This window comes from Cornus florida, unplaced genomic scaffold (genome assembly GCF_030987335.1).
Source record: "Cornus florida cultivar Cherokee Brave unplaced genomic scaffold, ASM3098733v1 CherokeeBrave_3.0.0_Hap2_Chr04, whole genome shotgun sequence".
Classification (NCBI taxonomy): domain Eukaryota; kingdom Viridiplantae; phylum Streptophyta; class Magnoliopsida; order Cornales; family Cornaceae; genus Cornus; species Cornus florida.
The window spans coordinates 18,267,423-18,339,511 of NW_026775574.1; the positions used below are offsets into that span (position 1 = coordinate 18,267,423).

The window sequence follows — 72,089 nt, forward strand, 5'->3', positions numbered from 1 at the left end:
TCACTCATTTAGTTAATAAATAAATCAAACTTAAACATTAGAAGTGAAGGATTTTAAAAAGAATGGATTTAATTTAATTATTTTGAAAATAGAGCTAAAAAGTTTATGATTTTACTTGGATTAAAGTTTTAAAATAATATGGTCTAAGCGACAAAGAATTATAATCAAACTTGTCATGAGACTTCAAGCATTAGCTCACTTTTGAGTTCAAATTCAATGATCAATATATTTTATTTAAGTTGAAATTCAATAATCCAAAAAATCCATTTTATGTGGTTTTTCTTCCACCAAACAATTGGCCAAGAAGCTGCCACGTGCTCTCTCCTCTCCCCTCCATCCACCGGAATTTCGAACCAAAACCCCAAATCTCTTCAACTACCTCCACCACTTTCTCTCCCCAACGGATAGATAATAAAACCATGGCCGCCACGTCCTCCACCTCCGCCCCAATCCCAATCCTCTCACCCCCCACCTCTCTCACCCACCATCACCAAACCCTCCAATTTCCCTCCACTTCCTTCCCCAAGCACCCCCTAAAATCCCTCCGACCCACCACCAAACTCCACGTCTCCTCTCCCACCGGAAAACCCATCACCGCCGCCACCGCCGCCAAACCCACCGAAGAAGTCGTGTTCTTCGACGGCGGAGCCCACTATGGCGACCTCATCGCCAACCTCCTCCTGGGTTTCACTCTTGTCTGGTTACCGCTCACTCTAGCAGCAGTTTTGAGGGGTTTCTTTCTTAGATACAGGTTTACAAATTTGAGGGTCACTGTGATTTCTGGACTTACTGGTCAGGACCGGAGTGATTTTTCTTACAAAGTGATAAAAAATGTTCAGGTGGTGCCTAGGTTTATTGGTGAATGGGGGGATATAGTTATCACTTTGAAGGATGGGACTAAGGTGGACTTGAGAAGTGTTCCGAAATTTAGGGAAATTGCTAAGTATTGCCTCTCCATGGCTGAGAAGCCTGTGGTTTTGAATGAAAGTGGGCCAAAAGGGTTTTGAGGGTCTCATTTGGTTCAATTCATTGCTCTCTTTTCCAAAGAGGTATGTAAATTTTTTTCTTTTTATTTTGTTAATGTAGCGGAATATGAATTCGGTTGTGTTCTTATAGCTTTTGTTTTGAGGATAATTTATGGGGAAAATTGTTCATAATGTTTCATAATTTTAGTTCTTTTATATGCATTTGGGTTTATCTATAATATGGGATTTTTTTTGTTGTTGTATTAATCAATTTCATAATCCTCAAGATTGAGAATATATCATGTCTTGGTGAAAAAGAGGAATGGGTATAGCTACAAATCAGTATAATTAAAGTTGATGCATGTTTTTTTAGTGGTTAGAAGAATGGTAATCCGAACTTTTGGCTTGAATGAATGTTTACTATAGTTAATGAGCATGGCTTCGGATATTAATGATGTAATGGTTACACTTTAAAATCAAAGAATTATCCAAATAGAAGACTTTCAGTATTTAGGGTCAGTAATGAAAAAGGAAGGTGATATAACTAGTAGGATAGGCGCGGGTTGGACAAAATGGAGGCAAGCTAGAGGCGCAAAGTGTTGGACTTTAAAAAAGAAGTAGGAACAACAAATTCATGTAGCGGAAAGGAGGATGTTAAGATGGATGATACGAATGACTAGAAAAGATAAAGTTACAAACAAAAGTGTAAGGGAGAAACTAGGTGTAGCACCTATTATTGACAAGATTAGAGACTTAGGTAGTATGGACATATACATAGAAGACATATAGATGCACGGGTAACAAGAGGAAGGACAATTTTCATAGAGGTTAGGAGGCAAAGAGGGTGTCCAAAATTAACATGGAATGAAATTATTAGAAATGACTATAAAATTAGAGAAGAGATGGCTTGTAATAGAAAAGAATGGAAAAAGAGAATGAATGTGGTTGAACCCATTCATTTGGGATTAAGGCAAGAATAATGATGATGATGAATGAGCCTGGAATAAAGGAAAAGACATTACATGATATATATGAAGCTATGTTACATGGATTGTGGTTGGGGTATCTGGTGCGCTAGGAAGCACGGACAAACCTAAAAGGGCAAAGAATCCGTGTCGGACACGGACACGTGCCTGACATGCCAAAAAAACGTGTCTTAATTTTTTTTTTATTTTATTTTGAATATTTGGATATGGTGCGGACACGCTATATATATTCGGACACGGCGTGAATTTTTTATTTATTTTATTTATTTATTATTATTTTTTATAAGTATAGCACTTGGGGATTGTAAGAAAGTTTTAGAAAGAAATCTAGGTTGAAGTGTAATTATGAGGAGTTGTTTAATAGTTTTTAATAATAGGATGGTCATTTTATAATTTATTTATTTATTTATTATTATTTTTTTTTAATTGGTACTCACACATACATGCCTCCACCGAGGCTCGAACCCTTGACCTCCCTTTTAGGAAGTAGGAGCCTGCTATCGCTAGGCTACTGCCCCTATTGGTGATGGTCATTATATAATTACTTAAAGGTTGTTGTTTTATAAAACAATTTTATATTAAACAATAAGATATTTATGCTTATGTTTAGCTCAAAGGTTCGAACTCTTGCATATTTATGTTTCTTTGTTTTCTCCTCTTTCTTAACCACCCTCTTTCTATCATTATCCCTTTTCACCGGCAAAACACAATTTTTTTATTTTTATTTTTCCATTATTAGGTTGATTAAAAATAGTATTACTCTTAATTTCTCAAAGTACAACATATATATATAAATATATATATTATTATTAGCCGTGTCCCCACCGTGTCTGTGTCTTAATTTTTAGGATTTGTCGTGTTCGTGTCATGTCATTTCCATGTCCGTGCTTCTTAGCCCAGCTGTGTGTCTAAGTGTCAATCTCTCTCAATCTTAGATTTTAGGGCATAGTGACCTGGCTTGAAATATGGTCAAAACTTGGATTGGGTACATAAACATGTCTTGCATAATTAACTGCATAATATGCTATATAATAAATAATGTTGTTATTCTTTGAATATATACTTAATTATAATTTAAATTAAATTAAATTTGGTGAAAGAAATAGGGATTCCATCTATCACAAAAGCAAGAAACCTTGACCCTGTTTGGCAACTGTTTTCGTTTTGTATTTTTCAATTTCTTACAAAACAAAAGCAATGTTTTTGTTGTGTTATGATTTATTCTGAAACAGAAACATATATGGCAACTAAATTTGTTGCACAATGTTTCAAAGCCAAAAAAACAAAAAAGAGAAAAAAAAAAAAAAAAAAAAAAAAAGAAAAAAGAAAAAGATATTTTGATGATTTTAAAAAAGTATGGCATTTACATTAAATTGGTTTTTTTTAAAAAAAAATATTTCTGCAATTATTTAACTACAATAGCAAAAGCAAGTGAAAACATCTTTTTCTTACTTCCAGATTTGGACCTTTTTATGAAGCAGATGGCAAAAAGGTACATAACAAATGTTACCAAACATGCTTTCACCATTTGTTGTCGTGTTTTCTTTTTTACCGATTTGGCAACAAAAACACAGCAAAAACGGTTGCCACCCCTTTACTATCAATTTTGAAGATTCTTTTCCATCATCACATGTAGAGGATCTAGATTTCTGGTTCGGAATACGTATGTAAGACACATATGTTATACTCATCCCCAAATCTTGCTGTGTCAACAAGGATACTTTGTGGGGAATAAGAGAGTCCATGTAACACATATATGATGCACTTGCTAAATTGAAAGGTAGAGTTTCTTTCATGATCTACCTTGTGCTCCACCATCCATTAATTTGAGAAATTTTCAATATCAACATTGGAAACATCTTTATAAAATATTTTGAGTGATGTGCAAGCTCCAGGTTAAAGCAGAAACTGACCCCAAACCTTATCATAAAATATTTTGTTGATAAGCTCTTGATGGATCACCATAAAATTTGGTCCTAACTCGGGTCAGTGTTGGAAATGCCATTTGTTGTACTCTTGTTTTTTGCTATTTGAATTTTGGGTCAGTGTTGGTCCAGCCTCTACAAGGTCCTACCTCACTGGTCCTGCTGTGCAGGGTGCTAGCATTTATAGAGCAGATCACTAGATTTGGTGATCCGCTTTTGAACTTCTTCCCACTCCCAGAGCTTGGATCGAAATGTTATTGATATTACCGATTTGATTCTTGTTCTCCTGTTGAATTGCCCATTCAATGAGCATTCTCAAATAGGATTCAAACCTGCTCAATAATTTTACCGATCCTGTTATGAAAATAACTATAAGTGCGCTTGTTCATAGTTTTATTGTCCAATAACCAATTTGGTCTCAATGTAAGGAATAACCTGTTACATCAAAATATGTAGTCATCAATATAGCCAGAAATACGCCTTTACCCTCGCCAATTCACGAGATACACATGAAATACATGCAGAATCATCATTAGAACCATCAGACTTGCTGATCATTGTTGATTGATCAGATTAACCAATCAAAATCAGCTTCAGGGAAAGACTTGAGACAGACCTAATCTTTTGCATTGCTTTTATACAAAAGATTACTCTCAATCTGAGGCTATATGATCTTAATTGCAAGCTTTCCAGGTCTTCTATATGAATGGTAATGGAGCCTCAACCCTTTACACGAAATCATTAAAACGCTAGGACAAATATTTTGGGCTCTTAAAACCAGCTCCCAGTGATGGAACGGTTGTTATCTGATAAGGGAACAGAACAAGATATGATTAAGTTTTGATCTTGACATTCCAATGCTGTGTGATTGCATAAAGATGTTAAATAGGTGGATTTTGATACCAGTCTAAATCATTTTGTGAAGCCCATACTACTCCCAGATTTACGTGTAGGAATATAAAGGCAGGCGGCCTGTGGCCTGCCAAGCCATAGGCTGGTAGATGGAGCCCAAACTGATGAATGATAACTGGGCTTGAGTGTCACTGAAGACCACCATGTCCATACTCACCCCATATTCTAGGAACATTATGACAACACATGGCACCTTGGGGTCCAACAATTCAATTCCTGGTTCTATTTTAGTGTAAAATTGCAACTTACCTGGTGTATAGACTTTAGTACATCAGCATGGACTCTCAACTAGTCCCTTTCATTGAGTACATATGGGGTCCTTGTGGCCTGGAAGGGAATCTAATATCATTTGGCTGACATGAACTTCATATTGCAACAATTTAAAAAGTTAAATCAAAATCAACCAAGTCACTGACTCACTTGAATGGTACTCCTATATACAGCATGGAGTTATGGGTTTTACTTCATAGAACCTGACCAAAGTGATAATTTCCACTGTAAAAAAAAATGTAGGTAATCATTTTTTGGATAGGGCATCTCTTGTTAGTGAGTCCTCTGGTCCTCGTCAGTTGGGCATGCTTGTAGCAGCTGTTTAACCTTTACCTGAACTCTCTCCTTTCATTGCAGTCATTTTTTTCATTGCCATCCACAACATATCTTCATTTGAGAGGCACTCATATTCTCACCACAAAATATTCGTAAAAAATCAGAGATTTTGGATGTCTTTACAAATTTACAATGCTAGGCTAGCCTAATGCACGAGGCTTCTGCCATTGCAGAGTTTGGGGAGGGTCAGATGTATGTGGCACTCAAATGTCTGTACTCTACATGTCAGGTTAATTTGTTTGAGGTCACATGTAATTTAAAAGTCCAATGCATTAAGATTTAGTTACATGTAAGAAAGATGCATTGTTATTGTCCTTGTAAGTACTTGACCTATCTTACCCTTACTTATACTTGTAGGTTAGTTCTACAATATTTGGGAATAAAATTTGCAGCTTCTTGTAAACCTGGAATTCTCCTTCTTGTCGCCTAACTCATTTTCATGAGTCCACAAGAGGGAACATGACTGCACCTAAACCATTGTTATGGTTATGATTCAAAATTTTGTGGTGTTCGATCTGGATCTTCCCTTATATATATATATATATATAATTTTTAAAATTCCAAACAGATCATAAAATCGCAAGCTTTGAATGGTAGACAGTAGGCACTGGCACATTCTTTGAGTGTCATACCGTACCTAAGGATTGTTGTTATGCCTACATACTGTGGCAGAGAAAAGTAGAAAAATGAACCAACCCTAAAGTGTTAAAAGGAGTTCAGAGCTGGGGTTACTGATTCATTGAGACTTTTGACCAATGTTCACTAATTTTTTTGGATTTGGAGTAATTGAGAAAGAGGAAGAGTTCGCACGGTCATGGTTGGTTCAGGGCAGGTTGGTCTAGTTAGGTGAGTTTTTCTATAAACACTACCATCTTTATTGAAAGATGTTAAAGACAGTTATAGAGACCCAATGTTAGAATGGCAGTGTTTCACTCTCAGTTCCTTTAGCCCTTTGCAGGCACTATTCCTTTGTAATTTTCCTTTTCAGGACATTTCTTGGAATGCAACAATGTGATTTCATCGCATGTTCATGAGTGGCTCTTGGCTTCGTTAACCTAATGCTGCAACTTGGTTAATTAGTGATTTAACCTAATAAGGTTTATGTGATCGCTTATTAATAAGTAGACTGAAATGCTCTGTGATTTGGTTCATGCCACGCGCAAATACGAATGTCCTTGATGCAACTCATGTATGTTGGGAGCCATGTAGCCTTAACTAATAAATTCTGTTTTGTGGAAGATGTTTGTGAAGTTAGATTCACAGAAAACCTGGAAATTGCGATAGGAAATGAACTTTTTGTGCTAACGAGTATCAATTCTATGCTAGGTTAGACGATTTCCCTAGTTTGTTTACATGTTTAAATTATTCTTCTCCAGGAATACCGTGGTTTCACTTCCCTAATATGTCTTGATTGTGCACTAACATCATGCCTAGTCGATGAAACAAATATATATTAATATATTGGCGGGAAATACTGGTAGTGGATCAATAACCCCACATTAGGGCATGGTTAGAACTGAAAACTATTCTTTTTTCTGATAGATGGGACTCTCCTCCCTGTTGATGATAAGATCAAATAAAACTAGATCAGCTCATTGTAGCAAAGAGATCGTGCAAATTAGCAAGGACCTATATTGTCTTTTTTTTTTTTTTTTTTGTTTTTTTAAATGTTGGTAGAAAACAAATAAGGTGACCCTGTAACAATCCATGAAGTGCTTCTCACTAGTGTTTTCCTTTTGGAGGCGACAATGTGCATCTTAGTTGTTGGATGGTGTTGGTTTCACAGTGGGGTTCACACAATTTAAAGGTTGAGATGCAACAGTTGCCTTAGTATCTCTAAATTGTATTGATCATCTCCTCCTCATCATCATCACCATCATCCTTGCTTTATCCTATGGCCTAGTCGCATGAACTCTCTTTTTCTGTTATTTCCTATTATACGCCATGTCCTCTCTTTGATTTAGTTAAGGTTTGACGCCATTTGCTAGGCAAATAACTCTTTCTTTTTTAACTTGTGTATTATCAGATGTTCGTTGAATATGGCCTATACCACACAAGTCTCCCTTCCCTCTATACTTAATGTTTCCCTCACATATTTATTATTTATCTTTACCTCGTTTAGTTACTCTTATCATCTCTGGTACATAAATTTGTTTTATTTGTATCTTTTTCAAAGCCCAACACTTGCTTCATACGACATTGATTTGTCCAATCTAATAACTATTCAATAAAAAAATAAAATTCTTTTAATTTATTTGGTATTCGCCTGTTACAAAGGATACCACCAGCTTCACTCCATTTGTCCAATCTACTTACTATTTCACCATCTATCTCCCTATCTTTTTGTAATAGGGATCCTAGGTAACGGAAATAAAGTTTTATAATTGAATTTTTTTTTTTTTGATAAGTAAAGTTTTATAATTGAAATTTATAAGGGAAAAATTATATAATGCTCATTGATCTTAATTAAGAAGTTATTTTTATCTCATACAATGATAATATGAAATCGCCCCCGCAAGCGTAGTGCAGTTGAATGTTAGAACGGACTTTCGATATAACGGACTTTTGATGTAACTGTATTCAGTATATCAGTGTCAGTTCCAATCCCCTTTCGCGGCTTAAATCTCACTCGTGTTATGGGGTTATAAAGGGATCCTAGGGTGCTGCAAAGGGGGGATAGCCATACATACATGTAGCAATACCTATATATGTATATATCTAACTATGTCATGGAAGAAGACTTCTCCATTATACTTTCCTACAGGGAAGTTTCCATAACACAAGAAGCAAATAAATACAAAGAGTGAGTGATGATAACTATGAATGTAGTCGCATTTGAAAAGGGAATTGAACAATGAGAGACAGTTGATGGGAATGTGAATGGGAGGGGCATAGGATTCCAAAAGCTTTTCTCTTTAATGAGAGCGTCCTTTGCAGAAAAAGTTGTGGGAGGAAAGTGAGTGAAGATCCCACACCCCTTAAAAAGGTTTAGTCCAATGTCACAAAGGTGGTGCCCTCACGGATGTTGGAATCCCAAGCAAAGAGATACCTACATTCACATAAATCTAAAAATGGATTCGAAAAAAAAAAAAAAAAAAGCCCCCATTTTTATTCCAAATGTGGGGCCTTATTTCCATGAATATTTGTTTTTAAGAGCAAAATACATGTTTTCTCATTTTAGTTTAGCTAAAATTATAATAATAATTAAGTTATATTTCATAACTTCGAGATACGATAGGTGTGTGTGAGTTTCTTGTCGAGTATATTCAATTTATTAGACCCTTTTCTAGGTTGATGATTATGTTGATTGTAGTAGGCATTACTTGTTATGATGGTAAAATTTTAAGATGACTAACTGTTCAAAACTTTTTTGATTGTTTTCGGTTACATGGAATTGGAGTTTTGAAATTGGAATTGGAGAAAAACAACTCAAAAATTGAACCAAACTTTTCTCCAATTCCATGCAGTCGAATACAACCTTTGGCTTTGTTTGGCCGCATGGAATTGGAATTTTTATTTAATTTTTTGAGTTGCTTTTCTCCAATTCTACAAATTTCAATTCCAATTCTAAAGCTCCAATTTTATGCCTGCCAAATATAGTCTTTGGTTGTGTTCGGCTGCATAGAATTGGAGCCTTGGAATTGGAATTGTTATTGATGGAATTTGAGAAAATTTTGATTCAATTTTGTGAGTTATTTTTTTTCCAATTTTACAAATTCTAATTCCAAAACTCCAATTCTATACAACCGAACACGGGTTTTGTGTTTTTTTTGAAGTACTTGGTTTCTAATTAGAATCGAAGAAAATTTAATTAAAGTTTGAACTAAATTTTCTTTGATTCCAAATCAAATACGCCAATTCGATACTCACATAATATTGGGTAACTAGTGTAGTCAAACAACGTGCAAAAAAAGTGTAGTTGGATTAATCGATCTTATAGAATGTATTATCAAGTATTCTTTGGTAAAAAGCCAATTACTTAAACTTTTATAAAGGCAGTGGTTTTCAGGGATTCACAGGGTCAAATTCTGAAGGCAGTGGTTTTTTTCTCCTTTCATTTTGTCTAATGCTTGTCAAGCTAAAGCTATGGCCCTTCGCAACGCTATTCTTTGGGCCATGTCTCTATGTTATGACCGGGTTTGGTTTGAATGTGACTCGCTGGCGGTGGTTCAGACAGTTCATGGTATGGATGCCGGTCCAGTGGAGATTCATTCGGTTTCTTTTGATGTGCAAGTGTTTTTGGAGCAGTTCTCCTGTTCTTGTCTTAGTCATGTCCGTCGGCATGGCAACGAACTTGCCCATGCGCTTGCTAAGCTTTCTCGGCCTCATATTTCAAGTGATATTGATCTGATTCATAACCCAGTTGATATTTTGAAGCTAGCAGCGAAATATTGTTAGTTGTGTTGTCTTGCTTTTTGTTTGCTAGGGCAAAAAAAAAAAATTGTTAGTTGTGTTGTCTTGCTTTTTGTTTGCTAGGGCAAAAAAAAAAAAAAAAAAAAAAAAAAAAAAAAAAAAAAACAAAAAAAACTTTTATAAAATGAACCAACACACTTTCACACCCTTTTAATCTTGGGAAGAAAATCATTACCAAGTGAAGAAATGATGGTTGTGTTGAATAGGGTAAAATACTCTTTGATTAGATAATAATTTTTATTTTTTATTTTAACAAAAAAAAAAAAAAAAAAGTAAAAGAGAATAAATGGAACATAAAGTGGTTTGTACTCTTTTGTTTTGTCTCGTTGATTTCTTGTTCTACATCAAGCTTTATTTGTAGGGTTAAAAAAAACTCTTTTTTTTTCTTCCACTTTATAATCATATTGCCCTCTTTTTCTACATGCCCACCTTGATTTAGGAGAAGAAATGGTTAAGGTATTAGCATTTGTAAACACCTTACTAATTGGAATATTATAAGATAGCTAGGGCACAAACAACAAGAAGAGAAAATTAAAATGTACTTAGGAACACAATTTAACATCATTTGCATTGTATCCTTTGAAAAGTCAGTTCTCCTAATAAAGTTGTCCAGGACAATTTTTTGGTTTTCTTTCTGTAAAATACTAGTAATTAGACTATGGAAAAGGGGAACATAGAGTTTGAATATATTCTCAGCAATATATATATATATATATATATATATATATACAATATATATAGCTAACTTAAATATTGATGATAGTGAAACTCTACCGATACATCATTATTATTACTATTTTTGAAAGTTCAAATAAACGCGCACACATATAAAATACTGTTCTCTATTGGGGAAGAGGATTATACCATCTGAACTAATGCATGTTGTGAAAGCTAAGCTAATCAGGATAGTATTTTTTTTTTTTCTTGCTATTTTTTCAATTATTTAGGTTTTCCTTTTCTTTTATTTTGTTTTTGGTCCTTTTATCTCTTTGAAAACTAAAGACTAGAAAGATTAGACATGGACCTTATATGGGAATTAACAAGGTAGAAATGTGTTCCTAAAAGGAAGATTTGTCTCTTTAAAGACAGTAAAAATGAACTAGGAGCTACATCTAACACACACACACACACACACATTTATAAATTAATCAGAAAGAAAGAATGCAAATAACCAAAATGTGTTGCACTTTCTGGTTTTAACTGTTAAGTATATATATATAATTTTACATATTAATCTACAATATGAAAAGAGATTACAAATTGAGTTGGTGTTGAATGACCTAGAGCCCCAACAAAGTTGTACCAGAGCAAATGCAGGTTATGATAAGCTCATTGAATATTTAGTATAAAATCATTACCATTTTCCTTTTTCTTTAAAGTAATTGTCCAAAATACCCCCACACGTTCTTTTGAAGGCTGAGAGGAAGCTTGGACACTTGGCACGCTCTCATCGGTCGATCGGCCTTGCAGGTTGGAATGATGATGGGCTATCAAAATAAGACGCGGTTTCAGCTAGCCCCACCCATCTCTTCAATCTCTTTGGGAACTTGGGCTAGCTTACCTACCAATCTCCACCCACTGCGCTTTCCACTTCATTATCATACCTTATATTTGGCTTCAGATTTAACATAAAAATGTTGGAAAGAGTCACATTGCATGGTTAGGGTTTTATCACATTTATGGATAACAAATGAGACGGCATGCATATACTCATTTGCATATATTATTGTTCGTTGTTCAAGATCACTAGCTAGAGACTCCATTAAAGGATTAGCCCATTAAAGGATTAGCTCAGTGTACGCGGCTATTACTATTGGGAGGTCTGAAAATGATTTGACCGATGCAGTCTTACTTCTATATGTAGAGAGACTATTTCCTGTTTCGAGCTCATTACTTTCAGGTTATAATACAACAATATTTTTGTAGTAATTATTTGAGTCTTATGAATTGACACTAACCTTAGTTAGTACACACACACACATATATATAGAGTACACATTACACTTTAAATCAATAAAAGATAATAATAATTAGATCGGTTTATCTTTGTTTTGGTGACTTTCGGTTTTAACTTTGGAATTACTGGTCAAACTTTCGATCAAGAGCGAAGACAACACAGTCGAGAGCTTGAACAAAAGGTATGACCAAGGACTAGTACTAATATTTGGTATTCAATCAAGATGTGAAAAATGACAAAATGAAGGCATAATGAAAGGAGAAAAGTGGAGTGGAGGGATTGTTTCTTTTTTCTTTTTGAAAACAGGAGATTGCAGGGTGGGCTTTGTAGGATTTTTTTCTACTTTGAAAAGTTGGGGTGTTTTGGGAAGATTTGTATATATAGCATGGTTTTGCATAGGGTTCCATGAGGGGGATGGTCTTTTTATGGGTCATTTTAGCAGTTTTGATGCCTGCTTGTGGGACAAACATCACCGACCCTTCACTCCCATGTAGTCTCCACCACTCCTACATTTGAGACTTTTACATGCTTACTTAGATTCCCTCTTCAAAAAGCATATGTTTGTGCATCCAATTCTCTCTCTCTATTTTTTATAATTATATTTATTTATGCATACATATATTATTATTACATATGAGATGACTAGCATATATGAGGAATTTTGTTACTTGAAACCATGACTCTGTTTTGGCGGGAGATTTAGCTATCCAGAAAGAGACGAATGAGACGGCCGCTCACATTGGCATGGCTCCACCTCCACCATTTAATGGTTGGACATTCAAAAACAGGGACTAACCAGATACTCCTATATTATATGCTCCGGATTGTATGGTCTCACACACAACTTAATATAAATAAACGTGTTAATTTTATTCAATTTTTTTATTTACTTGTAGGATTGTAATTGGTTAAGGTCATGTAGATCTGGACAACCAATTAAGTTTTGGTGACTCAAACTTTTCATTCATTCTTTTACTTTTTAAAGCTACTTGTAGGGATGGCAACAGGACGGATTTGGCTAAACCTTACTCTACCCCGTTACAATATTCGTTATATTAATTATGTCCTTACTTTAAGATGATTTTGTAATTGGTATATTATCTCCTTCTCTTATTCGATAGACAAAGTACCGACTCCGTCCCACGTATTCCAATTAATTGTGGGGTGGGGTGGGACGGGGCGAGGCGGGGCGGGTCTGGTTATTCCACTTCTATTATATAGTTTAAAAAAACTAATTTAATATGCTCAAATTGAACTGATAAATATGCTAACCAAAATTTTAAATTATTAAATAGTGAATATTAATATATTAATGAACACTTCCATCAAAGTAACAAAAAGTCTTAAAAATATTAAATATATATTTTATATATAAATAAATTTAAATGTTCATATATATAATCGGGGCGAGGTAGAGCGGGTTCATCACTAAATTTGTTCCCATCCTAAATTCGTTTTTAATTTTTAATTATTTTATCATATCCATTCCAAATTCAATTAAAATGCTATCAAATCTGTCCCGGGCAGGACGGCAACGGGCAGCTTATTGCTTGTCCACGTGGCATGGATACAAGTAAAACCGTTGTGGAATAATACATTACACTTCTATATACGTACTCTTCATGAGTATAGATTTTTATATTAGATACATACTTAATAATAGTTCATGAGTGGGACAGGCGTTGAATGCCAATAAAATTTTGAATCATTTAGGTTTTTATAGGTTAATCATCTCCTCCTATGAAAATGACATAAGAAAGTGACATTTTCCTATATATATATTTGTATCACAATTCAATCTTAGCTCGTGCTAGTTTAATTTTAGATTAATCAAATGATCATCTACAAAGTGAAAAAAATCAATTAAATGATGGGTCCCTTTTGATGAGCCAACTTTTTTGAATCAAAGACGGGGACTTCGTTTGGTGACAGTAGGAGTAGATCAGAAGTATGGATTAGCTTCTATTATTCGACCATTTGGACGGTTTTTCCACAACAAGCCACTAAATATTACTTGTAAGACTTTTTACTAAATCATTCATCTAGAAGAGTGATATATACATAATTTGGTTTTCATTTTTTTTTAGGATAAATTAATATGATCTTTCATGAAGTTTGGATAAATTATATAGATTATTTAAGTATTTATTTGTTTGATCTTTTCTGAGATTTGGTGTGAATGCTCGACCTACTCCTAACATTCTCTTTCGGACAGGTCTATTGACCAAACTATACAAAAATGATAAATTTTTCATTCTCTCGTATAAAATGCAATATAATAAAGGCCAAAGTGAGAAAAACATCCATAATGTTTAAATTTTGGGCAAATATAATTCCTAAGGTTTTTTTTTTTTTTTTTTTGGTATATAATTGCGTTAAGTTTGAAAAAATGATCAAATGATGGCGTGAGATTATCGTTTGATTACAAATTTAATCATGTGCATTGCACAAGACATCTTTAAGAAATAAAATATTTTTTTCTCTTCCAATAATGCCCTTAATATAGTAAGAAGAAGAAGAAGAAAATGAAGGACACTTTAGTCATTTCACATTAATTATTTTTTATCTTTTTTTTAATTCAATATAGAGAGATACTTTAGTTTTTTTAACATTCAGGTCCTCGTTCGTTCAAAATTTAAATGTTAGAGATTTTTCAGAACACATAAGAGATTATACACTCTACATGCATGCCATATGAATATTTTTCGTTCGCAATTCTATAATATATTACTATAGTATAAGGGGGTTATTGTTTGTTACATTCTAAATCACTTTTTCAATAAATTTTTGGAGACCAATTTTTAGAAAAGTTAAAATTATAAATATTAAACAGTCTAGTCCTCTGTAATCTGCCCAAATATGAAGAAAAGTCAGCATAATTTACAATTTTTTTCCTTTTTATGACAGAGTTGTCTTCACCTTTAATGGCAAAAAAATTATATCAAGTAAATACATATTTTGTCCTTCAATCACTCTTATGCTCCTCGAAATTCAAATTTCAATTTTTAAACTAGTATACACAATTTACACACACTAGTGTATATATATACATATTTGGTAAGTCACAATTATTTACATAGCGACATACAAACAAGCATACAGTAGAAGTGGACGAGAGGATAAATATTCCAAACCCGGAGCGTGAAAAATTTCAAATACAGACAGCACAGCAAATCCCTCCCCACAAAATCGTGTGGCGGTCCACTCAATCAGACGGTGGGAAACTGCTCCTCTCACTGGGACCCACACGTCTGATCAAGCGTGACAAATCTCAGCGCGTAGGCGTTCATTCATCACACATGATAACCGGCCAGCGCAAGCATTCAAGTAATATTATTATTGTTGAATGAATATCTGATTGTTGAGTCACGAAATCCATCATGCACCGTTTAAAAACAGTATTTCAAACAAACATCCACACACACACACACACACACACATATACTACTATTATATATATATATATATATGTGTATGATGAATAATTATAAGTATGCGCATTCTCTGCATATATATGGTGGTGTTAGTCTACTCCACCACTATCCATTAATTATACTCTCGTGGATTTCAGAGTTCTTTTTCAAACTTCTCTTCATAACCGCGCTCGAATGCACTTATCCGTTGAATATTCTAATAGAGCTTGGAGAGAGAAACTATACTTTTTAGAGAGAGAACGTTTTGGAGAGGTATTCATCATTGATTTGATATAGCCATTCAAACCGATCATCAATCGATCGTATTCTTGAAGATTATAAAAAGGCTCTTTCAAATACTCAGTAAGCTCAAACTCTCAGATCTACATATACCTATATGTATACACATTCTGAGATTCTTTCTCGAATATCGAAAAGTTTCGAAACATCACTGTTGTAATCGGATCGTATATATATAGTTGTGATAGGTTTGGCGTATATCAAAAGTTGCTATTGAAATGAATGATTTGTTGGCTTTGTATTTGTTGTGTTGTGTGGTTGAATCCTAATTTGGATTCTATGGATGATTAGGTCAAAGCTGATTGAAAAGTTCGAATCCGAGGCAAATTGCAAGCTCGTGTAGGTGTTGTTTGTTCTTCTTCGTGGATTGGTGTTTGGATTGAAGGAATAGTGTTTGTGAAAAGGTTAAAGAGAGGGAAACGAGTACCTTTTGGCTTGCATTTTATATAACACACCAAAAGAGAGACTCACTCTAGCATGCGAGAATTCGATACCCATAAAGGAGAGAAGAACAATGCAGAATATGAAGCACAAGGTTGATGATAACAGTGAAGTTGCGAAGCCGAAAGAGAGGCACATTGTTACATGGTCTAAAGAGGTCTCTTCTTCTTCTTCTTCTTTAGTCCTCTGTTTTGTGTTCTTCATTGTTTGTGCGATTTTGAGGCCTGCTTGAACTAGTTTTGTCTGATATGGTTTTATCCTGAGTTGCAGGAGGATGGTATACTTCGTGAGCAAATTCGCATCAATGGAACTGAAAAGTAATTTTTTTATTTTTACTTATATTTTTTTGTATTTTATGTTCAATTTTGTGGTTTTGAGAAATCAAACTGACGAATTTAGTTGTTATATATGTGTGCAGTTGGGCGATCATTGCTTCGAAATTCAAGGATAAAACAACAAGACAGTGCAGAAGAAGGTTAACTAGACAACATATATGTTTGCATTTTTCCCCTGTTCCATCCATATAATCATTTCTTGCCTTTTTCTTCTTCTTTTTTTTCCCTTTCTTTTTTATGCTTTCTTAGTTTTGTCTGATGTGGATGTAAAAATGTTGCAGATGGTACACTTACTTGAATTCTGATTTCAAGAAAGGGGGATGGTCTCCGGAGGAAGATATGCTTCTGTGCGAGGTAAATCTATGCATTCCACATGTTTATTGCAATTGTCTGAACTTCTGAAAGCTATGTCTCCCTAGTTGTGATATGTTCTTCACACACACACACACACACACACACACATATATATATATATATATATATATATATATATATATATATATATATATATTCGGAAATATGTAATACTATTTTCCATCTAGCATGAGTTGGTGGCCTATTTACATGTTTTGATGGTAAACAGTAAGTTGAGTTTGAAAAAGGGAAAAGTTGCCGGACCAGAAATTAAATTCTCTGTTTTGACTCTCAAATATCCAGCAGAAAGTGTAACCCAAATTCAATTTTGATATGGCATTTCATCAATAATGGATGTAGTTGTCTGATAGCTCAAAATGGTCTGCAGGCTCAAAAAATATTTGGTAACAGATGGACTGAAATAGCAAAGGTGGTTTCAGGCAGGTAAATTGTGTGATTATTCTATTCTTTTGGCCGTAAAAATATTTTCTGTAGTTGTAAATTGATATATTATGTCTTATGTCCACACTCCATACAGAACAGACAATGCTGTTAAAAATCGGTTTTCCACCCTGTGTAAGAAGAGAGCAAAACATGAAGCCTTAGCAAAAGAGAACACTTCATGCATTAATCCTAACAACAAAAGGGTCTTATGTCAAAATGGGTTCAATACAGATGGAATATCAGAAACCGAAGCTCCTCTTAAGAAGATGAGGTACAACTGATATAGCATGTCTCTGATCTTAGAATAAAATGTTACATAATAACACATAGTTGTTGTGTCTAGCAGGATCCATGTCTCTAATCTCACCGAAAAGAGCAACCATGGAGAAATAATACTCAAGGACTGCGCAACAACAAATCAGCAGCTAAGACCTCCATTTGCAGTACTGGTACAGAACTTTCACAATCTGGATGACTTGCCAACTCAGCATCATGTCAGCATTGCCAAAGAGTGCTCAGATGATGGTAATTGAACTAATAAACTTTTGGCAGAAAAACTTAATAAAAATTGCTCATTCGCAACTTGAATATCATATTAGAAGAAAATGTATGAGAACAGTACATCATTATAGTCATTAGCCAGTACTATGTTTGTCATTTTCTCATTTTGAAGCGGCGTGTCTTGACGATTATTTGTCAACCTCAATATTAATTTTTATTACTAGTTTTCCACCTCAATCAAACTAACGTAAATTTAATGTTTTTATTCTATTCTTAATCAAAAGCAGCTAGTAATAACAAGACTAGAACATTTCTCAAAAAGGATGATCCAAGGATATTTGCATTGATGCAACAAGCAGAACTGCTAAGCTCTCTTGCCGCCAAAGTTAATACAGAGAACACACACCAGAGTCTTGAAATTGCATGGAAGGTGAGGAATGTGGTGGTCTACTTGCTTGGTTTCAGCTATCAATATCTAGTTGCACTTGTCTCGGAATGGTCTATTGACAGCAACCATTTATGAAAAATTCTGAAGAACCAAACCTATGCATTTCTTCAATTGTCTACTTCATACTGTCTATAAAGATAGAGGTAATGATCTAGTAAGATGATTTTTGGATTAAAGATCTCAAATCTAGTAGGCCAGCCAAATCACGTCATACATTCAGGAAACATTGATTAAATTATTTCTGTCAATCCCTCAGATGTGCCATGTGTAGTGGTTTGCCAGGCTCAGTCTTCAGGCTCTCATAGTTAGAGATTCCCTTTTTATGTGCAACAATAAGAAAAATAATATAATGCTTTCAGTGCATATTATCTGATATAAATTGAATATGATATTCAGATTCTCCAAGATTTTCTAAATCAAACCAAAGGAAGTGACCTGCTCAGATTCGGACTCTCTGATATGGATTCTCAATTCGAAAATTTTAAATACTTGGTAGAGGACTTAAGGAGCAGCAACGAGGGCAGTCAATCGTCCTGCAGGTAGTAAATTTTTCAACAACAAATATTAGGTTCAAGTAGTTCTTACTTGCAATAAAATACTTGATTGATGTTTATCATAGGCAACCCGCTTTACACGAGTCCCCATGCAGTTCTGAGTACAGTACAGGATCAACTCTCCTGTCCAATACGACAGGTGATAGAACAGAACAAAGTCAACATGAGTTGTGTGCCCTGCATCAGGATATTGGAGTACAATCCATTCACATAGGAGACCAAATTAATTTTGGTGAATGTCCACTGCATCAGGATATAGGAGTCGAGTTACAATCCATTCCCACAGGAGAGAGAGTTGGTGTCAATGAATGTGAAAGCAGAATTCTCTCTGGTGAAACCACAAATCAAGGTAATTATCTCTTATTATATAATAAGGTTTTATTTTTTCATCATGTGTTTGCTAGGATCCTGCAGAAATTTTTTATTTGTTGATCTAATATCTAATCTTCTTGCCTCAGAAATGTTACCTTCTTATGAAAAACCAAAACCATTGACCGAGTTTTTTCTGCCTTCTCACATACAGAATTTAGTTCCCCTCTTCAAGTAACCCCACTGTTCAGATCTTTAGCTGCAGGGATTCCAAGCCCAAAATTTTCAGAAAGCGTAAGTTATCTATCTTATAGTTGATTCTGCCACTGTTATTTTTATGAAGAGTAGTACTAGTAGTAGAACTTTGTCACTGCTGATTACTGAACCAGCAGTAGTAGAAATGATATTTGCAGTGTCACTTTAGTTTTGGTAGTGGTACTTTGTAAGATTATGAGTCTTGTTGCTGATTATCATGCTGCTACTGTAGTACTAGGACTTGTATGTGCTGATTTAAAACCACTACTAGGACTTTTGGGTGCACTGATAGTGAAACCGACTACACTAGCAGCATAGGAAAAATATGGTAGCATTAGTAAAATGAAAAACTTTTAGCCAAATCGTATTACTTTACATTATGCAAACATCAACGTGAAAGAGAAATGTGAGGGTTTCTGAAGGTTTATAGAGATGTGAGGGAGAGACGGGATAAAAATGGGGAGTAGAGAAGTAAAGGATTGTTAAGGCTCAGGGCCTTTGGGAGTGAACAGGGAAGTGGGATTGCTCTAGAGTTTCTATGCTACAATGCTATTAAGCAGGGAACTAAGCTTTGCTTCAGGGCTCAACAATTGGTGCAGGTTTTAGTGGTATTGAATTGTCTTTCAGTTGTTAGCTCTCTGCTATATATACTGGATTATCTCTTATCATCCATGGATGCATATAGTATTTTGTCAAACCACGTTAAATAATGTTTCTTTTCTATTAATTTATTTATTATTATTCTTTGTTGATGTGATCTCCTTAGGAATACACTTCCTGGCATAAGTATAACAAGTGATAACAGAGCTCAGTATATAACAAGTAGTATCAGAGTCTAAGGTTAGCCTTGGGGACTTTAGTCATTTCTATCTGGAAAAACCATTATGAGATTTAGAATACCCGAGTCTCAACAACTACTACCAGAGTTTAGTTATAGATGGAGTTAATGTTTGGTCTTGCTGATTAGAAAATTGTTATGAACTACAAAGCAGAAATAATACGAAACGCAACTGTAGGAAAATCAATAATTGGATTTATGGAATTTATTTGTAGTCCCATAAACTTTAACTCACACAATCTAACCCATAGCCAGAATTTAATCCCTTGCTAGTGGGAAAGGATTAGAATTACATTTTCTTTTCGTAATTACAATTAGAATTGCTCAACTAGGATAAATTATTGTATGAGTAAAGTGGTTGAACTTGACTAAGAAGTTTATATATTGTTGGAGTGTACCTTGATGAAGAGTTATGAAAATCTTTAAAATAAAATTGTTTACTAGTTTATGTTAATTTGGGACCAAGTGCAGGTAGTCAAAAAAAGGTGTTTGTTTCTGATCAGTAATTTGAATTGCTCTTGTTGCAGTGTAAACTTCTAGATCTTGTTATTTCCAGGAAATGTTTCCTTGATGCTCTGTTGGCTCAAAAGATTGTAATAAAAAAAAATAATAAAAAATAAAAAAAAAAACTTCTGTTCAATAATTTTTTAGATCTTGTAATGCACTTATATGTACAACTGACCTAATAACAGATAACTAACTAGTAACAGTCTCAAAATATAAATATTCTTATAAGGAACCAATTAGGCCCTATGGTTATATATATATATATATATTTATTTATTAACCATGAGCATGCCCTCTCAGCCATTAGATTGCAATAAGCATCTCAATCCAATGGTTAAGAGGCTGCACTCAGGGAGAGCACCCCCACGATAAATTTTTCATCGTGTATAGACATCCTTGTATGTTGAAGTTATAAGAAAAATAATGTGTTATAAAAATAAGTATTCACACCTATATATTTCGCTGCCGAATAACTTTTTTCACGTCAAGAGGAATTATTTATCCTTTGACATTATGGACCAATGAGATCCATGGGATGAGTGTGCAGTTATACTGAAGTTTAAGGCAACAACAGGTCCTGTAAATAAATAGTATGCTAAATTGTTTTCTTTTAAGATATAGAAGTCCTTTTTTTAGTCCCCAAAATTAATTTCTTTCTCCTCCTATTTTGCTTTTCTTGTTTTGCACATCTCTCACACCCTCCCATTCTTCATATGATGTCATTTTCAACTTTTAGGAGTAGCTCTTGCCTTCTATGTTTAGTGCAACTGGAATAAAAAATAATAAAAAAGAAGCTTTTAAATTTGAGTATATTAGGGGTACTTTATACAGATAAATTTCTTTTTGCTGTGGTTTTGCTTCTGTTCGTATCCCTAGTCAATATGTTTGGTCTATCTAATTTTAGCATGATTACATATCTAACTTTGTCATTAGTATTTGAAGAAGAGAGTACTTTCATTGTGTTTTCCAATTAGGAAGTACTCGTGTTAGAGCTGAGGACATGGGTCAAATGAGGTGCAGGGTTCAAGTATCGGATGGGACATGGGCTTGTATACTTCTTATAGAAAAGAAAAACTAAAAGGCTGAGATATCACTTTTTAATTCACAACTAAAAGGTGGTGATTTGTTTTAAGCAGTAGCCTGGTTGTGGTCTAGCTCTATGCTTTTATTAAGTTGCAGCTTAATAATGTAAAATCAAATTAAGTTGCATTTTTAAGTTTTAACACCAACCAAAAAATAAAATAAAAAAACATGTTACTTAATGTGTTTGCTGTTTAAATAGTTTTTCAGTTCGTGAATTGTATCTTTAATTCATATTTACTTTCTTAATTTTTGATATTTTTTGGATGTTAAATCTTGATACAAGACTGACTAATTTTTTGATGCATCCTTCAGGAAAGGCACTTTCTACTGAAAACACTTGGAATGGAGTCCCCGTCTTCAAATCCAACCACTAATCGTTCCGATCCTCCACCCTGCAAAAGGGCCCTACTCCATAGTCTATGACCAACCTCACTGATCCATCTCACATACATTCTTGTGGGGTTTACAAGCATTATAATCACTCATCTCTAAGTTTTCAACATATGTAGAGTTGTTACGTTCTCTTCCCGTGTTCATTTTTTTTTGAATCGCAGTCATCCGACCTAGAGTTTTTACAAAAAAAGGCCTACTTAGATCTGCATTTCAATCTAGAATGTTATGGTGCATTCTAGTATTCCCGACAGATCTAACAATATGTTCTGCATTCCTTTTTAGTGTTAGCAGAACATACACTCACTTTAATTGTCAGTGTGTTTTGTTAAAGTGTGCCATTCTTTTTTATGTCTTCGTATGGGATCGGGATCCAGGTTATTCCTTCCCCATTACAGTTTTTGGTCTTGATTTCTATATGTACAGAACTTGGAGTAGTACAATTCCATACCCTTTCAGAGTGCAATTTTACATCGGCATCTCGCCTATATTACCAGTGCAGAGAAAGAAAGAAAAAAAAAAAAAAAAAGAAAAAAAAAAGGGAGGAGGATCAACCAGTTAAATTGGACTCCTTTTGTTTGTTTTTTAGGTGTGCAGAAGGTATAGGATTAATTATTACTGGTGTTGGTTTAGTTCTTTATGTAATATATATCTTACAATGTTTTGAGTGGAGAATATGATATATGGTGTTTCGTGTGCATACATTTGTTCTTCTATGTCTGCTTTCTTAATTGTCTGAGAATTGAGATGCATGTATAACTAATATAGAGAGAATTTAAGCAGAAATAACGTAAGCACAGAGAAAAGCATAAAATGGAGTAAGAGAAGTTTTACTTACATCAGATGAAATTTGACATGCTTCTGTCTCACTGTCTCTCAGAAATCTCATGGGAGGTGTGTGTGTGTGCGTGTGTGTGTGTGTGTGTGTGTGTGAATTTCTAATGGAGGGCTGTGCTGTGGGGAAGAAGGGGGTTCTGAGACTCTGAGGAATGGGTTGGTATTTAAGTTGGTCAATGGATGATGGTGGAAGAGAAGGTGTGATTATGATGGCCAAAGCAAAAGCAATTGGTAAAAGGTTGGAGGGAAGCTGTACAAAATAAAGTTCACATAATCACTTTTCTCTCTCCATTTTGCCATGTATGAAAAAGACCTATTTTGACATTCCACTGACACAAAAGAATGGGTTTGACCCTTGGGATAAAACTGGTAATTGGATTTCTTCTTGGTGTCCCGGCCATGGCCCAACCAGTTGGAAACCTAAAATCATGAACAACTTTAATAAAGGGGCAAGGATTACCACCATATCTGTGATCAACTACAGCATGCCATCAAATAAAAATCACTATGGTTATTATTTATATTTTATATTATTACAGAATTGATCTCTTTCGCGTCTTTTCTGCAAGAAATTTTCTCCACATCAAATATTGCACGTATGCTCAACCTGGATCCCTCTAGTGCACCAGTACTTCCACCGTGAAGGGTTGTGATTAATCCCGTAGCGAAACTCCCCACCTACTATTGAATGCCGAAATTGGGAATATCACAAATGGGAAACGGTAGACTAACCACAAAACTATCACCGTCCATAAATCTTCTGATCAGACTTAGCTGAATCATTCAAAGATTAGGAGACTGTTATCTAAATGCATTTCCATACTTTTTCTTCCGTCCAAATCAATACCTTTCAATTTCTTAGGTGGATATATTGTTAAAATAGTGGAAAAAACGATCCAAGCCCTCCTCCTCGGCGGCTGGACGATCCTCGCACTAGGGCTTTTCCTTGAGCCTTTGTGGTAAACAATTACCACGTTGATACTATGATGTTGTTGGGCCAATGACTTGCTTGTCTGGGTCATGGCCTTTTCTTATGTTTTTCTGGCCCATTTACTTTGGCCCATTTCTTATGTTTGTTTGTCTGGGTGATGGCCTTTTCTTATATACAACTTGTTTAACACCCCCCACCCAAAAAAAAAAAAAAAGACTGGAGTTCTGCCATTTAGAAGCTGTCCAAATTTGCTTTTAACCTCACCTATGTTCTTAAAATTCATAATAAATATCGAAATTATCCTTAAAAACTTTTCTCCTCTTCGTCCTCAATAAGGTTCCTTTGGAACGTTTTTTTTTTTTTTTTTGTTTTTTTTGTTTTTTTGTTTCATTGTTTCAGTCATCTAAAAAACCAATTGAAATTTATAAACATTTGCGGTCTCTTTTTTCTCATATTTCTTGTACAATTGAGCAATGATAGATCAGAAGTAAAGAACGCACTTGGGATTGCAAAATATATATATATAATGTTGGCCAAACCTCGTCATTTTGAATGTAAATTGCAGCATAGTATACTCTTATTGATATTAAGTAGATCTTAATACTGAACGAAGACATTATTAATCAAACCATCCATAATTTCTATTGTATGGCCACCCCACCCCTCAATTTATATCATTTGATGTCAACTTTTTATACATTCGCTTTTATTCATGCACTTAAATAACTCATCTTTTACCATGTTTATTGTTTTCCCTTAATTGAATATTCAATAATTGTGAAGAACTATTTATTAGCATATATATTCATTTCAAGTTCAAATTATTTCTGTTAATTCTCATGCTTTTACCTTGCTACAATAAATGGATAGGCTATTTAAACTTCTACTGAAAATTCGCACTCTCAGTCCCCAAGTATAATAATACTCTTCAAGATTTTTTCAGCTCCAGTACTTACAAAGCCACACTTAAATATTATAAAAGTACTATTTATACCATATGTCGGCCATTTCCAGTTGCAACGGTTGTCGTAGTTGATCACAATAAAAGAGTGAAAGTTTAGAAATGGAAGGGTGATATGCAGAGAATGGTGCAATACACGTAATTTTATCAAAGGAAATCATTATCACTTTCATCTCCGCCACCATTTTCATTGCCATCTACAGTAACACCACCATATCTTTCTAAAAAATTATAGAAGAATATTATATTGTTAATTTATTTTATTTGTCACTAAGAGGAGTATTTTGGATAATTTAATTTAAATTCATTCCATTCTAAATTTTAAATTGGTCCAAACAAATATTAAAATGGTTATTATCATTCTATTCCATTCTCATTCTCATTCTCACTTGTATTTCATTTCATTCATGCACACCAACCGAAGCATAGGAGTAAAAAAATTCAGAGTAGATCCGTTTACCAATTCTTAGACTCTATTTCAACACCAAATCAGTAAAAGAAGTAATAAATTTCATCAAAGGGAACTATTTTTCATAAATCATTTTCATGTAACCTTCATTAAATTTTGCTCCACAATTTTTTAAATTTGCTTATATATATATTATGAATTTGCTACACCATCATAATCCAGAAAATATTGAGAAATGCCACATGATGTACCATGTCCATTTGATCAAATTTAAAATTAAATTATTAGATAATAGACAAAGATTGAGATATGCCAAATGATGTACATCTGCCAAGAAGAAGTCTAGCCCATGCAACACGTTTGGAGACTTCTTGTACCGTCTGTCTATTCAAACTGGAAAAGATTAATCCATATCTATTGCATCACTTCTGGTGCACAAATATGTATTCATAAAATATCTTGAATTTGTAATCTTCATTAATTTTGAAAAATAGTTGAAGATAGATATTACATTTTAAATTACTGAAAGTCAAACGGCCTTTTTTGTATTCTATGTGGAAAAAATAGTTCTATGCTATTAAATTCTACCAAGAAAAAGTCTAGCCCATGCAATACGTTTGGAGACTTCTTCTACCGTCTGTCTATTTAAAGTGGAAAAGATTAATCCATATCTATTGTATCACTTCTAGTGCACAAATATGTATTCATAAAATATCTTGAATTTGTAATCTTCATTAATTTTGAAAAATAGTTGAAGATAGATATTACATTGTAAATTACTAAAAGTCAAGCTGTCTTTTTTGTATTCTACGTGGAAAAAATAGTTCTATGCTATTAAATTCTATTGATTTTTATTCTATGATATATATATATATATATATATATATATATATATATATATATATATATATTGTAAATTACTAAAAGTCAAGCTGCCTTTTTTGTATTCTACGTGGAAAAAATAGTTCTATGCTATTAAATTCTATTGATTTTTATTCTATGATATATATATATATATATATAAAAGATGGGACACTTTTGGATAAGTTTTATATTCTACATGGAAAATACAGTTCTATGCTATTAAATTCTATTGGCTTATTTGACAACTTTTAATGACTGGGCTGTATTGTACTCCTTGACCAATTTGTTATCACATATATATATATATATATATATATATATATATATATATATATAGAGTTAAGGGTTTAAATTATAAAACCTTTAATTTTTAAAAGTGTCATATAATTTCTTGTATTAACAAATAATTTTCATAACTACCAAAAATAATCATATTGTTTCCATTTCATGACGGAATTGTTAATTTCATGCAGATTAACAAAAATACCTGTTGATAGTATAATATTATTTAAAAAAATTGATTATGGAATTTTGAAATGTCAAATATGTCATTCGTATTAACTAAGAAAAATATACACACAATACTAAATTTAAAATCATTGTCACACAAAACCAAGAATACTCGCATATATTTTTCTCTTTGACGTGCAGAGGGGTTCAATAATTATAATCCCTAACGTTCACATTTTTACCTTCAGCTAGTTAATTCTTCATCTCATGAACATCATCTAATTTTGCAGTTCGATGCAATACATCACCCAAATGCAAAATATTGTGTAAATGAGGAAAGAAAAAAATAAAGAGAATGTACAAGAAATCAAACTAACAATTATATATAGTGAAATGATGTGAAAGCTGCATTTGTTATTAACTCAACATCACAGTGCTAGAGTAACAAATTGCTAATGCTACAATAAGGTAAATTATACTTGACCTGTTCTCCACTACACTGGTGTTGAATAAAAATGAGTGACATTATGATTTTTCGTTTAGTGGTGATATATACGATTTTTCGTTTCGGTTAGTTAATGCTACAAAAGCTTCAACTTGACTACTTATTTTGAAGAATGAGGGAGTAAACATCGTGCCTAGGAATCAAATTGTAGTCTATTTGTACAATTTATCACGGAGTTTCAGAAATTAATGTTGCTAAAACCATTTCAATATCGTTCTGCAATTAACTCATGTTTCAGTAATTACAATGCAATTAACTCATGCCCCCCCCCCCCCCCCCTCTCACACACAAACACACACAAAAGAATAAAAAGAAAAGAGAGGAGAAAGCTCTTTAAGCACCAATGTTTTCTAATGCAAATTACAATGATCCTTCATGTGTAACTAACAAATAGCTCCATGAGTTACTGCAATGTGAAGAGGTGTTTGATTGACCATTGAATTCAGATCGATTTTACCCAACCTTCATTAAATACAATCTCCCCATCTCTGCTGTTTAGTGCAGGAATTGGGTCTTGAATTTTACAATGATTTACAATGAGTGCCACGTGGTCCTTTTTGCCTATTATTATATTACAATGATTTATAAATAAATAAAAAAAAATAAAAAAAAATTTAATTACATAATACAAGTTGCCCCTTCCCCACCCACCCAAAAAGAAAAATCAAAATGAGTGGATACAATAAACTTGATTTTTCAAAGTGCATCTTTAGTCATTAAGGGATTAAAAAGCATCATATTCATATATCATTTTAAAAGTTAGCACATGACAAATATGTGTAACCAAGTTTTTAGATATTTTTAACAAGTAATGAAGGTTTAGATATTTTTCTTAGAATATGAGGTTATAGGACTGATTTTGGTTAGTATATGAGATGTTTTATAATTTTAACTAAGGAAATTAATTTTGTCATTTCACATGTTAGTTAACAGTTCCATCCATCACTGAATGGGGGTAGAATGATTATTTTTGTTAGTTCTGGAGGCTATTTGTTAGTATGAGGAAGTTGTGACATTTTGAAGTAGTATAGAGGGGTTTTATAATTTTAACGAATTTAACCCCTCTTTTAATCCATAATGTATATTGTCTTGTTTAATTTATTTTTAATATTGTCATTGGGAAAAAATAAAAATAAAATATTAGTACATCTTTTGAATAGCGAAAGCCTATTATTGTGGCACATTCGATAGCTAAAATTTGGAGAGTTTAAAATGCTGACGTGCAGGGATGGATTCAAAAATTGTATAAGGAAAGACAATAATAAGAATTTTTTTTTTTTTTTTTTTTTTAATAATTTCAGTGAGGACAATAGTAGGATTTTATAGGTATGTAATTCAGAATGAGAAAATTAGCAAGGGTATAATAAAAAAGAAAATATCCCCACTAATGTATATATGAGTAGGTCTTAATTGATGTAACTTTTAAAAATGTTAACACACAAGTTAACATGACAAATTTGGAGGCTTAAATTAAAAAAACACTAATAGAGATGCTTTTTGAAATTTCAAGCCTCTTCAATATTTTTATTTATTTATTTAGAGACACAAATTAAGGTCTTCTCCAATAACTAGAGAGAGATAAAAAAGAAACATCACAAAGATAAATGTCCTTTTATGAGACGACTCTGAGTCCATGTGCAAGTAATAATAATAATAAAATTAGCCCTACAAATATTCAAAAACATATATTAATAATAATAGAGAATTTTAAAAAATTAAAAATAAAAGAGGAAAGACTTTATATATTATTATATTACATTGATTTTGCAATATCTCAAAATTAGAGGAGTAATGTTTGTTTTGCCATGGAGGGAGTAACATTTTACCCAATCAATTTGCAAGGGCTCTTTCGTCAAACATATAATAGCATGTTCATTTAACAAAGAATGGTTAATTTTGTATACATGGTCCCTACATTACTATAAACCATTTTGAATTTTTGTTTGAGCTAGTGTTGGAGGCTTGCAGTAAAAGAGTTGGTATAAGCTTCTGCATCCTACAACACCTACTTTATTGGTCTATAAGAACCACCAGTAGTACTGCAAGCTTGGAGTCATAGAAAGTAGTGTAAGGTGAGAGAGAACCATTATATACTAGTTTATATGGAGATGGTTCGGTTGTGGTGGTGGGTTTGGATTTTGTTTCACATCCATGTTAATGGTTGCTTAGAGTCAGAGAGGATGGGTCTCTTGCAAATCAAAGCCTCCATCAACTATCCAAATGGAACTTCTCTGCCATCTTGGGAATCAAATGATAAACACAGCAACTGTTGTGATTGGAAAAGCGTTGAGTGCAACAATGGGAGAGTCATCCAACTTTTACTCAATGCCACATATAATTGGGATCACCGGTATGACATAACCGGCTGGTATATGAATTTCTCATTGTTTCTTCCTTTTAAAGAACTCGTATATCTAGACTTGTCAAGAATTCGTCTAGCCGGTTGGGTTAAGCATGAAGGTTAGCGGTTAACGTTATTTATTTATTTTTGTTGATATACACTCTTTTTTTATTTTTTGGAAATTTTCTAATTGTGAGTGATTTTGAAATTTCCAATATAATTTGCAGGTTTTGAAAGATTATCTGAGTTAAGAAAGTTAGAGGTGCTTATATTGGATTGGAATTCATTTAATAATAGCATCTTACAATCTCTTGGTGCACTTTCATCACTCAAAACTCTATCTCTAGCCAGCAACAATTTTTATGGATCAATCGAAGGTGATTAATTCAAAAAGGAAATACCTTTTTCAAGTCGATAAAAGAAGCATATCTTCTTGTTCTCAATATTCCTTGGTACTATAATTTTTCATACATACTTTATAAATTTGGAATAAACCTACATGTTATTTAACTGCAATATAAATTCAACAAAAAAATTACAAACACATATTAGTCCTGAGCAATTTTATCCTCATAGTAGTGTCAGAAAAAGAAAAAAAAAAAAAAAAATTGTAGGTTTTGCCTCTAAATTACTATGAATGGTTTGAAGTGTATATATAAATTCTGATATAAGTTTTTTTCGTGTCATTGTAGCTTTTCTTAACATGAGCAATTTGGTTGATCTAATTTTCATAGACCATCGTACTCACTTGCAAAGTTGAGATGCAATTACCATTAAGCAAGCTGAAAATCATGCGGTTGGGTCGAACTATAAACTTTAATTATTTGTACAAAATATTAATCATAGCATAAATCTCAAAATCTTAGAACTTCATTAATTTCACATATTCATAATGTATAAATAAATAGTTAAATACAAATATTTTGATCCATAATAACAAACTGCGTAAAGATCCAGCCAAACGTCAAGATCTTTCTTGTGAAAAGTATTCGACTAATTGGCCAGTTGGGTTGAACATGGAGGTTAGTTGTTTGCTAAGTTTATATATTTTGAAGTTTTTTTTTTTTATTATTATTTTTTTATTTTTGTTGATATACACACTTTTTTTTTTTTTTTTGAAAATTTTGAAATTGTGAGTAACTTTGAAATTTCCAATATAATTTGCAGGTTTTGAAAGATTATCTGAGTTAAGGAAGTTAGAGGTGCTTATATTGGATTTGAATTTATTCGATAATAGCATCCTACCATCTCTTGGTGCAATTTCATCACTCAAAACTCTATCTTTAGCCTTCAACAAGTTGAATGGATCAATTGACACCCAAGGTGATTAAATTCAAAAATGAAATACCTTTTTTAGGTCGACAAAAGAAGTATATCTAATACTATCATTTTTCATACATACTTTATAAATTTGGAGGAAAGCCACATGTTATTTAACTGCAATTTAAATTCAACAAAAAAAAAAAATTCAAATACATATTAGTCCTGAGAAATTTTATCCTCATATTAGTGTAAGAAGAAAAAATTGGCGTCTGGACCCAAGCTCACCTGGGAGCAAATTGTTTTCAAAAACCTAAAACTATGCATGGTTTGATGTATATATTCTCATATCACTTTTTTTTTTGGTGTCACTGTAGCTTTTCTTAACATGAGCAATTTGGTGGAGCTAGACTTGAGTGGCAACCGGATAAATAGTTTTACGGGAAATGAAGGTACAAAATGAGATAAAAGCATTTTGGTTGATCTAATTTTCATAGACCATCGTTCTCATTTGCAAAGTTGCGATGCAATTACCGTTAAGCAAGCTGAAAATCATGCGGTTGGGTCGAATTATTTGTACAAAATATTAATCATAGCATGAAATCTCAAAATCTTACTTCATTAATTTCACTTATTCAAATTGCATAAATAAATAGTTAAATACAAATATTTTGATCCATGATAACAAACTGCGTAAAGATCCAGCCAAACGTCAAGATCTTTCTTGTGAAAAGTATTCGACTAGCTGGCCGGTTGGGTTGAACATGGAGGTTAGCTGTTTGCTAAGTTTATAAATTTTCACCTTTTTTTATTTATTTTTGTTGATATATACACATTTTTTTTTTTTTTTTTTTTTGAAAATTTTGAAATTGTGAGCAACTTTAAAATTTCCAATATAATTTGCAGGTTTTGGAAGATTATCTGAGTTAAAGAAGTTAGAGGTGCTTATATTGGATACAAATTTATTCAATAACAGCATCCTACCATCTCTTGGTGCAATTTCATCACTCAAAACTCTATCTCTAGCCTCCAACAAGTTGAATGGATCAATTGACACCCAAGGTGATTAAATTCAAAAAAAAAAAAAAAATTTTGATAAGTAAAAATAACGAACTGTTTAATTTTTTAATTAAATTCAAAAATGAAATACCTTTTTCAGGTCGACAAAAGAAGTATATCTAATATTATCATTTTTCATACATACTTTATAAATTTGGAGGAAAGCTACATGTTATTTAACTACAATTTAAATTCAACAAAAAAAAATTCAAATACATATTAGTCCTGAGAAATTTTATCCTCATATTAGTGTAAGAAGAAAAAATTGGTGTCCGAACCCAAGCTCACCTGGGAGCAAATTGTTTTCAAAAACCTGAAAGTATGAATGGTTTGAGGTATATATTCTCATTTCAGTTTTTTTTTTTTTTTCGGTGTCATTGTAGCTTTTCTTAACATGAGCAATTTGGTGGAGCTGGACTTGAGTGGCAACTGGATGAATAGTTTTACGGGAAATGAAGGTACAAAATGAGATAAATGCATTTTGGTTGATTTAATTTTGATTATTCGTTTTCATACTAATCAGGCTTGAAGAGCTTAAGCAAGCTGAAAATCATGCGGTTGGGGTCCAACAGTTTTAAAAATGCCAGCATTCTACAATCATTGGGTGCTCTTTCCTCACTAAGGGAGTTAGATCTCCGGGACAGTTATGAATTGCTAGTATTGGTTACAGAAAAAGGTAAGACATAATGGAGATGCCTCTCAACTCAATTTGAATTGGCATTTTGTTCAATATTGGAATTAAAAACATATTCAGTTATATATATTATTTATCATTTTGGTAAAATGAGTAGAAAATGTTTTGATTGTACCAGATATCCATTTTTTCCTTTTTCCTTTTTCCTTCAGTAATGTGGGTCCTGATATTCATCTTCACCTTTGCAACTTTCATGTAGTTTTCTTGTTATTTTCTTAATACTCTTTATAGGGTTGGACGGGTTGAACAATTTAAAAATGTCTCAAGCTCACTTTAAATTGGCATTACTTCACTTTCTACACTTTCTAGAAAATGTATTTAGTTATATCTATATATATATATATATTATATGTACTTACCCTTTTGCTAAAAATGAGCACAGATCATGTATTACTTCATCCGAATCATCCTAATTTTGTAGCTTTCAATGACTCGATGTCGAATTTTCTTGCCATCATAATCTTATTATCTTTGTAGATACTGTAATAATTTTATTTTCAACTGTTGTTATTAGATTTGGAGGGGTTAGCCAACTTGGAGGAGTTGTATTTGGATCGTTGCTCTATTGACGTCAGCTTTTTTCATAATGCTGGAGTGTTAACTTCTCTTAGAGTGTTGTCAATGCCAGACATTGAATTCAACGGCAGACTACCGAACCAAGGTTTATATGCTTTATACTATATTTAATTTTTTGGATTACTAATCATGAAAAAAAATTCAATTTCATAATATTGTTTCGATAAACAAAAAATTGATTTGGATGTAGACGTATATAATAAAAATCTAATTCAACTTAACATTGGGTTTTTCAGGTTGGTGTGAGCTTTATAATCTTGAAGAGTTGGATCTGAGTGGGAATGAATTAAATGGGATACTTCCTTGGTGCATGAGGAATTTGACATCACTCCGCTTTTTGGAACTCTCATACAATCATTTCACTGGAAGTATTGCCGCCTCCCCCCTTACCAGTCTCACATCACTCCAATATCTTTCAATTTCACACAATGATTTCGTGATCCCAATCTCGTTTTTCGCATTTTATAACCATTCAAAGCTAAAGCTCATTTCAGGTGATCACAACAGATTGAGTGACCACCCAATTTCAATAATTCCAAGGTTCCAACTGAAGGTTTTCAGTTTGTCAAACTGCAATGCCAACCAGTTGTTGAGTGAAGGGCTTTTCCATTTTCTCTATCATCAACATGACCTCATAGTGGTTGATCTATCACATAACAATCTGACTGATAGTGGTGGGACATTATTTTTTCTCTCTTGGTTGTTGGCAAACAATACACAATTGGTTTATCTTAATCTAAGAAATAACTCCTTCTCAGGGCCTTTCCCATTATTGACTTCTTCTCCTTACAACATCACAAAGTGGATTGATATCTCTAACAATCATATTCATGGTCAACTGCCAACAAATATAAGTTCCATATTTCCCAGTTTAAATTTTTTAAACTTGTCTCAGAATGAATTGGAAGGTAGGATTCCGGCATCATTAGGTGATCTGCATTCTTTATCCTATTTAGACTTGTCTAACAATCATTTGTCAGGACAAATACCTCAACATTTTGCAATTGGTTGCTTCTCCATATATTTCCTCAAACTATCCAATAATACTTTGGATGGTCGGATGCTTCCTGATCTTGTGACCCTAACCAGCTTGGAGTATTTATATTTGGACAATAACCGTTTTGAAGGAAAGATTCCAGATAGCTTGTCTACCGCATCTGGTTTGACGGCATTAGACATTAGCAATAACAGCATGTCAGGTCATCTTCCAATATGGATTGGGAATATGCGTTACATAGAAGTACTTATCATGTCCAAAAATCATTTTGAAGGTCCAATTCCAGCTGAGTTCTGCAAACTTGATTGGCTTTCTGTTTTAGACCTTTCCAACAATAATCTGTCCGGATCTATACCATCTTGCTTCAACTCATCAGAAATAGAGCATGTACATCTGAATCACAACATGCTAAGTGGCCCATTCCCACATGCATTTTACAACTGTTCTTCTCTGGTGACGTTAGATCTAAGACAGAATAACCTAAGTGGTAAGATTCCGAGCTGGATTGGCAACCTTTCCTCATTGAGCATTCTTCTCCTCAAATCTAATAGTTTCGAGGGAAAACTTCCTCACCAATTGTGCAGCTTGAAAGGGTTAACTATATTGGATCTTTCTCAAAACAATCTTTCCGGTTCCATACCTCATTGCTTTGGTTCCATACCTTTCAAGCCAATGACTAGAAAATCCTATAAACCACGTCTGGCTTTGGTTGTGGATTGGAGAACTAATTTTCTGTCTTACGTGGTGATGGAGACAATGTTATCTAAGAACTATGATGTTTTTCAGAGTGGGCAATATTTCCCACTAATGGTTGCGACACAAGTAGTGGAGTTCACCACAAAGAGTAGATTGTATGCATACTGCGGTAATATACTGGACTACATGTCAGGAGTCGATCTCTCTTGCAACCTCTTAACAGGAGAAATCCCATCTGCTATTGGAAATCTAAGTGAGATCCATGCACTAAACTTGTCGCATAACAATCTCATTGGTTCAATCCCAACAACTTTCTCAATGTTAAAACAAGTGGAGAGTTTGGATCTTTCCTACAACAAATTGAGTGGAACAATTCCCTCTCAACTCATTGAGTTGAACTATTTGGCAGTCTTCAGTGTGTCACACAACAATTTATCAGGTACGACTCCGGAATGGAAAGCTCAGTTTGGGACCTTTGAAGAAAGCAGTTATGAGGGAAATCCTCTTCTTTGTGGACCTCCATTACGTAACAGTTGCAATAAAACTGGATCTCCGTTGACATTGCCTCATCACTCTTTAGAAGAGGAAGGTTTTATGGATATGGAGGTTTTCTATGTGACTTTTATGGTCTCTTTCATAATTGCGTTCTTGGGAGTTGTTGCAGTTTTGTGCATAAATCCTTATTGGAGACGAGCATGGTTTCGTATCGTCGAAGCTTATGGGACCTCTTGCTATTATTTTGTTCTTGACTGCTTTCTCAAGGCGTTCATCAGAAGAGGTGTGTAGACCTCGCATGTATCTTCATGGCTATGTGTGTGTACATATATATAGGCCTATTTAAGGATTGTCTGTTTTTGTAATGTACAATGATGATTATCTAAATGGATACCACACTTTTTCTTCTGTCCAGATCACTCAATCTGAATCGTCCACTTACCTTTTCATCTGTGAGTACAAATACGGATACCTTCTTGTTTTTTTTCCTCATATTTCTTATACACTGGAGCAATGGTAGATGCAAAACTGCGTCATTCTGAGTGTTGATTGCTGCATAATGTATCAATATTAATACATCTCTGTTAATTCACATGCTTTTTGCCAATCCACAATAAATTGATAGGCTAGGTATCTGTTTAAACACCACGTATACCCAAAATATCCGTATTCTTAAACTGACATGGTTTGGTTATAAAAGCTTAAACAGACAAAAGAAACTTCTAAAATATTAAATCATTTCCTTTCTTCTTTTTGAAGAGAGGCTGAATATGAAAAGATTGATAAGTCAATGAATTCTTGTCAATGATTAATATTTTAAAAATTGATGATCCGCTTAGAAAAGATAATATGTTTTTTACATTGCAGTCTCAAAAAAATGCTAAACATTAACGACAACGTTTTTATATTTCTCAGGTTTGAAGAGTTTAAGCAAGCTAAAAAATCTGCAGCTTCAGTTTTAACAGCTTTAAAAATGTCAGCATTCTACAAACATTGAGTGCTCTACCATCACTAAAGGAATTACATCTCCAACAAAAGATATAACTGACATGCCCAACAAAGATCCTATGAATTCAATTTAAATTTCCATTCATTCAATTAAGGAATCCAACGTATATTTGGTTATCAATATTATTTACTTTTTCACCAAAATGAGCAGCAAATGTTCTCATTGTTATTCCTTGAGCAACCAAACAATAATCACAGATTGTTTGACTGCAATGCAATAAGTTATTTGACAAAGGACTAATGAATATGGAACCTTTTTTTTTTTTGGGTTTGTTGTTTAGGGTGTGCAAGTAAAGAATAAGTTAAACTGTGAGCAAGAAAAGATGTCCAAACCATTTAAAGTGTGTAAGAGCAAACAAAGTCTAAGCTCAAATAAAAAGTACAACTAAACTATAAAATCTATAATTGAGTATAAACAATTAGGTGACCTAAAACTTGTATGTAATAGCAGTACAACATCTCAATATCATACATGTGTGGCTGTTCCTTTCCTTCCATACAGTCTCCAACTTCTTCTGGAACATCTGATTACACAAGCCCCTTGCCAACAAGAAGTAAATCAACAACCAAGAATAGGATAATTTCAAAGCTATTCAAAATGAAAGAACAGTTACAACTTAAATATCGAATTAGCACAAAGTGATTCAACAGATAGTTGACAATCTCCTTTGCTTCGTTACACATACAACGCCAATTCAGATGAATATTCTTCCCGTGATTCTGGTCAGCAATAGTCAGTATCGCCCACAAGGCTGCAGCTTGATTGAGGTAAAGAAAAAACGTAGGGAAGCACTTTGACACGCTTAAAGCATTTCAAGGAAATTCACTCTCCATCCCCAGCACAAATCCTTATAAAATGGTCTCGCAAAAATTTTCACTATTGTCAATCTGTTACCCACATAGAGGCACCATGCAAAATCTTAACGGAAGCATCCACTAACTCGGGCCTACTTAATTTTGAGCTCACACAACTTCACTTTTAGAGAACCTGAAATAATCTGGTTCCAATACTTCCATACCAGAGGCTATACTAAAAAAGACCAAGAACACCTCTCAAGGAAACATCCCCACACCAAGCATCATGTGAGATTACGCCCTATGACCATTTTCTGCCACAAAGTTGGCATATAGAATTTCCCGATCAACTAAATTGCCAAAACTAACTATGATCAACAATGTCAACATCCACAAACGGCAATGAAGAAGATAGCGAGTTCATTATAGGAAACATCCTATATCACTTCATGATGACTTGCATAACCATGCTGTTCAGAATTTCTGCTATTTTGTACATAAATCCACATTGGCAACACTCATGATTTAATCTCATAGAGGTGCACTAGACATGTAACTGTTAGAACTTTCTGCTTAAAGCCTAAAACTGCTATTCAGTTGAAACATGTAGCCATTTTTTAATATGTTTACTGGTGAAGTATATCAGCCTCTTTTCTTCAGAGCCACCCATCAAGATCACTTTTGCATTCAACGGTTTTTTATTTCATTAGTCACCTATATCCTTGCATGTGCAAAAACTCAGAAAATCCAAAGCATACATTCTGAGAACCTGATGCCTAGCCCCATCGAAATGCATTTCCTCATTCACAAAAATGTAGTTCAATTGCATTGGCGTCATTCAAATGTTATAACGAGGAATTATGAACACAAACACATAGATATTGGAATAGCAGTAAAATGGGAGAGAGCAAGGGATCCATCTGAATAGAAATGCATCTTGAAGTAGATCACATCAAAACACAAAACTCATTCACATTAACCCATTCCTACTATATATAACACAAAGTATTAAAAGAAAAGAAAGATCCACTGCATTCATAAATTCAGAATTTACCTCCTCTGACTCACCCTACTCAGGTGTGTGGTAAGTGCATTCCTGATCCGTAGCCCATTCTCATCCACCTCTCCTTGGTAAACTGTAAGCTCTTGATCCTTCGAGTACCATGCCTCTTCATCAGGAAATGGCTCACTGCACTTGATCAGAAAATTATGAAGTAGACAACACGTTATGATAACAAATGGAAAGGACTCGATACATTCTTCCTTCCAAGGCTTCGATAGAAGCTGGCATCGAGCCCAAACTCTCCCAAATGCTGTGCCAACCAATTCCATTACATGACTATGCACTGAATTAAAAGCTCGTTCTGATGAACTTAAACTACTCCTTTCGTCGGATTTAACAAAAGAAGTGAGAAGCCGTGGAAAAAGGGGTAACAGAGTCACCCAATATGTACTGTGGAATAGAATTGCCATCACTGAGCTCAAAAGATGGCCCATTCAACAACTCCCTCGATTCCTCCAACCGAAAACAACTTGGATTGCCGTAAAACGGTTTCAAGCTTCATTGTATTAGGCCACCCAGCGGAAACATCCAAGAACATGCCTTCCGAGTCCACCAATGCCTGAACCATCAACAATCCATTTTCACCCAACAACTCACCATCAATCTCAAACAGATCGAATCCTAAAACACCAGAACAATTGGGAAGTGAAATCCAACCGAAACCCACTACAATTCGTTTGATATCGGTCTGAAATTCGAAAAGATGTCCTAGATTCTCATTGATTGCCTTGCAAACCATGTAAAATGCACGACAAGCGCCAGCAGAATCGAGGCCGAACGGCCTGGCGACGGACTTATAAAACGCACCGTGGGATAAGCGGAAAAGGGTAGCGGCGAGAGCGTAATTGGGAGGGATCGGAGAGAGAGAGTTGAGAGAAGGAGTGAGGAGTCAGAGGAGGAGAGTGAAGGAAGGTTTGGACATGCGAAAGGCATCGACCCATCGGGCGTCGTAGTTGGCGGAGGCGGCAGAGAGGAAGCGGTGGAACCAGCAGGAAGGGGGAGTTGAGGAGGAGGAGAAAGAGGAGAGTGGTGATGGAGGAGAGAGGAGAGAGAGGAGTTTGGAGATGGAGACGGAGGTGGAGGAGATATGGGATTCTAGGGTTAGGGTTTGGGAAGGATGGAGGCGGAGGTCGTTTTGGGAGAGGAAAGAATAGGCGGCAGAGGTGGCGGAAGCGACGAGGGTGATGAGGTGGGTCAGGTTTTCACGGTGTAGTCTATGACCAACCTCACTGATCCATCTCACATACATTCTTGCGGGGTTTACAGCCACTATAATCACTCCTCTATAAGTTTTCCACATATGTAGAGTTGTTTTGTTATGAACCCGTGTTCACTTTTTTTTGAATCGCAGTCATCCGACCTAGAGTTTTTACGAAAAAAAGGCCTACCAAGATCTGCATTTCAATCTAGAATGTTACGGTGCATTCTAGTATTCCCGACAGATCTAACAATATGTTCTGCATTTCTTTTAGTTAGCAGAGCATACTGATCCGATTCCTAACGAAACTATGAGCATAGAAGACACGCATGCTGGTTGACTAAGAACATTCATTAACTGGGAATGGTTGCAGGACCACAAGATGGTACCTCTTCAGAGTTCAGGCAGGTCGACTCGGTTCAGTTCGAGGTGCTTGTCGTTAGTCGTGGACTTGACTATGAAGAAGAGAGTTGGCCATCCCTGCACAAACTGGTCTGGAACTGGAGCCGTTCTCCTAACGAGGCCATGACAGGCCGAAACTAGTCAGCATGTATCATTGGGAGGGCAGGTCATGGTGGCTGACCATGGCGCTTGCGCGAGCTGAAGCAACGCCTTGGTACCGCACGGGCCGTGCCGTTGCGCTAAATCTCTAGGTCCGTGACAATACCCTCACTTTAATTTCAAGTGTTGGGATCGGGACCCAGGTTATTCCTTTCCCATTACAGTTTTTGGTCTTGATTTTCTATATGTACAGAACTTGGAGTAGTACAATTCCATACCCTTTCAGAGTTTACATGGCATCTCGCCTATATTACCAGTTCAGAGAAGAAAAAAAAAAAGAGGAGGATCAACCAGTTATATATCTTATAATAATTTGAGTAGAGAATATGATATATGGTGTTTCGTGTGCATACGTTTGTTCTTCTATGTCTGCTTTAATTGTCTGAGAATTGAGATGAATGTATAACTAATATAGAGAAAATTGAAGCAGAAATAGCATAAGCACAGAGAAAAGCATAAAATGGAGTAAGAGAAGTTTTACTTACGTAGATTAAATTCGTCATGTTTCTGCCTCACTGTCTCTTAGAAACCTCGTGGGAGCTGTGTGTGTGTGTGTGAATTTCTAATGGAGGCTGTAGCGAAGAAGGGGGGTCTGAGACTCTGAGGAATGGGTTGGTATTTAAGTTGGTCAATGGATGATGTTGGAAGAGAAACTGTGATTATGATGGCCAAAGCAAAAGCAATTGGTAAAAGGTGGGAGGGAAGCTGTGCAAAATAAAGTTCACAGAATCACTTTCTCTCTCCATTTTGCCATGTATTAAAAAAGACCTATTTGGACATTCCAGTTGCATAAAAGAACGGTTTGAGCCTTGGGATAAAACGGGTAATTGGATTTCTTCTTCGCGAAAGGGGCTAGGATTACCACCATATCTGTGATCAACTACAGCATGCCATTAAATAAAAATCACCAAGGTTATTATTTATATTTTATATTATTATAGAATTGATCTCTTCCGCGCCTTTTCTGCAATAAATTTTCTCCACACCAAATATTGTACGTATACTCAACCTGGATCCCTCTAGTGCACCAGTACTTCCACCGTAAAGGGTTGGGATTAATAAAGGGGCAAGGATTACCACCATATCTGTGATCAACTACAGCGTGCCATCAAATAAAAATCACCATGGTTATTATTTATATTTTATATTATTACAGAATTGATCTCTTCCGCGCCTTTTCTACAAGATATTTTCTCTACACCAAATATTGTACCTATACTCAACCTGGATCCCTCTAGTGCACCAGTACTTCCACCGTGAAGGGTTGGGATTAATCCAATAGTGAAACTCCCCACCTACTACAGAATGTCATGCACAAAAGAGGATCCTCACAACAACCCTACACCATTGACGTTCGTCCCATTAAAGCCCTAGAAAACAAAGAGGAATTGATCACAAGAAATTTATCCAGTAGTGAAACTCACCACCTGCTACTGAATGCCGTGCACAAAAGAGGATCCTCACAACCACTCTAAACCATTGACGTTTAAATTTCGTCCCATTATAGCCCTAGAAAACATAAGAGGTTTAAATTTCGTCCCATTATAGCCCTAGAAAACGTAAGAGGAATTGATACACAAGAAATGTTTCCGCTGAAAACATAAGAGGAATTGATCCACAAAAAATGTTTCTACTAGGAGCTTACGATTATTGGGGACTACGCCTCCGCTGCCATACTCGGCGACTTACCCAGCCTGGGATAAAGAAGCACCCTTCGTGACTCCTTGGAGATGAATTGGGGCAAAGTCTCGGATACCTCGGGTTATCCAAAAAAATGTTGTGACTAAGTACTTCAATTATATTATTTAACCAAAAAAAAAAAATTTAATTTAGATGGAATTTTAGAGAGACGCATCAAAACTTCCTCCAACTACATTTACTAAAATCTAGTTGAATACATTTACCTATATTCCATATGTGACTAATGAATCTTGCAGCCACACTAGTATCATAACAGGCAAAAATACATAAAGCCAAAAAAGGAAAAATAAAGTTTACAATCAAAATTATCACCGTTCAAGTGGACTTTTTCTTCTTCGTCATTCTCTGCAATTTCCTCCATTTGAGGTAAATCTGGTATGACAACCCAGAGAAGACCATGGCAACGCTCCCCCATTGCTTTGTCGACAAGGGATTGCCACTCAGCAGCGAAGAGACCACTATGCTGACAAATTTGCGGGTGGTTGTGATGGTGGTGTTAGTGAGGGAACCGAATCGACTTATGGTTAGAAATATAAAATTCTGGCCAACTGCACCGCACAGACAGTAATACAAAATGTCCCATGCTGCCTCTGGATGCTGTTTGCAGAACTGGACCGCCTCGAATCCACTGGCATGCGGATATCCAAACATGAAGGCAATGTTGTAAATGGTACCCCACAAATTCATTCCCAGCATTATATCCCAAGCACTTGTTTTTGGGTACCTTTGCAAGACAGAAAATCTTATTAAAAACAAAAGTTTATATAACTACAGAAGCACAAGAAATTGATGACGCATCAGTGGGGTACTTGCATACTCAAAAGGTTGTTGAAATGCATTGTGCACAGTGCCTTGTGAAGAAAATATAAACGAAGTGCCGACACTGGACATTACGTGTGACAATCCGGGGGGAATCTCAAACCATTTACTTTCACCAACTAGTAATATATCAATAATACTCAATATATATATATATAAACTGTAAATCTCAATATATATTCTTGAATTCAAGATAGATTATTTATAAACTAGAAATATTAATTTTTCTCTCTCCTTTTTTTTTTTGTTCTTATTCTTTTTATTGGTGGTGGGGGCTAGTAGGTCCACCCATGGTGACAAAAGCGTAGAGATTTAGCAATTGACAGACCACGATTTTCATAAACTTCCTCTGTTTAGCCATCTTCCCCATATTTAGCATTCCCTTGTAGAAACAATTATGCATATTATTCAGGGAGAAAAGACAAATAAATAATCATCAAGGGAAGTATGGAAGGCTACCAGAGACAGTATAAAATATCTTTAAAGTACAATACAAGTTATCTAAGCCAAAGAGTTAGAAAAACAAGTTTCTTTCTTGTTTGGATGGGGTTATATGTAGTTTTTTGAGTTTGCTGATGAAGCACTTCAATTAGTATTAGGGGTGAGACCTAAATCACCTTAGGTGGTACATCAAAAGCAAGACATGCAAGGTCCAAACTTTCTAAACGAGGGTCATAAATGATTTAGGTAAATGATGATCCAAACCATTTAGGGGTATGTGTTAGTAGATTGTTGTTATGGTCCTTTAGGCTTTAGAGAGTGAGGTGTGCATAAGAGTGTTTTTATTATAGTTTTCTACCCATCACGCTGCCATGAAATATGACTGATATTATTGTTTCAAATTCTCTTCTTCCCTTTCTTTTAATCCGTATTCTGTATTCGTCACACAAATTTTTTAGGCTTTTCGACAATTATTCATAGTTCAACGTGTTCAATTTCTAGCTAGTGAGCACCCTGAACATCAGGGTTACAGACTCCAATTCCTGCGCCAGCTTCTTAATCTTGTAGAAGATACTAGCTCATTTTAAGAAAATGCAAAGTAAATGAAAAGAAAATGAAAAAATGAAGTTTTTGGCATAGTGCTTAAGCGTTAACAACAATTAAGCATATTTGTATAACGTGCTGCCAAAACTATACTTCAACATAACAGAAGGAAAAAAGGTTATTCCACATCAAGAGTTTCAAGATAAGGTGTAATGATAAAGAATAGTGAAAGTCAATCAAAGAGGAAGAAATAAATAAACAATAAAACGAGAAAGGGATTTCCCAGTGGCTGCTTTTTTACTTTTATGCTATTCAAGTAATCAAGAAAGAGACAAAAATCATAAAACAATTCAAACTTCGAAGCCATTAAGTATCCTTAGCAATATAGTATAAACTTTTTTAACTGGAATACCTTACTGTAATTGAATCCTGAGTAGCATTTGTGAATCCATCAAATGCAAGATTCAGGAAACACAATCCATATCCTAGTGGAGCATTCGGGTGTGCCAGCTTGCTTATGGTCTTTGAGCTAGTCTGCAACCAACATAAGTATAGATGAGATACATAAGAGTAAGACCTTAAACATAAAGTATCCATTTGGTCGTCCAAACTGAATTATGCACAGAACTTTGTATTGCAACTCAGCACATCCACACACACACACACGCACAAAGAGTATTATAATTCCAACATTATGAATTGCACATTCCTCACCTTCGAGAGTGCAAATGTAGATACACCCCCAGCAACAAGGAAAGTACAAAGATACTCAGGAAGAGTGTATCTTATACCATAAACTAGGGCACCCATCAGCATCACTGCATAAACAACAAATTTCAAATAAGTTAATTGTTAAAACCATTAATGCACTGAAATGTTCAGATAAAAAAAAAAAAAAAAATCTACGCGCATAATAAGTTAATCATCCACGCATCAACAAAAGGTTCAATCTCCAAACAACAAGAACTATATGAATTAAACTTAAAAAAATTTCCCTTCATCTATCACAAAATGAAGAAAATCATAGTTTTTACAATCTGAAAAACCAGAACTGTTCCTGGACATTGTCTCTAACATAGGCTATATATGCCTTGTGGAACTTAAAAAATATCCTCTCTTCCATTTCTTGTCCACGATAATCCATTGAGAAGCCACCACTCACTTTCAATGGTCATTTAAAAGATCAATCAGAATCTTTTACAATATTCTTCTAGAATCCTCTTTTAGGTGTGTTGGATTTTTTCTTTTTCTTTTTTGTGGGTTGGGTGGGGTTGGAATTGAGGTACTAGTAAAAGCATCGATTTACAACCAAAATGTCTGTTATGATCCATACAACCTAAATCATATATGTTTAAAATAAACACATAATTTGCTTCTTTTAACCAAGTCAATAACTCACCTGGAATCATTTTTGAGGATTTTGCCAGGACCTGCAAGTGACAATAATGGCAAGAGTATTAATGCCATGAATTAATTTGTGAATTCTTTTAATAATTGCAATCTAAGGTTCACCGAGAAAAAGAAAAAAAAAAATCCGGATCATTAAATACATATTCACAATTTTAAAGGAACGTGGCTTCCAATGAGTCCTGAACCATTAAAGGTTGCAAAGAAAACACAACTGATGGCTAAGGGCTAAACTGATGTACAACCGAAGTGAATGCTAGATAGCACACCATAGATCTTGTAACAGAACATCTATGTAGCTATTATTAGAAATGACAGTAGCTAGCAACCGAAGTGAGAGTGTAGAGAGAAAACAAATTAAGGCAAAAAGCCCTCTATACATATATATATATATATATATATATATATATATATATATTGATAAGTAAAAAGCTCTCTATATATATCTGTAAACACCTTCAAGTGGACTTTTATGCAATTTATTTGACGATGGTTTGGTAAAAAAAAATGACAAAAGCCAGCAAACTAACTCAGACTAGAGAGAACAAAAAGTAAAAACTCTCTCCCCTGAAGATATAATGATTACGTTCCATTAGAATGACATTTTATGAAAGGTCAAAGTAAACTCTCTCTCTATAGCTAGCGGTCGCCTTCCATTAGAAATGACATTTCATGAACTGTCACTCATAGAGATGACCAAAAAAAAAAATTGAGAAAACGATAGCAGCCAACAATCGAACTGAGAGTCTAGAGAGAAGAAGAGGTAAAAGCTCAGCATAGATCTATATAAGACCGCTCTCTCTCTAATATATATAGAGAGCATAGATATATATATATATATGGATGCATAGAGAGAGCTCTATTTCTATACATAATTCTTTGAGTTAGGTTGCTGGTTTGTGTCATTTCCTTTTTTATCAAACCATTATGACATAAATTGATTGAAGTTCAATTTTTTTTTCCTCATAAAAGGAAGACCCATTTGAAGGTGTTTTCAAATATAGAGAGAGAACATTTTTTCCTTAAATTTGTTCTCTCTCTATACTCTCCCTTCGGTTGCTAGCTGTTGTCATTTCGGTTGCTAGCTGTTGTCATTTTTAATAGAAGCTACATAAAGGAGGGTGATAAAGCATCAATCACAGAGAAATTCGAACATACTTGGGCAGGGTAACTGATGTATTTTAATGCTTCAATCCCCATAGCTGGACCAATTGTATTAGTAATGCCAGCACTCCAGTAACTCCACCATGGAGCACCACCACTACTCTTGCTGGACCAAAGCTTTATCACTGTTTGAAAGCAAACACACTAAAATTGATAACTTGACCCCATCATCTAATTTCTACTAGAAGTAGTATCCAAGTAAACGAAACAAAGATAAAGGCTCGCAGAAAAGGAAGAAAACTTACTTATAAATGACCAGATTAAACACACTACATTCTGTGCCAGGTTTAGAAATGCCAAGTGTTCAAACCGCTTCTTGTCTGGGCCAAATCGCTTGGTAGAACTGAACAATTAAAATATATATGATCAATTGAGAGAGAACACAACACCATCAATCATTTGGCAAACTTGGTAATAATCAATCAATGTTGCAAATATACGCAGTAGCTACAAATTTAAACAGAAAAAAACAAGAAAAAAAAAAATCTTTCTATTGTTATTTGTAACCAATGCTCTATGAATTTCACTTAGATGTGTTGTAAACAAAATGTCATTCAATAGGTATTAAATTTTTTTTTTTTTTCCTAAATTAAGCCAACGATGTCAATATTAAAGAGAAATTATTTACTTCAAAAGTAACATTCAATCGAATACAATACGGCGATTGATTTTCAGTACTACGACCCAAAACGTTCAAATCATGCCCTAATTCTTTACGGATCCAAATCAGAATAAGTCCTAAGCAACATATGATACGTTACATATATACATATATATATATATATATATATATATTGGAGACGTTATCAAATGAATTGAAATTATTGAACTAATGGAAAAGAAAAATTACACAGTCTCTTGAAGAACTCCTTGGTATATATAAGCTGACCAAATGCCGGCGACGCAGAAGGCGAGCACCAGAACACGGCGGAGTCCGGAACCGTGAGACTCCATCAGAGGGCTGGAGATCACCGGAAGCACCAGATCCGGCGAGCTGCGTGGGTTTTCCGGCGGATATTTAAGACGGAGATGAGAGAATGTGAGATCTGAAAAGAGTATTTGTGAAGAACGAAACGACGGGACAATTCTCAACTGTCAAATGGAAGGAGACGACGAGTGCTGTTATAAGAGCGCTCAAAGCTACGTTGAATTTCCACGCGTCGGATTTTTATTGGTTAGATGATTTGTTTCTTGAGATCTGATTGGCTCAGCAAACGCGGACTCTTGCCGTATATATTCAACAAGAAGAAATAAATTTGCCAAGAGTGTATGCCACGTGTTGTTTGTGAATGGAAGGTTTTTAGTGAGGAATTATTAGAATATATCTATATATATATATAAACAATTTTAATTGAGATTTAATCTGAAAATAATAAACCCAATAAACCAAGTGTCCAAACAATTAACCGTTTTTTTTTTTCATTTATCGGGATATTGGATACATATATTCTCCACCAACTGATATATATATCAGTTGGTGGAGAATATGATAAGACAATATTATAAAATATGAAATGTATGGTAAAATATGATATGACAATATTGCTCCTGCCAAAACTAACACTGTCTCTTCGTCCCCACCCCACCCAAAACCTCCGTCACCTATACATACATACATACATGTATCTATATATATATATATATATATATATATATATATGGGTTAATTATAATGACACCGCTTGAGATTTGCTATAATAATAGTTATATATAAGTTGAACCATTTTTGAACGATGACACCGTTAGGTTTTATAAAGTAAACAAAGACACTCCAATGGTCCTTACATATGGGTGAATTGACATTATTGTCCTTTGATACATTCAATTATCAATTTATTCAATAATTTTTTTTTATTAACCAAAATACCATAAGTAAAGTAACCGTACCACACCCACCATGACCGGTTCACAGCCCTACCGCCCCTTCTGTAGAAAAGCTCAAATCTCACTGAAAGTAGAAAAGCTCAAATCTCACTGAAAGCTTGCTTCTTTCAATTGGGTTCACTCTATACCATTCATCTTATCTCATCTCATCTCCTCCTCTGTTAACAAACCCATAATCCAAACAACCCCCAAACCCCAATCCAATTTCAGAATTTTTGCCACCTATGCCACCGGCGAAGGCAAAAAGATTGCGGTTGAGACACCCACAACCTTTGCTTTCAAAATTTTGATGGAAACATTCACAGTTGATGAGATCCATCCGGATCAGAGAAGATTGGTTCGTTTTGAACTTCTACAAGTCTTTCTCTTGGGCTCCGACGACGACCAAAGTGATGAGATTGGACTTCGGCGATGGTGGCTAGCAGCGGCGATGTGATTCCGGTGTTAGCTGGGGTTATGTGTGTATGTGTGTTGTAAATGTCACGGGGAGAGAAGAAGGTGAAGGCAGCGGCGTCAGGGATCTGACCAAAGGTCGAAGTTGTTGACGGCTGTGGTAGAGGAAAAGTGGCAGCGGCTGTGGTTGAGAAGTGGTGGCGGTACAAGGAGGGACATGTTGGCGGCGATTGTGGTTGAGGGGAGGTTGGGGAGATGGCGGCGGCAGATGTGGTTGGGGAGAGGCGGTGACGGCAGATCAAGATGGCGGCAACGGATGTGGATGGGGCGGTGGCAGAGGTGGAGGAAGGAGGCGGTGAGATTGTGGAAGTGGAGAGGCGGTGGACGTTGCAGTGGAGAGAGAGGGTGGAAGTTGCGACGGTGCTGGACCGTAGGTGGGTGGAGACGGTGTTGTACCGTAGCTGGGTTGAGACGGTGGGTGTATATATATATGAGGGTGCTGATGTAATACTGTGTATGTATAGGGCAAATTTGACTTTTCACGAATTCTGATATTTTACCATTCAAATGAATTAAACACTGATGGGCAAAGTAGTATTTTCAAACATTTTAAGAGCTTGTTTGGATCAAAATTTTCACAAGGGGTGTCATTGTCCAAAATGTAGCTAAGTTATATATGACTGTCAATATGCCAAATCTCCGGAGGTGTCGTTGTAATTAACCCTATACATATTATGGTAAAATATGAAATGATAATGTTACTCCTACCAAAACTAACACTATCTCTTTATCCCCACCCCACCCAAAACCTCCGTCACCTATATATATATATAATGGTAAAATATGAAATGACAATATTACTCCTCCCAAAACTAACACTATCTCTTCATCCCCACCCAACCCAAAACCTCCGTCACCTATATATATATATATATTAGGCTCCATTTGGTTGTTCAAAAAATGCATAAATAAACGAAATTCAGAGCATATAAACTAAAAAAAGAAACCACAGAGAAAATGTAAGTCGAAGTCTACAAGCAAATTTCTAGAAAACATACAAGTCATGTTTGTACTCTCAATTTTCTAAACCAGAGAGCACAACCCTTTGGATTGTTGAGAAAAATTCGTACATGTTCTCCATCATATCAAAATCTAGAAGCACTTCAGATCCTGAAGATGGTTCATGTAGCATGTTGGTCATGAACTTTTTGGTTTGGATTGTCACTGCTTTGTCCACCAAGTTTTCGTGTGATTTAGTAGCAGAGTACACAGCACCATCAGTTCTTGAATTCAACTTTCTCAACTTGTTTATAATTTCTAATATAACTATAGAAGGATATAAGAATTAATTAGTTAAATTAAATTGTACTCCCTCTCTGTCCCAAAAAAAGATGTCTCAGTCACCGTTACCAAAACAAAATATCCTTTTTGGAACAGCGAGAGGGAGTATTCTTCCTTTTCTCTCCTTTCCCTTTTCCAAAAAAGAAGGTTGTATTCTTTCTTTTCTCTCCTTATCCTTTTCCAAAAAAAAATATTATCATTTCTTTTATTTTCGGCCTAATTTATCCAAGCTACTTGAGCGCCTTTTACCTTGACAAGAAACTGACACCCAATTTACTAATACGAGGACTTGAACCAAATCCTTTCCTCCTTCCACTTTGAGAAGTGAAACTATCACTAAACCAAAACTCTTGGATGGATTTTAGAGTAACTATAATTAAATATATGTTTTTTTAAAAAATTAAATAAAAATAAAATAAAATAAAATAAAAAAACAAACAAACAAACCCTGGCGACCAAAGCAAGTTTCATAAAGAACTAAATACACCCTAAAAAAACAATTTCGTACTGCACAATTGGATAAATCCGTGACCTAATTTTTACGGTATATAGGCTGCTTACTATTTTCTTAGTTGTGGGATAAATAAATTTGAAGAAATTAGGTCATTAAAATTATAATGTGTCACTTTAACGGTGAGTTCCGACCAGAGCATTGTCGGATGGGGCAAACTGTAATAAAAATGTATAGTTTAGGGGGTTAGTTGCAACTTTAGTAGTTTAGGGGGGATTAGTTGCTAATTCCTCAATAGTTCAAGGGTTTTTTTAGCATTTAAACCAAAAAGAAATGATAACCTTCTTCTTTGGAAAAGGGTGAGAGAAAAGAAATAATACAATTTTAACTAATTTACTCTTATACCCTTTTATGGTTATATTAGAAATTATAAACAAGTTGAGAGAGTTGAATTCAATAAGCTGGTGACAAAATGACACGAGGCAAGAAGAAAACAGGACACTCACCTAAGACTAAGAACAACAACTAATAAGAAAAAAAAACCTGGCAACCAAAGCAAGTTTCATATAAATATTGCCATGAAGAAGAAGAACTAAATACACCCTAAAAATCAACTACTATGGCTGCACAATTGGATAAATCCGTATCCCAAATATACCAAGGTCAAGTGTTGGCCAAGTGACCTAATTCTTATGGTATATAGGCTGCTTACTATTTTCTTCGTTGTGGGATAAATAAATTTGAAGAATCATATGTTGATGTAGGTTTGGGCTTGGACTTCAATCACATCATCAATGTCCATCATGAACGATATGATGAAGTGAGCATCCCCATTAAGACTAAAACTGAGACTTTTCTTCGGGTTATGTTTGCTACAGTGAAAAGGGCCAAAAAAAAAAAAACAACGTGATAGCATTGGGTAAAAAAAAAAAAAAAAAAAAGGAGATTATACGGGTAAAGAAACGAAAAGAAACATTTTTAATGAATGTATCATACCAATTTTCTTTCACAGCAGCAGTGAAAAGAAAGGGAAGGAGATTATAGTGTTGACTACTTATAATTGAAATGATAGTAATAGAGGGGAAAGAAATAAAATGGAATTATCTTAATGAATTTATATTCATGTCATTTTTTATTTATAAAAATAAGGGTAAATTTGTTATTAACAAAATTTTATTAAAAATATTAATTTTTCCTTTCCTTTTTTTCCTCCCACTTCTGAACGCATAACAAAAGTTAAATTCATACGTTGTTACATGCCTCCAAATCCTTTCTTTATCCTTCCAAAGTCGATTTCATATCAAACACAATTTCTCATTTCTCTCCATTACCATTCTTTTCTTCTCCTTCCATTTTTATTGTACCAAACTGGTCACAAGTTATAAAATGGGACTCAACGGTCATACGGTGTACTTTAAAATTTTGATAGCAATTATTAAGAAAATATTACTTAACTTGCAATCATTGCTTTCTTTTCTTTCCAAATTCATCAATCCATACGTAGCCTTTGTGAAAAAAGATCAAAAGAATTCTTTTTTCTTTTGAAAATTAAGATGAAAGAACTGTTAGTATGTCTTTTGTTTGGATAATTACGGTCGTAAAATATATATATTTTTATTAAACGGACAAGAAACACACTCATACTCACTCACACACTCACACTTTTTGCCTAAAATTTCTCCCCTCCTTTTGAAAATGAGGAGATTATATTATTTGGCTAGATGTCCTTTGATATGTAAGAAAGAACTGTAAAACCAAAATAATTATTTTTATAATATATGTATGTGTGTGTGTGTGTGTGAATCCGGTAACTAATGCTTTTTTCATTGCCTTACAATTAATGGGTAATCTGGAGCCCCATTTTTTTTAGGAGTATTTTGGTAATTTTCTTACTTATTATGTTACTCTTGTGTAAGGATATTTATTCATTTTAAAACAAGGACGGATTTAAGAATTGTCTAATATTAGTAATAATATATATATATATATATATATATATATATATATATATATATATTTGGCTGGGCTAAAATTGGGTAGAGTAAAAAAAATTTAAAAAAATTAGGGTGGGTTATATTCTGAACTCTCTGTATTTTAAAAAATTAGGGTGAGTTTTTATCTCGATTATTATAATGAAATCTCTGCAACCCTTAACCATAACCCTAATTTTAAATAAACTAAATATCCTTAAAATGTAAAAAAACACAATAATATTATATAATTTCTCAAAGAACTCACTTATTTCTCCAACAATCCATACAACCGACTACTCACGGGGGGCAGACGGGCATGTGGGGGCCATTTGTGCCCTTGTGACTTGTGAGTAGCCGATACAACCGACCATTGCAAGAAAACACATTTTCCTTTCTCAAACGTGAAGTTCTCATTGCTTAATTAGAGTGTGTTGCACGAGACCTAACTGGACATTAAGTATGGAAATTTTGGTTCTAAAAGTTGATTATAAGCATCAATCAAGACCAAAAAAAAGTATCTTCTTTTCTAATAATAGTAACTAAAAATAATTTATCCAAGAAGTCAAGTGTTAATATACTTTTAAGAGCAATTAGTTTTTGCGTTTATCTCGTGTTCAAACGTATTTAATGTGTGACTACAAACTTGTGTGGTCTTTGTACACATTTACTTACATAAATAAAATAAAAATATATAAAAAAAAAATAACTTCCAAAATTTTTGAAGTTATGGATTTAACACGAGAAATGTCTTGGCTGAGTTTCTTATGTTGATGATGGAATAAAATTGATTATTCCATTATTGCTGGTAAGAAATTTAATAATGAAACACGTTATGATACTTGACTTGCTGAGTGTTTCACACGTTGGTGAGACTTTTCAGAGTCCTGAAGTTTTGAATTTTTCCAAAGACTTTAACAAGTGGGTCGTAGAGATTGTGATTTGAAAGGGAAAGATGTTTCGTTTCTTGCAACTCATGGCATGTGCAACATTTGTGATTCATTTTCGAGTCATCCATCAATTATGCTCCAATCTACCCCAGTGTCTTAATTGGGGGCACCAAAAGGGTACCAAGACTGAGGATTATCTACCACGCATTCACATTCACACACACACACATTTACACACGTTGGAATAAAAGGGAAACAAAGAGAGGTTTCATATATGAAAATTTTACATCCCTAATAACGTCTCACGTCTCAATACATTTTAAAATTAGAAATTAAGTACATTAATGGCTCTCTATTTTTAAGTAGGAGCCCAATTCAGACAACATTTTGTAAAGGAGCAATGTTAAGAGCAAAACATTAAATCACAAGATGTCATCGATCGAGGGAGGGAGGAAAACTGCGTGCTCTACCAATTAGATTATTGAATAATGCGTATTGTATTGTAGGTATATGGGTTGCTTCTCTTCTCATTTGATTGTTTGGGTTGACTTTGGTATTTTGTTTTAAAAAATAAGGCGAGTTGTACAAAATCTTCCTTGACTTTCATCAATTGGCAATGAACCTCCTTTTTAAAAAAAAAAAAGACGTTTGCGTAAAACTCCCTCAACTAACCGAGAGGGATACAGAATTAAAGGACCATTTTAAAATGAACACTATTTGTTGGGGTGCGATTTGGTGAGGATGACATCAATAGGCTACAAAAAAATTGACACATAACCCCCTCAACTAACCAAGGGGTTAAAAGCCATTTGAAATGAACACTATTTGGCATGTGATTTGTTAAGGCTTTTCTTTTTAATATTTTTTTGTGACAAAATACCCCTTACACTCGTGTTTAATATTCCTCATATACCTTCAACAACTTGAGTTATGATAGACATTAGTTAGTTTATTAATAAGTTGACAAAACAAGTCATTGTCACTTTGGTCCAAACTTTAACGGATAAAGTAATATATATTATATGATATGACATTAATTATTTAAAGTTAAATTAATTAATTATGTAACAATTCTTAATAAACTGGAAATCCTAATCCACTTTTAACTTGTTACAATTCTTAATTCACTTTTAACTTGTTATATTGTTATATACAAGGTTGTCTGTAGAAACTTTGTTTACGACCTTGAAGAGAATAAACCAAGAGCAGATTAGGTTGAAAAGACCATTGAGAACCAAGTAATACTCTAATTTTTCTACCATGATTTGCATACTGTAGTAAATTTTTAAGAAGTTATAATATTGATTAAAATTTTGAATTAAAATGTATCACATGCGATTTTGTTCTTTTAATTCAATATGCATGATATACCTTTTGAACTTGAAAAATAAAAATAAAATAAAACCTTTTGAACAACTATTGAATTAATGATACAATCAAACTGGTTATTGGTACGGAAATTTGTCCTGTTGAATTTGATTATTTAAATACTTTCGGGGAAAAAGAAAGAAAAGAATTTGATTATTTAAATTACACACCTGATTATTTATATACGTTTGTGTATATATATAATCAGTATATCAATATATATAATTTTAGATACGGACAAATATAAAAAACACTCATAAAGTATGTTTTGCATAGTATTTTTACCCTTATTTGAAAAAGTGTACAAAAAATACCTTTTCACATTATACAAAATACTCCTCCGGACATAAATTAGTGATGTAATACTCATTTTACCCTTTTACCTTCCTGAAAATACTCAATGGGGCATATATGTTATCACATAGTATAAGAGTGTTATGTGCATATTACCCTTTTTTTTTTCTTTTTTTTCTTTTTCTTTTTTTTTTGAAACTTTTTTCTCTATGTATATCTCTAAACAATTTTATTTTTTTTTTAACTTTGAGAATTTGTAGATCAATTATTTGAATTTGTTAGAGATTTTTTACCCCTATTTGAAAAACTGTACAAAAAATACCTTTTCATTTGTACAAAAATACTCCTTTTGACATAAATTAATGATGTAATATATGTTTTTCCCTTTTACCCTTCCGAAAATACCCAATGGGGCATATATGCTACTAATCTCATAGTATAGGGGTGTTATGTGCATATCAATTTTTTTCTTTCTTTTCTTTTTTTGAAACTTTTTTCTCTATGTATATCTCCAGACATTTTTTTTTTTTTTGAAACTTTGAGAATTTGTAAATCAATGATTTGAATTTGTTGAGATTTCAGTTTATTGTTTTCTAATATTTTTTTGTTCTTTATTTTATCTTATTTCGTGCCAACACTGTTAAAAAAATAAAATAAATAAATAAGAGAAAAAAAAAATCCCAATATTAGTGTACACTGGTTTTTGGAGTTTGGAGCAAATTTTTTTTTATTTTTTATTTTGCACTTTATTTTCATTTTTTATTTTTTATTTTTATCTTTACTTTTCTTTTATACTTTTATTTTTATTTTCTATTTTTATCCTTACTTGTCCATTGCCAGCGTCCTCCAATAGTGTCATTTTCAATTATATTATAAAATTATTTATTTTTATAAAATGATTTAATAAGGGTAGTTTAGTCAACTTATTGTTTAAATTTGTCAGATGAGCTTATTTGCACCAAATTGAAACTTTAAGAGTGTTTTTTGCACTTGAGGGGCGTCCTCCAATAGTGTCATTTTTGGTCTTTTAACAAAATTATTTATTTTAATATATTTTATAAGATGGTTCAATAAGGTTAATTTAGTCAACTTAGGGTTTAAATTTTTTAGAGGGACCTATTTGTACCAAATTGAAACTTTAGGGGTATTTTTTGAACATGAGATGTGTGATATGCATTATAAACATACTTTAGGGGTGTTTTTTACACTTAACCCTTTTAGATATTGTATCAACAAAATTTCACTCAAGAACACTTGTAATATGGGTTGAAGTTTGGCATCTGTAAGCCATGACCGCATGATTTGGAACTAAAAAAACCATCCCAATTGTCACTGATTATAAAACTCTGAATTTATTGTTATAAGGAAATCTTGTCCTACATCTGATCCGAATGAGAATGAAATAGGAATATATGGGTTGAGTGTTAGCACCACTTAATAACTTAAGTTCAGATCGAATCGCGAAATATTTGGTCCGTCATAGTTGGTGATAAGGAGAATTTAAACAAGCGATAATATAAAGTGGTTCAACCGAGTGAAGATAACATCGGCATAATATCAAGTTCAAAGGGGCAGATCATCTCCCCAACAAATCTAGTATAATCTAGCAATGAACAAATCTCCTCTGATCTCGCAACGAACTGAAGGAGAGTCGGCTATAAGAACGAGATCCTACCAGTCAATCAGGTATGATGAAAATGATTATTAAATTCCTGCCTTTCTTTTAGACCTCTGGTGATTGATTTAATCATCAGAGAACTCTTGGCAGGCACCACACCGGTGTCGTTAAGATTTATCGATCTTCTCTTCTCTTCTTTGCAGGAAAAAGGTGTCGTACCGGGCCGTAGGATTTCTTCCCCAACAGTTAGCGCCGTCTATGGGAATGACGATTCCCTTAAATCAATAAGTTACTTAGTTGGGTATATGCGTTTGCGGTTCGGTATGGTTACTGGAGAAGAAACATTGTTATAGTGATCCAGTCAAAATGAAGGGTCGGATGAACACCTAAACATCCCAAAAGACCAGGAACAACTTGCAGCGTTGGAACTACAGGTCCAAACTCTGAATCAGGGTATGGACTAGTTGATCCAGCAAAATGCAGTGATCCTGTAACATCTTGTCCCAGCGGGACCACCACCTCAACAAGAATTGTCTGACGGACATCTAGATCCTCCCAATCTGAATGATGGGAGAGAAACGCGGAGGACCGAGATAATAATCTTCCTCACGAGTTTGAGGCAGAACAAAGCCAAGCCGGGAACCGATACAGAGAACCTCCTCCTCCACCTCCGCGAAATCCCCAGCCTTAGGCAGGTACAACTGCCAGTGTTGAGGAGAAGACAGAGAAAATTACCCATTTCGACCTGCAGATCCAAGATCTCAAGGCAAAAATGGAAGATATAATCCAGGCTATGAAAGGGAAAGGTCATGCCGCCATAGATGACCTGGTGTAGGAGACCAACTTGTCGTTCAGCCCCGCCGTTATGAAATACCCCCTGCCTAGTAAGTTCAAGATGCCTTCGTTCAAAAGCTTCAATGGGACCAAAGATCCCCTCGATCACCTAGTAACCTTCCAAACTCTTACGCATTTACACGTTATGCCGAATGAAATCATGTGCCGAGCCTTTCCCACGATATTTAAGGGATCGACACGAGTTTGGTTCAATAAGCTGAAGCCAGAAACCATCGACACCTTCGAAGAACTAAGTAGTTTGTAAGCCACTTCATTGCAGGTCAAAGGCATAGGAGGCCGGCCACCTACCTACTGATTGTGAAACACTAGAAAGGAGAGTCAATCCGGGAATACCTCACCCGATTCAACACAGAGATGTTACAGGTTGAAAAGGTGGACGATAAGGTAGCTTTGACCGTTTTCATAGGAGGACTCCAAACCTCCAGATTCTTGTTCTTCTTATCAAAGAGCCTCCTACCAACATAACAAAGTTATTGATCAGAGCGCAAAAGCACATGAACGCTAAAGATGTCATGAATGCACGAAAGGAAAAGGAAGGAGAGGACAAGAAGAGGTCAACCCCTAGCGCCAGGGATGAGAAGGAAACAAAATACAGGAAATCATTCTTCAGCCAAAGCGATATGACATTCGTGAGAATGACTCAAATAAGTATGCCAACTATACTCCTCTGAATATGTTAATTGGCTATATTTTCTTACAGATCCAAGATGATACGTCTTTCAAATAGCCCTAGAGGATGAAGTCTGATCCAGCGAAAGGATCTCGAGATAAGTATTGCAGGTTCTGTCGAGATCATAGGCACACTACGGATGATTGTTTTGACCTTAAGAATCGGATTAAGAATCTGATTCAAAGGGGTCACTTACAAAAGTTTGTTGCTAATGAAGGGACAAACCCCAATAAACGCCTTCTGAGGCAACAACCAATTGGGGAAATCAGGATCATCTCTGGATAAGTAGACCTGGGATGATGAATCCAACTCAGCTTAAGAGGCTAGCATTATCAAAGTTGTCTCACAGCTGGAATCAACCCCATCAAGTCATTCAAAATAAAGATTGGGGGCATGTCAGTTAATCACTTTAAATGGAGGATAGCTCCCTCACATGTCATATTATTTTCCAATATAGTCACCATCACCAATAAGATGAATGACCCTCATTTTTACGCAATAAAATATTATGTTTTCAGTTACATGTGAATGACCTATGTGGTAAAGCTTTATAGAAAGCTAACAAAAAACCAACCTCCCTTACTAAAGGGATTAGATAAGTAAAGCTCGTGAAAACAGTTCCCTTACTAACGGGACGAACTGAATAAAGCTCGTAGAAACTAATTCCCTTATTAAAGGGAAGAGCTGAGTGAAGCTCGTAAAAATTAATTCCTTTACTAAAGGGATGAGCTAAGTGAAGCTCGTAAAAACTAATTCCCTTACTAAAGGGATGAGTTAAGTGAAATTCATAAAATTTATTCCCTTGCCAAAGGATGAGCTAACTTAAACCTATAAAAAATCCAGTTTTATATCACTAAGAGTCATTAACCATGGGTTTGAAACCATGCCATTTCCAAAACAGAATCTTAATTTGGTATCTGTATTAATTTCACCATTGGGAAAAGTACCCCGATGTACCGTTCACCTCGGGAATAGAAACCAGAGGAAAATATATATATATATATATATATATATATATATATATTGTTCACGTCGAGAACAGTACCCCTAGGTGACACTGTTCATCTCGAGAATAGTGCCCGGGGGAAAAAAGAAAAAAAAAAAAGAAGTACTGTTCACGACCCGAGGTGACACTGTTTACCTCAGGAATTTTGCCCGGGGCAAAAAAAAAAAGTTTTGACATTCCTAAATCTAGACGAGCAAGCTTAGAAATAGAGAACAACTGATAAGGAGAATTTAAACAAGAGATAAGATGAAGTGGTTCAATCTGATAAAGATAACCTCGGCACAATTTGAAGTTCAAAGGGGAAGATCATCTCCCCAACAAATTTGGTATAATCTGGCAACGAACAAATCTCCTCTAATCTCACAATGAATTGAAGGAGAGTCAGTTATAAGAATGAGACCCTACCAGTCAATCAGGTATGACGAAAAAAGATTATTAAATCCCTGCCTTTCTTTTAGACCTCCGGTGACTGATTTAATTGTCGGAGAGCTCTTGACAAGTACCACACCGGTGTCGTTAAGATTCATTAATTTTCTCCTCTCTTCTTTGTAAGAAAACAGTATCGTACCGGGTCGTGCAAATTTCTTCCCCAATCGTTGGTATTAGACCATTCCTTTCTAATGTTTATGGGACTAAGGGAGGTTTTGTCATTGAATGTTCCGTTCATCCTAAATACATATTTTGTATTTTTTGGTATTTGTTTGATGTAAAATATTTAATATATATATATATATATATATATATATAGATATATATATTAAAATTTAACAAAAATAAATTATTTTCGAGCACGTGGAAATAAACAGAACCTAAGTGTAATTTATTTATTTTTAACATTAGTTGAATGAATATGAGGAAAAAAAAAAAAAACACCAAAGTCAATGCCGTGAGGGAAAATAAAAACATGAGCCCATGTGGTCTCACTAAATAGAAGTAAAGTTAATTGCACGAGTTTTTCATGCATTAATTACAAATGTGGAATCTACTTTTTTTTTTCTTTTTTTTTCCCCAAGGATAATCATGAAGAGTGCAATACCATATCTATCCCACCCACATATGTGGGATGATGCTGAGAGGGAAAATTTAAAAAGAGAAATGATAAATATCATGAAAATTATTTTTATGATATATTATCATCATAAATGGATTTAATTAGTTTTTATTTTTTTTTTTATTTTTTTTTTGGGGAAGGGATTCAGTTAGGGTTCATGTGCCCTAATCGAATGTTTTTATATGCCCGTTTGATAGTATGAGTGGGAATTTTTTTTAAAAAAAATTGTTTTTAGGAAAGTGTGTGACAAATAAAGCTAACTCAATAAAAGAGAAAAAAGTGACATGATGAGCGGCCATAATAAATTCTGACGACAAGAAAACAAAAACGTTATGGTAATATCATTTATCTTGAAATTTAGTTTGATCGTGACATATATTAATGTTCAATTAAAAATATATATGTCATTTATATTAATAAACTAGTAAAAAGATATTTAAAATTTAATAAAATCATGAGAAATTTTAATTTTAAAGTTTAAACCATTAACATATGATTTGATCATCATCATCTATATAATTCTAAAGTTTATCAAATAATTAAAATAGTGAATGACAAATATAATATTTATGTCAATTATAAAGAATTCTTAGAATATGATTCAATAGTTTATCAAATTTTATAAAATTAATCATAAAAACCTTCAAAATCTAATACAACTACAATGATTTGGATTGTTGCGTCAAACTCAATGCTGCTCTTCATTTGGTTGCTAGAAAATAAAAATTTTGAAATTTTGAAAAAATAAAGAGAAAGTTCATGGACAGTGACGGACCCATGAAATTTTGTCAGGGGGGACGGTGTTTTAATTTGTGGGGATAAACTTATATGGTGGGTTTATTTTTGTAATTTCAATAGGATTTTCTTCATAAATTTAAAAAAAATTTAATTATAAAATGCAAAAAAAAAAAAAAATAAAAAGAATGGGGGAAATTATAATTCTAGTGGGGCATCTTCATAAATTATCAAAAATTTGAAATATAAAATGCAAAAGAAAAAAAAAAAAAAAAAAAAAAAAAAAGCGAATTCAATAAGAACGAATTGTAATTTTAGTAGGAACATCTTCATAAATTTTAAAAAATGAGATATAAAATAAAAATATTAAAAATTCAATGGGGGCAGATGCCCCAGTGGTCCTATGTCCGGTCCGTCCCTGTTCATGGATGATTGTTGATACATGGCACGGAGGAAAAAATGTAAAAATACATAAAAGTAAATAAATAAATAAAAACACTAATGTATATCAAGGGAACAATTTTACAATTTACATGACATTAATCCGCATCATCTTTTAACGCATGCAAAGAAATAAGAAAGCAAGCATAGGCATTTGTCAATAAGTTTTACTCTTTGTTAGATTTAAAAACAATTATTGACAATTTACATGGTTATGAATTTTTTTTTTTTTTTTTTTTTTTTTTTTTTTTTTTTTTGAGGAACCGGTTTTAAGTTGACATGAGGGCCGCTGTACCATTAGGGACTTAGGCGATTGCCTAAGGCCCCAATCAATAGAAAGACCCCAAAAATATTTTTTCTCAATTTTTTTTTTCCACTCTCTCCTCATTTTCTTTTTTCATTATCATTACACCAGCCTTAAATATTAAAAATACACTTAATTATTGTTGTGGGAATTGGTGAACCTTTTCATATTCTCTTTAATTTTTATCTTCTTCTTTTTGTTTGCCTTCTTATTTCTCACATATTTTTCCCTCTCTCATTACCTATAATTCATAGAGAAAAATAATTAAATGAGAATATAGATAATATAAGCCAACTCAATCAACCAAAAAATCTTATAGAATCAATTCATTTTTCTAAATAGTCGACCAAGCTATTTCTTCAATTCATTGTAGGTTTGACCAATTTAAAACATATGATTCATTTTCATAATTAAAAGTTCTAAAAGAAAAAAAAAAAAAAAACCATAATTAAAGGAGTCTTTAAAAATTAAAGTTGATAAAATCATATCTAACATAACTACCACAAGAAAAATTAAATGAATTGACTATATTATCTATTAAAAAAGATACTTTAACAAATAGTGAATATAACAATCTAATTAGTAAATTGAGTGTATTTTTTAAATAAATATTATTAAATATTTTTTATATTAATATATTACATATTAAAAAGCCATTTTTTTTTTTTTATCCAACCTAAAGACTCAAACTATAGTGAGCCGCCCTGGTACATTGCTATATTTTAAGAAATTTAATACAGAAAGGAATGATTCAAGATGATATTCATACTTTGTATCTAGCAAATGTGAACCATGGAATGATGATGACTCCTAATTAATCTTCCATTTTTAGCTTGCTTTCACCAAATATTAAAATCTAGCTGGCTTTATTGTCAACTGTTGTAATTAAGTCAAGCTGTGATAAAAATAAAGAAAACTAAGAGATCTCCAACGGTATGTTAAAATATCTTTTTGTGTAAAATATATACTACCACTTAGTATGTGTAAATTTTTTCCATCTCCAACAGTCTGTTAACCTACATTGTCACATCACCAATGTGTAAAAGAATTGTGTATTTTACACAACCTTTTTACACGGCCAAATTAACATATTTCATTTTTTATCTCTTTTTCTCATTCCATTAAAGAATCAACCATATATTAAGTAAGTTTGTAAAAATTATATGGGTCTTGTCATGTGTGTGTGGGTCCTAGCATGATACATGATTGATTGTTATTGGGAGATATAATTTTACACAAAAGGTATAAAACAACCGTTGGAGCTAAAATTAAATAATTCAAATTTTTTTGTGTAAATCCATCATGACACATCAGATTTACACAAAAAAAATATACACAACGATTGAAGATGCTTTAAGTCGAACAAATAAAAATCAAAATTACGTTGACATTGACATCCCTTTTATAAAGCTAATATATGACTAAAATATCTTTAAATAATATAAATATTGTTTAATAAATAAATGCCTTGTAAAATTAGAGTAATATTGAAATTTGGATATAAATAGAGGAAGCAATTGTTACCAACTATCATTTTCAATACAGGTCTGCACATTATACCAGAGTAGACTATTTAGCATTTGTTTGACCTCCTTTAAATTATTAGTTGACGATTTGAAAGTAATTTTGAATGTGAAAAATTAATAATGTCTTTATATTATAATAATATTTTTTCTATCCCAACATAAATGACTACCTTTTTATATTTATTTGTTCCAAAATAATTATTCCAATTCAAAAGTTACTGTATTATATTTTATAACATTTTCAATTTATCTTTTTTGCATTGAACTTATAAAAATAATTACATATAAAATATCATAATATCATTGTGATTTCATTATGGGTAAATTTAATAATTCATTCACTACTAATATAATAAAAAAGATTAAAAATCACATCTTAAAAAGTTAATTTCTTTAAAAAATACTTAAAATGGGTTAGAGGGAGTATTGTTGAGAGCACATGCGGCACATCTCAAAGAGATGAAAGTAATAAATGTTGCACAGTTTATTTGGATGTAATTTGTTCAAATCTTAGAAGTGATCAGCGTAATTTTCGCTTCTTATAAATGTACTCCATCTTTAATATGAAATGATATAACTATTTTTTATTTAATTTATGAAAATCATTTTTTTTTTAATTTTTTTTTTTTAAGGCAAATATTTATCTTAAATTAGTAAATGCATAGAGTTGAAATATGATATTTCAAAATCTACTTGAGGCACTAATCTACTGGGTTATCGAGGAATCTACTATAAAAATCAAGTATGAGGGACAAAGATCATTGAGAACCAAATAATACTCAAATTTTTCTACCATTATTTGCATATTTTAGTAAATTTTTAAGAAGTTATAATACTGATTATATTTTAGAATTAAAATGTATCAGATTTTGTTATTTTAATTCAATATGCATAATATACCTTTTGAACTTCAAAAATAAATATATATAAAAAAACAAAACACCTTTTGAACAACTATTGAATTAATGATACAATCAAACTGGTTATTAGTACGGAAATTTGTTCTGTTGAATTTGATTATTTAAATACTTTCCGATAAAAAAGAAAGAAAATAATTTGATTATTTAAATTACACAACTGATTATTTATATACATTTGTGTATATATATAAGGTATATCAATATATAATTTTAGATAGAGACAAGTTCCAAAAACATCTCTAAAGTATTCTTTGTGCAGTACATTTATCCCTATTTGAAAAAGTGTGTAAAAAATACCCATAATCTTTTCACACTGTGCAAAAATACGCTCCTGACATAAATTAGTGATGCAATACTCGTTTTGTCTTTTTACTCTTCCGAAAATGCCCAAGGGGGTATATATATGTTACTAATCTCATAATATCGGGGTGTTATGTGTATATGATTTTTTTTAATTTTTATTTTTTTTCTATGTATATCTCTAAACATTTTTTTTTTTTTTTTTTTTTTTTTTTAAACTTTGAGAATTTGTAGATCAATGATTTGAATTTTTTGAGATTTCAGTTTACTATTTTCTACTAATTTTTTTTTTCTTTTTCTATTTATTTATTGTACCAACACTGTTTTAAATAATAAAAAAATCCCAATATTTGCATACACTGGTTTTCAAAGTTTGGAGCAGATTTTTTTTTTTTTTTTTTAGTTTGCACTTTATTTTTGTTTTTTATTTTCTATTTTTATATTTACTTTTCTTTTATATTTATATTTTTTATTTTTATCTTTACTTGTTCATTCCCAGCGTCCTCCAATATTGTCCTTTTCTGTCATTTTATAAAATTATTTATTTTTATAAAATGGTTCAATAGGGTGATGTAATTAATTTAGGGTTTAAATTTGTCAGAGGGGTCTATTTGTACCAAATTGAAACTTTAGGGGTTTTTTCCACGTGAGGGGAGTCCTCCAATAGTGTCATTTTCGGTCATTTAACAAAATTATTTATTTTTATATATTTTATAAAATGGTTCAGTAAGGGTAATTTAGTTAATTTAGTGTTTAAATTTTTTAAAACAATCTATTTGTATCAAATTGAAATTTTAAGAGTATTTTTTGCAAGTGAAAAGTGTTATATGCACCGTGAACAGAATTTTCTACACTTGTAATATAGGTTGACCCTTTTAGATATTGTATCAACAGAATTTCACTGAAGAACACTTTCTAATATAGGTTGAAGTTTGGCATATGTAAGCCATGACGGCATGATTTGGATCTAAAAAAACCATCCCAATTGTCAGCATTATAAAAAAAACTCTGAATTTATAGATGTAATAATGATGTAAGATTAATAAAACCATTATTTTAGTAGGATTTTAGGATAATGGAGATCGGATTTGAGGTTGAAAGTGGCTAAACTTGCACCTTTGAGTGAAATAAATACTGCGATTTAGGTCTATTTTTAACAAAATTGTCACACAATAAATAAATAACTTAGTAAATTAACAAAGTTCAAAGTGACATTTCTTTCGCCTTCAAGTTTATTGTTATAAGAAAATCTTATTCCACATCCGATCCGGATGAGAAATGAAATAGGTATATATAGATTAGATATTAGCACCATTTACCTTTCTAATGTCTATGGGAATAAGGGAGGTTTTGTTGAATGTTCCATTCAACCTAAATATATTTTAAAAATATATATATATATATTTTGTATTTTTTGGTATTTGTTTGTTGTAAAATATTTACGGACAAAAAAAAAATTAGAAGCTAACAAAAATAATTTATTTATTAATTTTCGGTAAGCTATTTTATACACCCCACCCGATGGACTAGATCTAAACTTTTGTACCAAAACATAAAAAATATATATATAATAAAAAAATAAAAATAAAAAATAAAAATTACTTGAAAAAATAAAATATTTTATGTCAAAATAAACGGAATGTTCAACGAATATGAAAAAAAGAAAAAGTCAATAGATTTCTAAGAACTTAATGCCGTGAGGGAAAAAAACAAACATGAGCACATGTGCCTCACTAAATAGAAGTAAAGTTAATTGCATGAGTTTTGCATGCATTAATAATTACAAATGTGGAATCTAATGTTTTTTTTCTTTTTCTCAAGGGTAATCACGAAGAGTGCAATACCATATCTATCCCACCCACCTCCTATGTGGGATGATGATGAGAGGGAAAATTTAAAAAGAGAAATGATAAATATCATGAAAATTATTTTTATGATATATTATCGTGAATGAATTTAATTAGGTTTTTTTTTTTTTTTTTTCCAAGGTAGGGATTCAGTTAGGGTTCATGTGCCCTAATTGAATGTTTTTCAATATTTTTAAATTTTTTATTTTTGGGAATGTGTGTTAGAGATAAAGCTAACTCAATGAAAAAGAAAAAGTGACACGGTGGATAGGGCCTACAAGAGCGGCGCAATAAATTCTGCTGACAAAAAACAAAAACGTTATGGTAATATTATTTCATGGTGCAGATCTTGAAATTTCTTTTGACGTATATTATTGCTCAATTAAAAATTTACATTACATTTATATTAATTAACTAGTAAAAAGATTTTTAGAATTTAATAAAATCATGAGAAATTTTAATTTTAAAGTTTAAACCATTAACATATGATTTGATGATAATCATTTATATAATTCTAAAGTTTATCAAATAATTAAAATAGTGAATGACAAATATAATATTTATCTCAATTATAAATAATTCTTAGAATATGATTCAATAGTTTATCAAATTTTATAAAATTAATCATAAAAACCTTCAAAATCTAATACAACTACAATGATTTGGATTAATATAACGTCAAACTCAGTGTTACTCTTCATTTGGTTGCTAGAAAATAAAAAAAAATAAAAAAATTAAAAATTTTAAAAAATAAAGAGAGAGTTCACGATGATTGTTGATACATGGCATAGAGAAAAAATGTAAAAATACATTAAAAAAAGTAAATAAATAAATAAATAAAAGCACTAATGTATATCAAGTATGGGTGGCAATTCATGTTCACGGGTCGTAATCGTATTGTATCGACTTAAGGGTATTATACTAAATAGCTCAATCCGAACACGACCCGTTTAATAATCGTGTCAAGAATTCTCAACACTAATATGACTTGTTTATTATACGAGTTATATGTGTAACCCGTTTAATGACCTATTTACTAAGATAAAATATTATATTATTTAAATTTTTAATAATACTCAATTAAACAATAAATACTAAAAAAATATAAGTTTCAATCTAATTAAATTAATAAATAATCTATAGTTTACAAAAGAATAAATTATAAGATATAGTTATTTTGGAATTTAAATATAAATTTATTTATGACACGTATAGTTAAACGGGTATAAACGGGGTTATACGGGTTGAACCCTTCTATCCAAACACGACACGATTAAATAAACGAGTTAATTGTGTCAACCCATTTACGATTCAAATTCATTTAAGGTTAATTCAAACCTACTTAACTCGTATCCTGTTAACTAATCGTGTCAAACTTTGTTACCCCTAATATTAAGGGAACAATTTTACAATTTACATGGCATTAATCCACGTCATCTTAAACATAGTCATGCAAAGAAATCAGAAAGCAAACATAGGGATTAGTCAATAAGTTTTACTTTTTGTTAGATTGACATTTACATGGTTATGATATATATATATATATATATTTTGAGGAACCGGTTATAAGTTGACACATTGCTATATTTTAAGAAATTTAATACAGACAGGAAAGATCCAAGATGATATTCAGACTTTGTATCTAGCAAATGTGAACCATGGAATGATGATGGCAACTACTTGTCAACTGTTGTAACTAAGTCAAGCTGTAATAAAAATAAAGAAAACTAAGTCAGGCAAATAAAAATCAATTAGATTGACATTGACATCCATTTTATAAAGCTATGACTAAAATATCTTCAAATAATATAAATTTTGTTTAATAAATGCCTTGTAAAATTAGAGCAATATTGAAATTTAGATATAAATAGAGGAAGCAATTGTTACCAACTATCATTTTCAAGCGAGCAATGTCTGCACATTATGCAAGAGTAGACTATTTAGCGTTTTATTAGTTTGATTTCCTTTAACCGGATGTGAAAAATTAATAATGTTCTTATATTATAATAATATCTTCTTTTTCTCAAAATAAATGACTACCTTTCCATATTTATTTGTTCCAAAATAATTGTTCTAATTCAAAAGTTAATGTAATATATTTTACAACATTTTCAATTTACTTTTTTTACATTGAACTTATAAAAATAATTAAATATAAAATATCATAATATCATTGTGGTTCCACTGTGGGTAAACTTGATAATTCACTCACTACTAATATAATAAAAAAAGATTAAAAATTACATCTTAAAAAGTTACTTTCTTTAAAAAGATACTGAAAATGGAACACATCACGCAACAAATCTTAAGGAGGTGAAAGTAATAATGTTGCACAGTTTATCCGGATGTAATTTGTATTAGCGTAATTTTCGCTTCTTATAAATGTACTCTACCTTTAATATGAAATGATATAACGATCTTTGATTCAATTTATGAAAATTAAGTTTTTTTTTTAGGTAAGAATTATTAAAAGTTAAATTAGTAAATGTATAGAGTAAAAATCAGGTACAAGGGACAATTTTTTATTTTTAGTATGAGGGACATTTAGTTTAATAAAATATAAAAAGAAGGATGCATTAAAAAAAAAAAAAGTGTATTTTATAATTTTTATTTTATACTTATTATATCAAAATTTAAGTGGGAAAATTCCTGGAAATAGGATAAGGTATAACAGTAACAGAAAAGTCAAGGAAGAAAGGGATAGAGTAGGATAACAACTGTCTCACTTTGTCCACACCATGCTGAGCTCAAAACCAGTTCAAGGGGTATTTGAGTAAATTCACAGCCCGGAGTGACGAACACGATGACAGAACAAGTCTCGCGGTCTCACACGTATGTCGTTTTCTATAGCATCACGATTCACCGTGTGCTGTTGGAAGAAGGCACTCTGCTTCTTCTCTGCGTCTTCTTGTCTGCTTCCTTTGTTTTTTTTTAAACCCTCTCTTCACTCCATCCACCGATTCCCTTCTCAAAAAAAAAAAAAAAAAAAAAAAAAAAAAAAACACCCAATTCTTTTTCTCTCTTCTTTGAAGTTTCTAACAAACCCAAAATCCAAAACAGAAGTACTAACTCGTTCACTCTCTTCATTGATTTGGGTTTTTAATATAGATTTTTGGTCTGACAAGAAAAGGGGTCTGTAGTAAATTGTCTCTCTCTCCTCAGTTTTCAAGTTGGGAGCTTTTTAATGGGGAATTGCTTACATTCTTCAGCCAGAGTTGATACTACTCGGAGCTCACACACCACATCTGGTAAGACTGGTAATATACACACACATCTGTGTTTCTCTTAAGTTTTATAATGTTTTATGCTATATGGATTTCAATGAATTTATGGCTCTGTTTTGTTGTCTCCATAAGCATATGGGTTTTGAAATTAGCCTTTTCTTTTTGCTACTTAATTGCTATCCCTTTGAGGGTCTGATTGGCTTTTGAAGTTCCAATTTTGATGGGCACAAATGAAATGTTTGACCTTTGGCTGGTAAAGCCATTTCCGGTGGATGTTCTGCCCGTTATATATGACTTTGCCACTGATTTTATCATCTGGGTTTCTCTTTTTAGGACTTTTAGGTATAAGTTGCATAGCAGAAATGGTGTTTTTATTTTTATTTAAATGATTTAAAAGCAAATCTTTATGTGGGTTTCTTTTTTGTTCCTTTGTTTTTTAGCTTTTTAAGTTTGGAGGTTTTTCTTATGCTGGTGGTGGAGGGGTTTCTTTGTTCTTGCGGCTGTGGACCCTTGTAAGGTTTCAGTTATTGGATCTGTGTATATCTCCATTATTGTTTAGTGTTTTGATTAGATGGCTAAACCTATTATCTGGTTCATTCTTCCATATTTTGGGATTACTTTACCCATGGATCTTCATAATTTGTGAATTATTTGATTAATTGGCATTGGTGAGTGTAGTGATATGAGGGTTTCTTTTATTTATTTAAAAGAGTGTAATTAAATGGGTTGCTTCAATATTTTGATTTTGCTCATCGCACCTGATGTGTTTCTTTGATTTGTAATGTGTATGTATGATTTCTTTTAGCTGAGCGGGGTTTATTACCTCTAACAGTGATGTTGTGCTCTGATTTGGGGACTCCTGAGAAGGATTCCTCCTTGGCCTAATAGTATTTGAAAATTCAAATGTGCACCTTAATCTGTGTCTCGGCATTGTTTTGGAGGATGCTTTCCGTTTTATGAGGTGAAGGGGTGTCTAGAACAATCTAATGAAGGCTTAACCTGTCTATAGAAGATAAACCAATAGTCTACTGCCCCAATTCAGTTAGAGAAGCATTAAAAATACTTTAAACTGAAATATATGAAAAGAAGCATACGGAGTTGGTCTTTTTGTTTAACTGAATATCATCAAAAATCATCAATATATTTATTTTTATATATATCAATATATCAAAAATCATCATGAAATATATATCATCAATATATATCAATATATCAAAAATCATCATGAAATATATGATTTTTGTTTAACTGAAAATCATCAATATTAAGTATAATTTAAATTTTATAAGTTTTGTTACAGTAAATAGAAAAAAAACTGTGCCTATTGTGAGAATATTAACTTTATTTATACACTCATTCAGGAAAAGAAAATAATAACTTTATTTTCTGACTTATATTTTGCAACTAGGAAGTCAGAACTTTTGGTAAGCTCCCGCCAGTTTTCTAAAGAAGGATCTTTGAAAGGTTGATATTAGTTGAGATGAAATATTTGAACTTGAAAGTCATGGATTATTTTAGATGCGGAGGGACAATAATGGGTTTTGGTAAACTATGAAAATTAGAAGGTTGTAGAATAGATATCTCAGAAAGTTTAAAATGAAAACATGCAATGGGCAAATTTAAACTCTAAGGAATTGCCAAGTATGAAAAATATGAAATCCTGGAAAAGTTGGTGAATCTTGTTTTGCATGTTACCATGAATGCTTGTCAGAACTTTCAAAATATATACGTGGGTACGTGTTTGAACAATATGATTCCAAAAAGAAACCACATTTGTTGACATTTGGACTTAAAAGTTGCATGGAAGATGGACAATTTGACATATTAGCAAAAGTTTTGCCAAAAACCATTGTTTTAGTAGAAGCTAATCCCTGTAGAGGCAAATTGGGGGCAGGTAAATAACTCCCACTACAATAAGTGAAGGCTGAGGGGAAAATGTGATTTTGCATGCAAGAATAAGGGAGATGCTCAATGTAGTATGTTTGATCTGTGGTCAAACTTAACGAGTGATGCTATGATCATAAAAATTCATGTTCAATAAGATCCTTGATTTGAAAAAACCTTTTTAGCAAGCCGGATCTAGTAGTATAAGATTCAAAACTCTGTATTTGAACGCTTCAGCTTTCTGTATGCTTCCCTTTAGAGTGGTCGAAAGAATCTAAGTAATGAGAACATGAGAATAATCCATATTCTTTTATAAATAAAACAGAACATAATTATGTTTTGAACTATCAGAAGTTTGTAATGTATATAATATATATTAGACACTTCGAAGAAAAGCACGGATAGGCCGTATAATCACTATTTGATTATTAATTCTGTATTTTATTTTTTCCGGTCAGCTTCAGGGGCCTCAAAAATTGCCAGCAGAATCAGCAATTCTTCAACTCCGTCCAGCCTGACAACATCTTACAGTGAGAGGAACAGTATTGAAAGTCTTCCAACTCCAAGATCTGAAGGCGAAATATTGTCATCCCCCAATGTGAAAGATTTCTCATTTATTGAGTTAAAGAATGCCACCAGAAACTTCCGCCCTGACAGTCTTCTTGGTGAAGGTGGATTTGGTTGTGTTTTTAAAGGATGGATTGACGAACATACTCTTACTGCTGCAAAACCTGGATTTGGTTTGGTCATTGCTGTCAAGAAGCTTAAACCTGAAGGTTACCAAGGCCACAAGGAGTGGTTGGTATGTTCTTCTTCCATCCTTATGAGTTGATAATTCTCACAATTTTTTACATTGTCCATTTACTGATGGTCAATTGTTTGCAGACAGAAGTTAATTATCTCGGCCAACTTCATCATCCAAATCTGGTTAAACTTATTGGGTACTGCTCTGATGGTGACGACCGTCTTTTGGTCTATGAGTTCATGGCCAAGGGGAGCTTGGAGAATCATCTGTTTAGAAGTAAGTTGTTCATTGATGAACTGTTGGCAAGAATAGTTGTACTTCAAATCTTCTTACAATGTTCATATTAATGTTTACTGAATGTCCTTTTCTATTCTTTAATGGTTCTTATCACTGTAGCTCGATGTTTTCTTTTCATTTGGTTCTTCTGGATTTGCCGTCTGACAAAATTATAAGAATTAAAACTATCTATCTGCTAGGGAAGATGGCAATGCTAAATCAGTAAAAAAAAAAAGGTAGGGATTGAATTAAACCTGCGATATGTCCAATATGGTGTAGTAATCATCCCTATCTGCAACCAAATTTGTGAAACAATGTCTTTATCTTTTCCCTTTCTGATATGAATGTTTGAATTACATTGCCAAGGCGTTGAAGCAAACTATTT

General features: G+C 33.3%; 5 protein-coding genes and 1 pseudogene across 15 annotated transcripts in view; 4 read left to right on the forward strand and 2 right to left on the reverse strand.

The window, feature by feature from the left end:
• The first annotated feature begins 365 nt into the window (after window positions 1-365).
• On the forward strand, window positions 366-1,187 carry LOC132302910 (uncharacterized). The gene has a single exon (XM_059799912.1). The coding sequence runs from the start codon at window positions 420-422 to the stop codon at window positions 1,005-1,007; it is 588 nt and encodes a 195-aa protein (XP_059655895.1). The 5' UTR covers window positions 366-419; the 3' UTR covers window positions 1,008-1,187.
• A 13,959-nt stretch (window positions 1,188-15,146) lies between these two features.
• On the forward strand, window positions 15,147-22,638 carry LOC132302909 (transcription factor MYB124). 3 transcript variants are annotated; one of them, XM_059799911.1, is made up of 13 exons: window positions 15,147-15,540; window positions 15,769-16,075; window positions 16,189-16,235; window positions 16,337-16,393; window positions 16,535-16,607; window positions 16,996-17,051; window positions 17,146-17,322; window positions 17,398-17,576; window positions 17,837-17,982; window positions 18,397-18,539; window positions 18,650-18,903; window positions 19,078-19,157; window positions 21,859-22,638. In XM_059799911.1, the coding sequence occupies exons 2-13, from the start codon at window positions 15,992-15,994 to the stop codon at window positions 21,967-21,969; spliced, it is 1,407 nt and encodes a 468-aa protein (XP_059655894.1). In that variant the 5' UTR covers window positions 15,147-15,540; window positions 15,769-15,991; the 3' UTR covers window positions 21,970-22,638. The 3 variants fall into 3 exon arrangements, with proteins under 3 accessions (XP_059655894.1, XP_059655892.1, XP_059655893.1); XM_059799909.1 differs by having other exon boundaries at window positions 15,209-15,540; window positions 18,620-18,903; XM_059799910.1 differs by having other exon boundaries at window positions 15,212-15,540; window positions 17,840-17,982; window positions 18,620-18,903.
• A 6,224-nt stretch (window positions 22,639-28,862) lies between these two features.
• On the forward strand, window positions 28,863-35,425 carry LOC132302911 (cuscuta receptor 1-like). 6 transcript variants are annotated; one of them, XM_059799913.1, is made up of 9 exons: window positions 28,864-29,353; window positions 29,462-29,611; window positions 30,402-30,557; window positions 30,872-30,946; window positions 31,401-31,556; window positions 31,937-32,011; window positions 32,077-32,229; window positions 32,762-32,908; window positions 33,060-35,425. In XM_059799913.1, exons 1-9 carry the CDS (start codon window positions 28,996-28,998, stop codon window positions 35,300-35,302), a joined length of 3,513 nt encoding a protein of 1,170 aa, XP_059655896.1. In that variant the 5' UTR covers window positions 28,864-28,995; the 3' UTR covers window positions 35,303-35,425. The 6 variants fall into 6 exon arrangements, with proteins under 6 accessions (XP_059655901.1, XP_059655896.1, XP_059655899.1 ...); XM_059799916.1 differs by lacking the exon at window positions 32,077-32,229; XM_059799915.1 differs by lacking the exon at window positions 29,462-29,611 and having other exon boundaries at window positions 28,865-29,353.
• Window positions 35,426-36,343: 918 nt separating this feature from the next.
• Window positions 36,344-39,356, reverse strand: LOC132302912 (protein ALP1-like; annotated as a pseudogene).
• Window positions 39,357-41,484: 2,128 nt separating this feature from the next.
• LOC132302913 (UDP-galactose/UDP-glucose transporter 3) lies at window positions 41,485-46,826 on the reverse strand. Its single transcript, XM_059799920.1, has 7 exons — window positions 46,562-46,826; window positions 45,957-46,054; window positions 45,706-45,836; window positions 44,540-44,570; window positions 43,855-43,958; window positions 43,553-43,674; window positions 41,485-42,061 (listed from the first exon to the last, which is right to left on the reverse strand). Exons 1-7 carry the CDS (start codon window positions 46,663-46,665, stop codon window positions 41,653-41,655), a joined length of 999 nt encoding a protein of 332 aa, XP_059655903.1. The 5' UTR covers window positions 46,666-46,826; the 3' UTR covers window positions 41,485-41,652.
• Window positions 46,827-68,427: 21,601 nt separating this feature from the next.
• LOC132302914 (probable serine/threonine-protein kinase PBL3) overlaps window positions 68,428-72,089 on the forward strand; it is a 5,187-nt gene continuing 1,525 nt past the window's right edge. The window contains exons 1-3 of one of the 4 annotated variants that reach the window (XM_059799921.1): window positions 68,428-68,832; window positions 71,142-71,485; window positions 71,569-71,704. In XM_059799921.1, the coding sequence (XP_059655904.1) occupies window positions 68,760-68,832; window positions 71,142-71,485; window positions 71,569-71,704 (553 nt within the window). In that variant the 5' untranslated portion in view covers window positions 68,428-68,759. The remainder of the gene's footprint in view (window positions 68,833-71,141; window positions 71,486-71,568; window positions 71,705-72,089) is intronic. The other 3 variants (XM_059799922.1, XM_059799924.1, XM_059799923.1) reach the window with 3 other exon arrangements.

Bases quoted from the DNA above. Each gene is read 5' to 3' on its own strand.
- LOC132302909 (XM_059799909.1), top strand. From the start codon at position 15,992: ATGCAGAATATGAAGCACAAGGTTGATGATAACAGTGAAGTTGCGAAG. The intron at 16,236-16,336 runs GTAATTTTTTTA...ATATGTGTGCAG, and splicing joins CGCATCAATGGAACTGAAAA to TTGGGCGATCATTGCTTCGA. The intron at 16,394-16,534 runs GTTAACTAGACA...AAAATGTTGCAG, and splicing joins ACAAGACAGTGCAGAAGAAG to ATGGTACACTTACTTGAATT.
- LOC132302911 (XM_059799913.1), top strand. From the start codon at position 28,996: ATGGAGATGGTTCGGTTGTGGTGGTGGGTTTGGATTTTGTTTCACATC. The intron at 32,012-32,076 runs GTACAAAATGAG...CATACTAATCAG, and splicing joins TAGTTTTACGGGAAATGAAG to GCTTGAAGAGCTTAAGCAAG. The intron at 32,230-32,761 runs GTAAGACATAAT...TGTTGTTATTAG, and splicing joins AGTATTGGTTACAGAAAAAG to ATTTGGAGGGGTTAGCCAAC.
- LOC132302910 (XM_059799912.1), top strand. From the start codon at position 420: ATGGCCGCCACGTCCTCCACCTCCGCCCCAATCCCAATCCTCTCACCC.
- LOC132302913 (XM_059799920.1), bottom strand. From the start codon at position 46,665: ATGGAGTCTCACGGTTCCGGACTCCGCCGTGTTCTGGTGCTCGCCTTC. The intron at 46,055-46,561 runs GTAATTTTTCTT...TTAATTGTTCAG, and splicing joins GGAGTTCTTCAAGAGACTGT to TTCTACCAAGCGATTTGGCC. The intron at 43,675-43,854 runs GTGAGGAATGTG...TGTTGGTTGCAG, and splicing joins CTACATTTGCACTCTCGAAG to ACTAGCTCAAAGACCATAAG.